Source organism: Cupressus sempervirens, chromosome 6 (genome assembly GCF_028749045.1).
Source record: "Cupressus sempervirens isolate cs-2001-9-10 chromosome 6, ASM2874904v1, whole genome shotgun sequence".
NCBI classification, from domain to species: Eukaryota; Viridiplantae; Streptophyta; class Pinopsida; order Cupressales; family Cupressaceae; genus Cupressus; species Cupressus sempervirens.
The window spans coordinates 403,396,433-403,468,521 of NC_143123.1; the positions used below are offsets into that span (position 1 = coordinate 403,396,433).

At 34.5% G+C, this 72,089-nt stretch overlaps 2 non-coding genes and 2 pseudogenes across 3 annotated transcripts; 2 read left to right on the forward strand and 2 right to left on the reverse strand.

The window, feature by feature from the left end:
* Nucleotides 1-38,192: 38,192 nt before the first annotated feature.
* On the forward strand, nt 38,193-38,264 carry TRNAW-CCA (transfer RNA tryptophan (anticodon CCA)). The gene has a single exon. It is a non-coding gene; the product is annotated as a tRNA-Trp (tRNA).
* Nucleotides 38,265-38,509: 245 nt separating this feature from the next.
* Nucleotides 38,510-38,582, reverse strand: TRNAA-AGC (transfer RNA alanine (anticodon AGC)). The gene has a single exon. It is a non-coding gene; the product is annotated as a tRNA-Ala (tRNA).
* Nucleotides 38,583-39,283: 701 nt separating this feature from the next.
* On the reverse strand, nt 39,284-41,526 carry LOC149552765 (S-alkyl-thiohydroximate lyase SUR1 pseudogene; annotated as a pseudogene).
* Nucleotides 41,527-63,775: 22,249 nt separating this feature from the next.
* Nucleotides 63,776-66,666, forward strand: LOC149552766 (pentatricopeptide repeat-containing protein At2g03880, mitochondrial pseudogene; annotated as a pseudogene). Its single transcript, XR_016352968.1, has one exon. The product of XR_016352968.1 is annotated as a pentatricopeptide repeat-containing protein At2g03880, mitochondrial pseudogene (transcript).
* The last annotated feature ends 5,423 nt before the right edge of the window (nt 66,667-72,089 follow it).

Sequence of the window (72,089 nt, forward strand, 5' to 3'; positions counted from 1 at the left end):
CTGATCTATTAACAATTATTCAATTCATGGAACGAGGGTTTCCTAGTTTTCAATCCTCATATACAAAAGAATTCACATGAGTAACAATAATCCACAATGAGAGATTGAAAGATTTATCACAGATGAAACTTGAAACAAAAGATTCAACAAGCATGATGAAAACACGAAATTCAAAGAAACATAATTCATTGGGTGAATAAAACATGAGGCTCTACTTGGTTCTAATGCTAACTCACAATCACCTGAAGATTGTGAGAGGAATCTCTTCTCTCAAAACTTTCTCTCTCAAAATTCCCTTCTCCAAAATTCTCGGTCCCTTCAAAATGAACTCTCCATCTCTGATATGGAGTTCTTCCCTAAAATCGGGGCATTGATTGTGAAATCACGCAAAAGAACTCAATCACAATCTTTTAACTCCTTATTAACTTTTTCAAATATCCATGCAAACTTTATAAAAAATAAAATATCTTTAATAATTTTATTTCTCTTTCACTCTTCAATTTATTTTTGAAGCATTTTTTGATAAAATATAATTAACTTAAGTAATAATAATATTTAGCATTTATTAGGCAAGAGCCTACAATACAACGGTAAATTGTGAGCCTCTTATCGAAGAGGTCTTGGGTTTGAATCTACCTGTGCTTAATAAAATAATAATTAATAACAATACATATTAATTAATCTTGACTTCGGCCTCTTACCCATCAAAAAATAAAAATAAAAATATTTAGCATTTATTTAAAAATGATCTCCTAAATATATTAAATTAAATAAATATTATTATGCTCTAAAATTATACTATAAATTTCTCGTTAAATTTAATTATTTTATTTAATTAATTTTCAATAAATTAAATATTGAAATAATCTTAATAATTTTCCATTAAACTAAATCATTAATTAATCTTTTAATTTGACTTAATAAACAAAAAAATTACCAAAGACCTACAAGACGAAATATAAAAACCCATCATAAAATACCATATACAAGATCAAACTCAAGGGTTTAAAATCATGATTTTACATCATACAACACATTCAGAAGGGTAAACATCTCAGATACTTGTCCTAATTTTCTATGACAACTATTTTAAAGGTTAGGATTTGGAATCAAGAATTTATCTCCCCTCTCTTACCATTGAGATATTGCGATAGGGTACACTCATCCTAGCAATTCAGGAAAGTCGATACCTAGTACCTAAAATCTGCATAAAATCCACACATGTACAAACACATATATTCTAAACTAAACATGCAATGGCAGGAAGTGATGCATCGTGTAGATCCCGACAAGCAGGTGACTACGACTCCCTTCCTTAACCACATCAGAAATGCCATACAAAAAGAAAATATACACGCACACCATACACATGTAGTATGGGGAAAGTATCCATAAGAAAACATGTATAATAATCCATCTAACTAACATCATCTAATAACTAAAATCACTATAATAATAATCATCAAGGTATAATCATGCATACATGAAGTAACAAGTACCAAGTAGTCTCATCATATAACCAATTGAGTATGAAAATAATATTTGATAACCTGAAAGATAATGCTACTAATCATCAAGCATTAACTAGCCTCAAAGAGTTCAACAATAATAACAAAATGTAAAATAGGGGCATACACTACATCCACCCCCCTAGACTTAGGTTTACTCTTGAAAGCTTATTAACAAATAGGGATATAAATCCCATAGACCAAATGCATCCTCCCATGTAGTTGATGACTCATCAGTAGGGTCCCATTGGACCCTTACCCGCTCTATGGTTCAACCCCTGAGGATCAACTCTTGTTGCTCCAAAATGTGAACCGGCTCAAAAGCCAGCTACCTATCCCCTACTTGTAATACATTCCAATCAAGAACATGTACCACGTTAGGCATATACTATCTAAATACAGAAACATGGAAAACATCATGAACACGAGCTAGGCTGGGTAGAAATGCAAGATGACAGGCAACTGGACCTATCCTCTAAAGAATCTCAAATGGTCCCACAAAGCAAGGTGCTAGCTTTGAACCCTTTTCATAATTGATTAGACTCTTTCGTGGATGCACTCTCAAGAACACTTTCTCTCCCATAGCAAACTGCTTATCCATCATATGAGCATCAACATATGTTTTCTGTCTGTCCTGTGCTATAGACACATGCTCATAGATGCACACTACATGTTGCTCCATATCTCAAAGCATCTTAGGACCCAATAGGATGCGATCCTCAAGACTGTCCCAACTCAAAGGTGTATGACAAGGATGACCATACAAGGCCTAAAAAGGTGCCATGCCAATAGAACTGTGATATCTATTGTTATAAGAAAAATCCACTAGGTAAAGATAATCCTCCCAAAGAGTTTGTCTGTCCATCACATACATCCTCAACATATCCTTCAGGACTTGATCCACTCTCTCAGTCTACCCATATGTCTCTAGGTGATAAGATGAGCTAAAGTTCAATTGCGCTCCAAGGTCATGCTGTAGTGATGTCCAAAATGTGGAAGTGTATATAGGATCCATATTCGAAATGATCTTTCGGGGAATTCCATGTAATCTCACGATATCATGCATGAAGACATTAGCTACAGAAGCTGTAGTGCAGGATGAACTCATCGGTGAAAAATGTACCACCTTAGTCAACCGATCAACGGTGACCATAATAGTGTCATGTTGATGAGCAATCATAGGCAATCCTACTATGAAATCCATAGAGATGATATCCCACTTCCATGAAGGAATGAGATTAGGTTGTAAAAATCCCACTAGATGCTGGTTCTTTGCTTTGACTCTCTGATACTCAAGACACCTAGTCACAAAATCAATGATATCACGCTTCATCCCTATCCAATAAAATAGATGTTGCAAATCTTCATGCATCTTCTTAACACCTAGATGTACTGAGTAAGGTGCGCGATGAGCCTTCGATAGGATCAATGTACGATGCTCATCCAGTAGTGGTACATAGATCCTTCTTGAATGTTGTAAAAGGCCATTCTGACTCCAAAATATAATATGAAAATCTACCCTCTAACGGTCTCCCTAAATCTATCTCTCTGCTTACCTCCTGATACCAAATATCTGTAGGAAGTGCTTGAAGTATATGACTCCTCAATTCCACACTAAGAGTCATAGATAATGTCACATGTCTCCTATGACTCAAAGCATTAGCTACCACATTCTCCTTTCCTTGAATATATTTCACCTCAAAGTCATACTTACAAAGAAACTCCATCCAACGCCTTTGCCTAGCATTCAAATTAGGTTGGGTGAATATGTACTATAGACTACAATGATCACTATGAAGTTTGAATCTGTGTCCCAACAAGAAGTGTCTTCATCTCACTAAGGCATGAACTACCACAACTAACTCAAGATCATGCATAGGATAATTTAGCTCATGATCCTTGAGTTTGTGTGATTCATATGCAATTGCCCATCCATCCTGCATCAGTACTACTCCAATTCCCTCAAGGGAAGCATTTGCAGACACCATGAAGTCATCTACTAGATTAGGTACTGATAAGATAGGTGCACAAGTCAAAAGATCCTTGAGCTTTCGATATGCTTCCTTGCATTTCCCCATCCATAAAAACTTCTTTCCTTTCTTCTAGAGGGAAGTGATAGGATGTGCTATTCTGGAGAACTTTTGGATGAACCTATGATAATAACTAGCTATACATATGAAGCTACAAATTTTTGACATGGTAGTGGGTGTGGGCCAATCTACCATTGCTTGAATCTTCATAGGGTCTACAAAGATACCTTCACGTCATATGATATGCCCTAAATAACATATATCTAATTGAAAGAAACCACAATTTGCTGAGTTGGCACAAAGTTGATTATCTCTCAAGCACTGCAAAACCAAACACATATATATCTCATGCTCCTTCTAGGATCTAGAATATATCAGTATATCATCTAGGAACACAAGTACAAATATGTCAAGATAGGAATCAAACACTCCATTCATTAGACACATGAAGACTGATGGAGCGTTCATTAGCCCAACATGGACTATTGTGAACTCGTAGTGCCCATAGCGAGTTCAAAAGGCAATCTTATGAATATTAGCATCCTGAATGTGAAGCTAATGGTATCGTGACTTAAGATCAATTTTGGAGAACACTGTAGCTCCCTTAATCTAATCAAATAAATCATCAATCCTTCATAAAGGATACCTTTTATTTATTGTCACCTTGGTCTGCTGTCTATAATCAATACATAGGCACAAAGAACCATCCTTCTTCTTCACAAAGAGCACTGGAGCTCCCCATGGTGATACACTTGATTGGGTACTACCCTTGGCCAGAAGGTCCTCAAGCTATAAGTGCAATTCACTCAATTCCTGAGTAGTCATACGATAAGGAGCTCTAGAAATAGGCTCTACTTCTAGAATGAGATTAATGCTACAGTCAATATCTCTCTTTGGGGGTATGCTAGGAATCTCACTAGGAAAGGCATCCGCATATTCCTACAGAGTAGGGTGGTCTATAGTCTTTCTTGTGGGGTCTTCTTCTTCTAGCTCACTTACTGTAATAACAAATACTTGACATCCGTTATGAAAGCTCTACTTTATTTGCATAGAAGATATCATCTATAGAGATATGGGTCTTTGTTTCCCCATAATCTCTACATCATCTTGACACACAATGGTCTTCTTTCTATAGTCTATACTAGCTCTATGAGAGCCAAGCCAATCCATACCTAAGATCACATCATAAGAGCCAAGAGGAATTACTCGAAGGTCAATTGATGTCACAAAACCTCTTAATCTTAGTTCACACTTTTGAACTACAGAATCTGTGGAAACCCTAGCACCTGAGGCTAGTTCCACTTGCCAACCCAAATCTTGCTTAATCGCTACTAGTTTACACTTAGCAACTAATGATGATGAAATAAAAGAGTTTGTGGCACCTAAATCAAACAATATAGAGAGAGTGTACCTCACATAGCTCCCATAGTATCAACCACAGTCCCCTGATGGTCTGCCTAATGGTGGTCCACGCTACAAATACCTTATGAGCTATACTAGCATCTCCAACTATGGGCTTAGATGCTACTGGCCTAGAACCTAGATATTGAGATGCATGTTGTGGACAGTGGGCTGTAATGTGTCCAAACTTCCCACAAGAATAAAATCCTATGCCTCTTCTAGATACCCTCCCTACTGGAGGTGCACTCAACTATTGGTGGCTATCCCTACTAGCAAAAGTCTGGTTTCTCTACGCATGTTGAGTGTTCTAATTTTGCTTTTTGCACTGTGCATTACGATAGTTTTTAGAGTTAGAACCACCACCACCACTCTATGCCTAAGGGTATGATCCCTTCTATTGCTATTGTTGCTAAGGTTGCTATTGGTTATGATTCCCCTTAGGAAAAGGAGGTTTCATGTTCCCACCTAAGTTGTGGTTACCCTTAGTTCCTGATACTGTAGGTGCTCCCACAAAATCCCCATGTCCTAGGTTAACACTCTGCTCTACAAGAATGGCTCGATGTACTACATCTTTGAGGGTCTTAGGTTCAAATACCTTAACACCCCCAACTAGATGGTTGTTCAAGCCTCTGATGAAATGTTGTGCCAATTGTGCTAGGTTATCACTAATTCCTACATAGAACCTGAATACTGAGACGCACACTATGGACAATGGGCTGCAATGTGTCCAAACTGTCCACAAGAATAACATCATGTGCCTTAGCCAGATCCCCTCCCTATTGGAGGTGCACTTGGCTATTGGTGGCTATCCCTACTAGTAAAAGATTGGTTGCTCTACGTAGGTTGAGTGTTCTAATTTTTCCTATTGCACTGTGCATTGCAATAGTTTTTAGAGTTAGAACCACCACCACCAATTTGTGCCTGAGGGTATGATCCCTTCTGTTGCTATTGTTGCTGAGGTTGTTATTGGTTCTGATTCCCCTTAAGAAAAAGAGATTTCCTGTTTCCATCTGAGTTGTGGTTACCCTTAGATCCTGATACTGTAGGTGCTCCCACAAAACCCCTGTTCTAGGTTAACACTCTACTCTAAAAGAATGGCTTGATGTACCACATCTTTGAGGGTTTTAGGTTCAAATACCTTAACACCCCCAACTAGATAGTTGTTCAAGCCTCTAATGAAATGTTGTGCCAAATATGCTAGGTGATTACTAATTCCCACATAGGGCATGAGCTCATAGAATTTGTACTCATACTTTGCTATGATCACAATGAACTATATCAGGTTGTGGAATTCATTTGTTCTCTACTGGTTCCATTCCTTTGGTAGGAACCGCTCATGGAAATTTTCTAGTAATAACTCCCATGTGACATTGTTCATGTTTATATCTAGTTTCTTCTCTTTGATAGTCCACCAAGTGGCTCCAAAGAGTTCTAGGTTGGTAATAGAAAACCTCACTTTGACATTAGTGTCGAAGTCCTGAATAGCAAAAACCCTATCAAGAGCAATAAATCACAGCTTGGCTACATAACCTGAACCCATCCCATTAAAGGGCTTGATGTTGGACCTCTAAAGGTCCTTCACCTAAGAAACTACAATAAATATTTTTTAGTCCCTCTTAGGGCTCCTATACCTAGGTCTATGCTCATATCCTACCTGGTGTGCTCCATCTTGAACAACACCCTAAAGAGGAGGTAGGTGATCAATGATGGTCTTCATCATTTGCCTCAGGTCAAATTCCTCTGAGTCGGCCTACTGCTCTCTATGGTTCTCTTCCTAATGCTCATTGACATGATCTCCCCTATCCTCTTCCTGATTAGGCCCTTCATGGACAAATTCATGTACACTGATACTTTTGCCTCATCTAGGGCCTCTACCACGACCAAGGCTATGGCCTCTAACAAAAAATATCATCCTAGATACCCTTCTACAATAATATCCAAGATACAAGATGCTCTAATAACCATAAAACATACTACGATAAAGCACAAATAAAAGACACATGTTTTGAAAACAATATAAGTCAATTTTCAATTTTGCCTATCTTAGGTTTAAGTATATTTCAGTTTTGAAATCTAAGTGTTCAAGTTTGAAAATATACAACTAATAGCTTAAGTTTTTGTTTTAGTTCAACTAGTTAATAACTAGTGGCATTCCAATATGCCCAGAGCTCCCAATGTAGAACTAGGCTCTGATACCAAATGTAACACCCTGCCAAGGGATCCAAAATAATTAATCCTAAAGTTCTCTAAAGTTTTACTAAGCTTTCCAAACATTTTTTTAATAAAAAGAATAACGTGCACAACAATCATAAAGTAGCAAAAGTAATAACATACAATCATACATAAGCAAACATAACATATTACATTTCCTAAGGATCCCAAGATGTTGAGTCACATTTAAATTTAAATAATACTAAATCCACTAAATAACACATCCACATAAAAGAATAACTACAAGTCCAAGTCCATTTAAATAATATACATTTGTTATGAATGCCACTTGGCAATAAAATTTGAAATGCACAATCATCCGTTGTACATGTCACAGGGTATGAAAGGCTGAAAGAATATACATTTATAAAAACAGATTACATCATCCCTTTCGGATCCATGAAATAAAGTACAATAAAATAAGTGAAATCATCCATCATAAAGATATAAGAATCCATCATAATACACAAAGATAGAATGAAAGGAAATGCAGACAAGGAACTCCAGCCACGACATCAATAAATGGATCTCAATGGTAAAAGTAAAAATCACTACCACTTGACCTCATGGTAACCCAAAAAGGTCCACTCCCACCATGCTGAGGAGATAGTCTCAACTCCCAAACAGGATATCAATCCCAAAATCAAAAGTAATATCTATGTCCAGGAAAAATCTAAAATTAATCTAACTCAAAGGTTCCAAGATAAATCGACATCTAGACCCAGAGGCAAACAAAGACATGTAGGGAATCTACTATGCAAGCGGGCAAGTTTCATTGCAAGAATCAATGATAGATTTACCCTGGCATTCTAACTTGACCACGGTCCCCTAGTGACTCTATGCGGCACTAGTATTCTTTCGTACTAACAAGGCATAGTAACGATGCATGGTCGCAACCAAGTGTCCTCTCTACTCCCATCCTAGTCTATACTAGCACTCAAGGCATAGGTGAGGAAAGACAAAGACTCTTATTAGGTTCATTTTACTCTCATCTAGTGTAGTGTTTTCACTTATTAAACAACCTACAATGGGTTACCCTGGCAACCACTTTGGGCCCTGACTTCTATTGCAAGCCACTTCTTGACATTACATATAGATAACCTACCCTGAGCTCATAAAAGTACAAATCAAAGAATCATAGTTTTCACCTTAGTCCTGCATAAGTGATTGGAAAGCATCAAAAGATAAATCATAGTAACACCTCAATTCTTTACAAGCAACTAGAAAGCATCCCAAAAATAATTGATCGAAGACTCAAAGGTGAAGAAAAATATGTCATACCATTCCTCATGTTACCACACAAGAACACTGAAAGCAATAATAGACAATAGATCCAAACTCATCATAAAGCATATCAGACACATTACCATGGTTGAGTTTAAAAGATCAAAGATCAAATCATCATAATATCACAAACATAGAACTCCCAAGCCTTTGGTAGACATCCTAAGACTGGTCAACACTCTAGTCAATCCAAACCCAAAACATAAGATAACATACAATTAAGAGTGTAGTTTCATAGTTTGGTTTGATTTTGAAAACCCTTAGTTTGAGCTAACAATAAGGTTCAAATTTTCATTCAATGTAAGTTTTAGAATATATGAATTTTACAGTTTATCCTTATAAGTTAACCCATTCTCATTTTTGAACAATTCGCACAATTTATCCTTAATTTACAAATATCCCCATTAAATATCACAAGATGACTTGAAAATGATTATCTATTAAATTATTTAAATAATAAATATCGATCATTAAATAAAATACTCATGATTCTATTAGTAATCAATTTATTAAATAATAATAAAGAAATTGATTTTAATATTATTGATTGATACTCATCAATAGTAATATGAATTACTAAATTAATAATATTAATTAAAATTATTTAATAATTAATATTTATTAATCATTAATTAATTTAATAATTAATAATTAAAATTATTAAAAAATAATAATTAAAATTATTAATGAATAATAATTAAAATTTTAAATAAAATAAAATAAAATAAAATAAAGAAGACAACTTTTAAAAAGTTGCATATACCCAAAGGTGTGGTTAAGGTTTGCTAGCCAGCCTTTGTAGGTTGCTACCATGTGGCCATAGGCTATTTGTTGCTACACATAGCAGTATTAAATACTACTACTGTGGCGACAGTACAATCTATACCACAGAAAGTTACAAAGCCCACAGGGAGGTGGGGAATTGGTGGCCCCGCCTCCTCCAAACTCGTTTATATATATATATATATATATATATATATAATATAAAATCATAGCAAATTCAATTTGATAGGAAAACCCAAATCAATTGGTCAAATTTTTAATTCAAAATTGATTTCTTTTCAAAACTAACTCTGATCTATTAACAATTGTTCAATTCATGGAACGAGGGTTTCCTAGTTTTCAATCCTCACGTATAAAAGAATTCACATGAGTAACACTAATCTATAATGAGAGATTGAAAAATTTATCATAGACAAAATTTGAAACAAACAATTCAGCAAGCACGATGAAGACAAGAAATTCAAAGATACATAATTCATTGGGTGAATAAAACACGAGGCTCTACTTGGTTCTGATGCTAATTCACAATCACTCAGAGATTGTGAGAGAAATCTCTTCTCTCAAAACCTTCTCTCTAAAAATTCCTCTCTCCAAAATTCTTGATCACTGCGAAATGAACTCTCCATCTCTGATATGGAATTCTTCCCTAAAATCGAGGCACTAATTGTGTGATCATACGAGAGAACTCATTGATCACAATCTTTTATCTCCTTATTAACTTTTTCAAATATCCATGCACACTTTATGCAAATTAAAATATCTTTAATAATTTAATTTCTCTTTCACTCTTCAATTTATTTTCGAAACATTTTTTGATAAAATATTAATTAACTTAAGTAATAATAATATTTAGAATTTATTTAAAAATGATCTCCTAAATATATTAAATTAAATAAATATTATTATGCTCTAAAATTATACTATAAATTTCTCATTAACTTTAATTCTTTTATTTAATTAATTTTCAATAAATTAAATATAATTAAGTAATGAAATAATCTTAATAATTTTCCATTGAATTAAATAATTAATTAATCTTTTAATTTGACTTAATTAACAAAAAAATCACCAAAGACCTACAAGACAAAATATGAAAACCCATCATAAAATACCACATACAAGATCAAACTCAAGGGTTTAAAATCACAAATTTACTTCATACGATGCATTCGAAAGGGTAAACATCTTAGATTATTGTCCTAATTTTCTAGGACAATTGGTTTAAAGGTTAGGATTTAGACTCAAGAATTTATCTCCCCTCTCTTACCATTGAGATATTGTGATAGAGTATGCTCATCCTGGTAATTTAGGAAAGTCGATACTTGGTACCTACAATCTACATAAAATCCATGCATGTGCAAACACATATATTCTAAACTAAATAGGCAATGGCAGGAAGTGGTGCATAGTGTAGATCTCGACTAACAAGTCACTACGACTCCCTTCCTTAACACATCAGAAATGTCATACATAAAGAAAATATACATGCACACCATACACATGCAGTATGGGGTAAGTATCCATAAGAAAACATGTATAATAATCCATCTAACTAACATCATCAAATAACTAATATCACTGTAATAATCATCATCAAGGTATAATCATGCATACATGAAGTAACTAGTACCAAGTAGTCTCATCATATAATCAACTGAGTATGAAAACAATATCTAATAACCTAAAAGATAATGATACTAATCATCAAGCATAAACTGACCTAAAAGAGTTTGACAATAGTAACAAAATGTAAACTAGGGGCAGACACTACATTAGCAGGTTTGTCTTTTAGAAAGTTTTTCTTCAGGTAACATAGCTTCACACTTGGCATACTTATAGATAGTGGAGAGTTAATATAGTTTTGATAAATCATGCATGTGGGAGGTTCAACTTTATTCTATTTTCAATAGATATGGAAGGCCTTATTAATCTCACTATTGACTAATTATGAGAAATTATGCAAGCTAGTGGAAAAGACATATTTCTAAAATCACATGACTTTTAAAGATTATCATTTTATCCTTTGTAAGTGCACATTTGACCATGACTCCAATTTATCATTTGCAGTGAGAAATTTAATTAAAGAACAATACTTTAGAGATGTGGTGAATAATTAAAGGTGATATCTCATCTGCACAAATATATCGTGCTTGAAGTGCTTCTAGGTGGCCAAGAAAATTGTGGGTGAAGAGGTAATTGCTCCTACCAAAAAATGGTTCATTTTCCTTTCTCAGGTCTATCTTTTTATCTAATGTCTTAGATTATGTTCAATGTTGGAATGCAATGGATAAGATTATTACAAATGTATTTACTTCAGAGTTGCAGGATTATATTATTCTTCTTAACATCATCATGAATTACAAATTATGGTATACGAAGGCTTTTGTAGCTAGAATTATGCCCAAGGAGCCTTTGAAATTCAATTGTGAGTATAAACTAATGTTGAATAGCATGAAAAGATTAGTTATTGCTATGAATCATGAGCCATTTATGTATGCAACAATGCTTGTGAGTGGTAAGCTACTTTTGTCATTCTTTGTGTGCTAAAACTATTTGGGCTATGGAGCTATGATTTGGGTGGTTGCCAAGGAGACCAACTCTGATGTTGATACTTGTTTTGATAAGTCAGGATGTTTGTGATGTGGATGGGTCATACAATCTTTAAGATGACATGGCTTACCTATTACATAGGTCGAATACAATACATGGTTAAGTGTTGGAATTTCCTTTACATAGGTCGAGTACAATACATGGTTAAGTGTTCATGTTCATTTCAGGATGGCTTAAACATCACACACTAATATTCATTTTAAGACTAAAAGTGCTAAATAGTGAAAGTTGACTTATTTTTTCCAAGCTTAATTTTCTCCTCAGTGTCTGATGTTTAAGGGTGATTTTAGTTTAAGTTTGGTAAGGGAATGATATGGGATGTGATCACTCGTACTTTATTCCCATGGTTCACAATTAGAAAATTATACTTGGATCTTCATGTAATTGACTTTTGGATTTGATGTTGATAGGGGGTATTATGTAAATCTCTATAACCCTTGTTATAAAGTCAACAATATTTTGATCATGTATTTTGTATTATGGGATCTATTGAGTCTACCATGTATATCACTTCTCCGAGATCTCATTGGAGTATGGATTATTTTTAGGTTGTTTATTTTTGTCTAGGTTTGACTATAGATGATGTGGTGTATTATTGTATCCTATTTTATAAGGGAATCTTTTCGTGCCCTCATGCTATATGTTTGTAATTGTAATATGTGAATTATTGGCAATTAATGGAGGTTTTCTTACTGATTCTTTCCTCCAAGAGCCTTCAACCATTTTTTTTTTAATAATATATATATTATAGTGGCTTTCCACTTTCACCAATTTTTTTTTATAATACCATCCTTTCATGTAGAGATTTCTCAAACAATCTTCTTGTAACGCCCCGCCAAGGGATCCAAAAGAATTAACCTAGAGTTTCACTAAGTTTGCTAAACATTTTTTTTTAAAAGTAAGAATGTATAACATACACATCAAACACATAGTAGCGGAAGCAATAACATGTAATCAACAAACATACATCACAAGTTACATTCCTTAGGGATCGCAAGACGTGGAGTCACATTTAAATTTAATTAATTCTAAGTCTAACAACTACCACATACATATGAAAGAATAATCAGAAAGTCCAATGTCCATAATATACATTTGTTCTGAATGCCTCTTGGCAAATTAATTCGGAATGCTCAATCATCCACTGTACATGTCACAGGGTATGAAAGGCTTAAAAGAATATACATATATAAAGATAAAGATACATCATCCTCAATTCCATGATACAAAGTACAGTAAAATAAATGAAATTATATACCATACATGATACATCCATCCATCATAAAAAGATAAAACATCCACCATAAAATCTAACTATTCATCATAATAATCCATGAACAGAATGAAGGTATAAGCCAATAGTAATACTCTAGCCACGGTGTCTCGGATGGATCTCAATGGTAAGAGTAAAAGCACTACCACCCGACCGTGTGGAACCCAGATGGTCCACTCCCACCGCGCTGAGGAGATAGTCTCAAGTCCCAAACAAGGTATCAAAACATAAAACACAAGTACTCTCTAAGTCTGGGAAATCCTAAAAGTATACTAACTCAAAAGTTCAACATAGATAGACATCTAGACCCAGAGGCACCACAAAGACACGTAGGAAACCTACTATGCAAGCGGGAAAGTGTCATCGCAAAAGTCACATAGAAGTTACCCGAGCAATCCCTTAGGAATCTCAGGTCCCTAGTGATCCCTGCGGCCACTAGTATCCTCTCGTACTGACGAGGCATACTGCAGAATGCAAGGTCATAACCAAGCGTTCTCTCTACCCCATCCTAGCCTGTACTAGCACTCAAGGCATGGGAGAGAACATACAATTATCTTATTAGGTTCATTTAAGTCAATATTTAGGTGAGATGTTTTCACTTGTTAAAACAACTTACAATAGGTTACTCCAGGCAGCCTCTTAGGGCCCCGATCCCCATTGCAAGCCACTTCCCGACACTACACATAGATAACCTACCCTAGGCTCATGAAATCACAAATCAAAGAATCATAATAAAATCACCTCAGTCCTATACAAGCAACTGAAAAATATCATAAAAGATAAGCCACAAAAATTACATCAGTTCTTCATGAGCAATAGGTAAGCATCAAATAATAATCATATGATCACAACAGTTCTCTATCAGCAACTAAAGGCATCAATGATAAATCACAATACTGATCAAAGACTCCAAAATGGTCAAGTCAACACATGACATCATCAAGAACATAACAAACACTTCAGTCCTCTCAAGCGACCGAAAAGCAATCCAAGTATAACTGATCGAGACTCAAAAATGGTTAAGTCAGGCATCTTATATACATACACTTCAACTTCATACCAGGAAACTGGAAAGCAACAAAAAACAGTAAATACATCCATCATAGAGCATACTATCACCTTACCTTGGTTGGTTTGAAAAGATCGAGAACAAATCATCATAACCTCACATTCACAAACCCGGGCCTCTAGTAACAACCTAAACTGGTCAATACTAGAACAACCCCAAAACACAGAGAACACATAGAAAACATCAAAGTCTCACAGATTGGATTTGAAAGTATATTATTGAGTTAAGGTAAGGTTTATGTTCCAGTTTAACGTCTATTTCAAGTAACTAAGTTTTCAAAACTACCCCTTACGATTAACCCATTTCTATAATAACTTCCATTAAATCAACAATCCAAATTTACAATTAAATCAAATAATTTTCATTATTAATTAACTTTAAATAAACTAATTTTAATTAAATTAATCAATAATTACTATTCTAATTACTTATTTTAATCCATTCACTAATTGTTAATTTATTAATATTTAACCAAAATTATTAATAAATTAATATTACAAAAAAAACTATGTTAGATACATTAATATTTAATTATTAAATATTAATATAGATTAAAATATTATTAATTAAAAAATATATATTAAAATATTTATTAATTAAAATTTTAAATAATAATAAATAATTTTATATATAATAAATAAATTATGAAAAAAATGAAATTAAAACATAACATATTATATTCATATGTTTTAAGCCCGTTGGCTTTAAGACCGCCTGCGGTCTGCCGCAGTCTTGCGGCGGCAGGTACCCTGTACCTGTCATCGCAGTACCTATGACGCAGGTACTGTCGGCTCTGCCGACAGTGGGGGTGGGTACGGGGTAATTCCCTCCCCCCCACTATAATGTATAAAAATTTATTTTATAAATTTTTTTAATTACAATTTGTTTATAATAAATTTTCATTAATAAACCAATTAATTTAAAGATATATATAAATTTATAAATATATTAAAATAATTTCTTAAATATATATATTTTTCTTTTCAATTAAAAACTTTTTACTACGTTTCCTCCAAGTATTATATATACTATTTTAAAAAAGGATCTTTGTTTAATACATAAACAATCTAATCACTAAACATGTATAATTAAACATTTTATTTTATTTTATTTTTTTAAATTCTAATTTTATTTTATTTTATAAACTTTTATAAATATAACTCGAATTTCCAATCAAGATTTTCTTTTCTTTTCTTTCAAAAGCTCTCCCTAGTTTAAATTGTAAAATTCTATCATCAGAACGAGGGTTTCAAATTGATTTATTCTTCCAATTCTATTATATAGATGAAATACAATATAGTATCATAAGGTTCATAACAAGAGAGCGAAAGGATCAAACAGTGAAATTCAGACAATTCGGATTTAAAATCCACCAGCACGAAGAAGACAAGATTATCAAATTGCATAATTCAACCCGTGATCAAACACAAGACCCTACCTCAACCTGATGCTATTATGCAATCTCCAAAAACTGTAAGAGAATTCGCTCCTCTTCAATAACCTTCTTTTGAAAATCTTCTTTTGAATTCGCCTTCTGAAATTTGCTTCCAAAAGTGTCTCCCAAAATTTCTGTCTCCCCCCAAATTCCTTGTCCAAATTCGTGTCCCCCAAAAATGAACCCCAAAGTTGTGATAATGAGTTTTCTCCTCAAATTAGGGCACTAATTGTGTGTTCACCCGAGAGGACTCTTTGCTCAACTGAGTTAACTCAAAATTATCTTTTATTAATCTTTGCTTTATCTTTTTAATGCATATTAAATGAATCATTAAATAACTTTATTTAATTTTTCCACTTGACTTCTATTTTTAATCTTTATTACTTTTAAACCCATGTGCACTTTATGAAATTAAAATAACATTATAATTTGCTCTTATTTTATCTTTTTAATTAATTTCTTTATTTTCAACACATGCTCGCATCATGCAATCTTACAACTTTTAATAATTAATATATTTTCACTTTTTAATTTATTTTAGAAACTTAATTGATAAAATATTTAATTAACTTAAATAACAATAATATTTAGCATTTATTTAAAAATGAGCTCTAAATATATTATTATTAAATTAAATAAATATTATAATGTTCTAAATTATCCTTAAACTTTTACCTCCAAATTTAATTCTTTTTATTTAATTAATTTCTCAATTAATTAAATATAATCAAATATTAAAATATCATAATAATCTTCTATTAAATTAAATCATTAATTAATCGTTTTAATTAATTTCTTTTATATTTAAACTCATGCTTAGATCATGCGATCTAGAACCCTTTAATAATTTAATATCTTTTCCACTTTTAATTTATTTAAGAAACTTTAATTGATAAAATATTTATTAATTCAATTAATAATAATATTTAGCATTTATTTAAAAATGAACTCTAAATATATATTATTATTAAATTAAATAAATATTATCACATTCTAAAATTATACTTAAAATTTTTATTTTCAAATTTAATTCTTTTTATTTAATTAATTTCTCAATTAATTAAATATAATTAAATATTAAAATATCATAATAATTTTCTATTAAATTAAATCATTAATTAATCTTTTTAATTAAACTTAATTAATAGAAAATACATCAAGGACTCATAAAGCAACATACGAAAACCCATCATAGAAAAATACATACTAAATCAAACAAAAGGGTTATAATCACGAAATAACATCATTTGATGCATTCAGAGGGTACTTAACTCAGATACTTGCCCTAATTATCAATTAGGACAATTGGCTAAAGGGTTTAGGAATTGGACTTAAGAGTTTATCTCCCCTCTCTTACCATTGAGATAATGCGATAGGGTACGCTCATCCTGGCAATTCAGGGAAGTCGATACCCGGTACCTGCAACCTGCATAAAATTCACGCATGTACAGACACAATATTCTAAGCTAAACAAACAATGGCAGGAAGTGGTGCATCGTGTAGATCCCGACTAGCAGGTGACTACGACTCCCTTCCTTAACCACATCAGAAACACCATACATAAAGAAAACAAACACACACACCATACACATGCAGTATGGGGTAAGTATCCATAAGAAAGCACATGTGACAATAAACCATCTAACTAATCATCATCGATAATTGAAAACATTGAATAATCATCATACATGCATGAAATATAGAGTACCAAGTCATCTCATCATATAATAAATTGAGTGTAAAACAACATCTGATAATCTGAAAGTAATGCTACTAAACATCAAGTATAAAACTGGCCTAAAAGAGTTTGGCAATTAAAACAAAATGTGAACTAGGGGTAGGCACTACACTTCTTTTGCCTTTGCCTAACATTGACTTTGATTTTCTAGCTACTTCGACAAGATATTCACTATCCCAATAAGTCCTCAAGTCTTTGATAGTCCAATAGACAATACCATCACTAACATTTCTTCCCATTGATCATTCTAACTATTACTTGAAAAGTCTCATTTTACTATTATTTCTTTGTGCCCTTCTCAACTTCCTTGGAAAAAATACTTTCTAAAGGTATGGTAACAAGTTAAAATAATATACCAAATAGTTTGACATCAATGCCAATTAGTATAACTGGGGAACATACAATCCATAGGTTCTTTTCTTCATCAAGAATTTGTAGATCAGCTATGCCAACACTAAGCCATCCATATAATCATCAATTTGATATATAACTAGACTATTTGTACTCTAGTTAATATAACCAACATCGGGAAATAAATTATGCAAGTAAAAGAAGATACATACCAAAAGTGTCCCTACTTCAAGGTATTTTTCTTTTTAACTCATATGGTGTGCATATTGTCCTCTAATTGCTTTAGTAGTATCTCAACTATGTAAACTTTGAATTTCTTCTTCGTAATATTATACACAAAATTTGTAGCACCACATAGTACACTATTTGGTCTACTTGATTAATAGATTTGGTGCAAGTACACATGTGGAAAACTTGGTTTCAACATCTTTAATCATTGATACTCGAAGACCTCTATCATTCCATGTTGCATCAATGTATTTTTCAATCTCATTATTTGGTGCTGCCCGAACTATCTTTTCTTTCTATCTAATCGGGCAACCAATCACCATATGCATCATGTTCTTAGTGATCTCCATAGGATCTTCCAGCCACATTGAGTTTTCATGCACTCAGCTCAGAACAATTTGAATCCACTCATCTTTGAAGTCTTTTGGGAAATGTAGGGCATGCATCAAACCCTTTGTTTCCAAGTGCTTATGCTCATCCTTTAATTGACCATCCACATATAGTTTCTTGTAAGCATCTTGGAGTTCATACTCAAATTTCTTTAATCTTGCAATGGATGTAGGAGATGATATCCTATATGGAAAAAACCCTCGAGGGTAGTAATAAGAATGCCCCTATTTCATCTATCTTTGTGGCAACTTTAGGGTACAACATTTAACTAGGTTCTTCATAATCTATGCTCGTCACTAGAATCGGCTCTATAACCATGGATGCTTTTACTCGAACTAAAATAAATTCAAGTTTTGCAATTTGAAAAACTAGGGTTTCATTGAGTAGTGGTTGAATGGTTAAGGCATGCTCAAAATTTTGCTCAAATTACTTAGTTCACTTAGATAACTAGTAAAGTTTCTTGATCTAGCTCAAAATCACAATGCTCACAAGAATCACTCAATATCGCTCTGCTATGCTTTCAAAATACAAGGTGAAAAATGAAATGTTATGATGTCTATTTATAGTAAAGTGACCCTTTAGGGTTCCCAATGGTCATAATTGCATTAAATACACTTTACCAACTTCACTAATCAATGTTTACACTGACTTCAATCTCGCTCAATAACTCAACTCTTTACCACTGACTTGTTAACTTGCTTGGTTATTTATAGCAGCCATACTAACTTCCAACACTTATAATAGTTATCCTGGTGCATCTTGATTTATGTTAATTTGGACATCATTTAACAACTAAAAGCAAAATTATGAATGTAACTCCTATACAAACCTACATGGATTAGTTTGTAGTTGTGGAGTCACCTGATCTAGAGGATGAGGTGTCATTGATTGATCCAATTGATGCTCTAGTTTTTTTTCTTCCCTCTCCATATTTTTCTTGTTTGATTTTGAATATCATGAATATATACCTTTCCTTTTCCTTTTGTGTCTTCATCACTAGGTGCATATGCTCAGTGTCTACATATTTTGCTCAAGTGACCTTGTAACAATGAAAATATGCCATGCTGGTAGTCTTACAAGTACTAGTATTTCCTCCCATGTTCAATCTTCTATAAATTATTGCAATATGAGCATATCTTCCACAAGTTGTACATGTGATTCTTGTGTTGTAATCCTAGTTGATAGTATCTCCTTATCTACTTGATATCTAGTTGTACTTTTCTTGTAATCTACAATCTTGTGAATTGTGTTCATACTTAGTCCACGCGTAGAAATAAGCATCAAACTTTTGTTTCCTTAGAGTCTTATTGAATTTGGATCTACAATCAAATTCTTGATGACCCTACTTCTTGTAGTTTTAAAAATATCCATCAAATTTGGGAGTAACAAATGACTTGCTAAATATTTTTGTTGTGTGACCTAGTTTTCCAAGGTGATAGCATATTGGCTTCATAGGTTTTGGGGCGACATACACATTCTTCTTTTATGCTTGCTTTGATTACTCTCCTTTGTCAATATCATAGTACTTAGTAAAGTCTATTCCACTAGTATCTCTTGATCTTCATTGATTTCTCAATTGCTCATCCATTTTTCTTATACTTTCTTTAGATCTCTTTAGCCTTTCATTAATTTATTTCTCAGTGTTTAGTTCATTCTTCAATTGTTTATTTTCTAATCTCAATAAATAAATCTCTTCCACCTTCCTTGTTATCTCATAATTAACACCAAGTAACCAATTTTCTATATCATAATGATTCTGTGTCAACCTTTGTATTTCCACATCTTTTTCATCTAGTTGTGCAGTCATTTTTCTTTTCTCATATTCTATCATTCTCTTATCATCTTCAACTTTTCTCTATTATTCCAGGACTTCACACATTATCACAGATTGATCTTCTTGTTCCCTTTTTAATATTTTTACCTACTCAATTAGGGTTTGGATATGTTTCAACTTGATCTTGAGTATATTTTAGTTGTAGTGCTAAATCCTTTCTCTTACTTTGTTACTGCTCTAGCTTCTTTGTCACGTCACCAATCTGATCTTTTACAAATTTCAATTCCATGTTCAAGTTCTCAATCACCTTTTCATACATGTATCATTCCATCTCTTTGGACATTTTCTCTCAAGTGGTTACACTTCTAAATAAGAGAACTATGCCTTGATACAAATTGTTGGAAAGTTAAGGTGTTGAGAAGAGGTGAATTAGTACCTTATCAAACTTTTACCCTCAAAACTATTTTACCCTTTGAACATGGAATATTAATTTGCATACATGAACTTAACAATATAGAGTTGAATGAAAATGAACAAAACTAAATAACTTTAACACATAAACACATTTGACACATGCTTTGGTCACACAGAAACCCTTGGTTAGAGAGAAAACTGCAGTGAGAATGACACCCACAATCCTTCACTACTGCAACATAAAGGTTTCTTGGTTAAAGCATACAATGATGCCACTTTTGATGACTTACCCTATTAGGAGTAATACAAAAGACTTGCTAAAGTCCACCTTGTAAAATAATTTTGCAACACTCTTCAAGTGTGCACTCTGTTAGGGGTTTTACAATAAAAGGCTTGTCAAGGCCTACCTAATCTTAAGAATACAATATAATAACAACAAATTATTCAATAGTTGCTCTAGAATTATGCATCTACCTAAATGCTTGTTTAGATCCTTTATGCTCAGTATGATTCCTTCACCTTTCACTTAACTGATTTCACAAATCCATCCTCTATCCCTGCTTGATAGCTCTATCTACTTTAACTTCTACTTTACATTCAATCCACTTCTTTCACATGCACATTGATTCTCTTCTCAATCGATCCTTATATAGTAATCTTTCACTTTACCTAATTAGGGTTTAGATCATTGTAGAATGCTTAGATAATTGAATCTACAATTCATATTCATTCCCTCTTTCCAATAAACATTTTCATTATTTTGATTGGTATATATTTTGTATTGGGATCCATAAAATCAATCCTAATCAATCTCACCTAAATCCTTCATTGATCTTCTTGAACCATTTTCTATCATGGTGGAATCCAATCATATAGTATTATTTGAATTCATGAACTTTTATGTTCACTTTGTGTCACTCTGTAAACTTTGTTGATATGCCTAGTTAATATGTTGTCCTTTCTCGGTAATATCTCTACCTTGTTTAACATGATTTATCAGTACTCTTGCATACCTAGTTAACTCTATCTATTTTTTATTTACTCTTCTTGGTATCTTTGATTACTAATTTCAATACTTTGTGCTCAATAACTATTCACCTACCAAACACTAATCTTCTCCTTCTTTATCGACTCGATTCATCAAAATAACTTTTCACTAATGAAAAAATAAATACATGGATGAATAACAGTCATAGATTAAATTATAGGACTATCTAAGTGATTATAATTTTAAGTATAAATTTAATTCATTACACTATTATGTTGAGATTTCAAGAAAACTAGGTTGTGAGAATTCTAGTTTAAGATATCTACTGGAAATAGTACCTTATACTTTGTGTTAATTAGATGGATCTTAGGAGATTTTAGGGTGGTCATGTTAAATTTTAAATAATTTAGATGATCAACTATAATAGGAGATTTTGATGTTCTTGGTAAAAATGTTATAATTTTGACTTGTTAGATGGAGAATTTGGTAGGAATTTCCATGTTTATTATTAAATGTTATTTCATGTTAGGAAACACATAAACACACCTTATATGGATATGAAAGTAGGTAATGAATTTTTTTTCCTTTTAGTCATAAGAATAAATATGAAGTTAGTATTAAGATAACTTGAGATAAACATATATTTATAACTAAACTTGAGAGCTTATCAGTGTTATCATAGCATGACTAGATAAGTACCATCTATGGTGGTCTAAATATTTTTAACATCACATACCCTTAGAAAATATGATTAGGATTGTAAGGAACTATTTCAAGAGTTTATTTAATCTATTAGGTTGTATTGATTGAGGTAATTTTGCATTGAGTAATAAGCCTATCCCCTAAGTAAATATTGATGGAATTTTAGGAATTTGTGTGGAGATGTCCTTTTGCAAATATTGTGAGTAAAATTATGTTAACAAAGATGAATAACTTGGGGGGACAGGGGGTTAAATTAGTTATTATTAAATAATTTAATTACCTTCATTAATTTAATAAATACAAAATGCAATAAACAATTTACAACATATATGATCATGAAAGCACAAAAACATCAAAACCATGAACACCAAAATTTATGTGGAAACCCAAGATGGGAAAAACCATGGGGAAACAAATTCTCATGAAAATAACATTAGTTAAGGTGACACAGTGCAAGGCAGGAGAATCCCAAGAGGAGATATCATAGCCCCTAGCAAATAACCATGCAATGGAATATAAATAATAATATAGAGATTTAGATCCAAAATAACACCAATTCTCATAATAGAATCATAATATTTACATCCAACATGCCTAGTTGTAAGGCCTTCCGAGTTAGGGCCAAATACATAAGAAATTACAATAGTAATTTTGCAAGACCTCTCAAATCCAAACCTTAGCTAGTCCAAATCCACAATCTGGTAGAAACTCCAAGAAGAGTCTAAACTTGTGCACACAAGCCACCAAGCAACTATCTTATTTTCCCAAGCCCAGACTTAACTACTAGCTCTTCTCAACTTCACTCTATCAGCTACTCCTTGCTTCCTCCATGCTAGATGATTATGATTCAAGACCCTACAAGACCCTCTACTTATACCCAACTAAGCCATAGGTCGGCATAGACAATTACAAATTAACTAAACCCTTATATTAAATCATATTTGAGCCACGAGTCAACCTACAATGTATATTAAATACAAAATGCCTCAGTTGGTTTAGAACACCCATTAAATGCACCTAGGATAAATATCCAAGGCCCAAATAAGTCCACACACATTCCTACATTTGCTCAATATCATGATCACACTCCATGCACATTAAATGCACCAAGTGGGCAGGGAAAATATGTAGGAATACCAATCAACATGCCAAATTTCCAAGTGTTAGCAAAAAACCAAGCATTGTTGAGTAGTAACACATGTCGAGCAATGTAATATAAGCCAAGCAATGTAGAATAAATGAAGCTTTCTCAGTTGATGAAGAATCTTTAATGACCAAGCACCTTTAGCGACCGAGTTCCTTCAACGACTGAGCTCCTCAGTAAATACTATATCTAGGAACTACCCAATAACAACCTAGCATCACCTCTTCTTTGATTGAGTTCTTCAACTCCAAGATCAAAATAACTCTAGCATGTAGGATTGCTAACTACCCCAAGATGTTCCTACATCTAAGGTGACACCCCTTGAGGTGAATTTTACAATGACTCATTGTTAGTATTCTCACTTCTAGCAGACTCATTTCTAATTGGGATAAGTGCCCAAAAATTAGAAATACGCATTATCAATACAAATAAGCTCACTAAGATAATATAAGAAATGAAAATGAATTTGGCACTGAAGTCACTATCACCACAATGATAAAGAAATGATATGATCATTAATTACTAGTTGTGCCAACATGTATATACATCAATAAATAAATATTTTCTTGTTAGATTCACATGTTACTTGCATACAAGCACATGAAAAAAATGGAATCATCTCTCTCTTCTAATAAATCATGCTAAGTGTTAGAAATCTAATGGGAAAGTAAGATGTTGAGAAGGAGGGAGGGGGGTGAATCAAGATCTTCAAATTTTTTTCAAACTTAATCCATACTAAAAATTATTCACCACATTATCCTTAATCATGCAACATCATGTATGTAAGGAAACTCAGGTGCAGAAACAACTTCCTACACTAATCCCTTAACGAAAGTATTGTGCAAATTCCTTACAATTTTTGATTCAATATTAAGTAAATAATAATATTGCAGTCAACCATGAATACAAAAAATAGATAGAGAAAGAAAATACATAAACACAAAGATATGCTGGTGGGGAAAAACCTTTCAGTAAAACAACCCCACCCCTCCAAAACCTGCACAATGTATTATCTTCAACACAAAGGTTACAACACACTTGCAATGAAAGTTCTTTCAAGACATGGAAGACAAATCCAGTAGCAACATATCATACCAACAATACACCTTCACTCTCTCCTATTTGTAACCCTAAAAATGTTTATATCATGCGATTTCCATTTTAGGACAACTTCCAAAGAACAATTGTTATTAGGGTTTTACCATTCTCCAAAAAAAGTAGGAACCCAAAAAAAAATTCGTGCCGATGCCCTAAACCCCACGTACTAGATGGAGAATTGAGTGTATAGTACTCAATGATCAATTTCCACATGTCTTTACATCTTCACCCATCATCAGATCTTCCAGAGATAGCTCTTACGTGTCATAGGAATCCATCATAACCATTTCAACCGTGATCTCCTTACACACAATTCAAGATGCCGACACATACAAGTGGAGTGACACATCAACATGCCAACTAGACATGTACACTCACACATAATTACATTATTTGTAAAAATACATTTACAAAACAAATAATAAGAATAGGATTTATCCAAGGTTGAGACACCTTATTCCTAACAATGTAATAACATGTAGTATCAGATCTACCATCTACTTACATGAAATAAATACATAAACAAGTAATCAAAACATAATGCAAGATTTGGTAACATAGAAGCCCTCCAAGGTGAAGCTAAAACTATGGTGGATGACACCCACAAAAATCTTCAATACTACAACAATAAAGTGTCTATTAGGGATACAATTTGATCACTTCTAATGATCACAAAATGCCTTAGTCAGTTTAGAACACCCACTAAATGCACCTAGGATAAATATCTAAGGCCAAAATAAGTCCATACACATCCCTACATTTTCTCCATATCACGATCACACTCCATGCACATTAAATGTACCAAGTGGGCCAAGCAAATTTGCTGGAAAACCAATCAACATGCCAAATTGCCAAGTGTTAGCAAAAAACCAAGCATTGTTGAGTAGTAATACATGTCGAACAATGTAATATAAGCCAAGTAATGTAGAATAAATGAAGCTTCCTCAGTTGACTAAGAACCTTTAGTGACCGAGCAACTTCAACAACTGAGCTCCTTCAACAATTGAGCTCCTCAATCAATACTATATCTAGGAACTACCCAATAACGATCGAGCATCACCTCTTCTTCGATTGAGTTCTCCAACTCCAAGATCAAAACAAATCTAGCATGCACAATTGCTAACTACCGCAAGATGTTCCTGCATCTAAAGTGACACCCCTTGTGATGAATTTTACAATGACTAATTGTCGGTATTCTCACTTCTAGCAAACTCATTTCTAATTGGGAAAAGTGCCCAAAAATTAGAAATATTCATTATCGATACAAATAGGCTCACTAGGATAATATAAGAAATGAAAATGAATCTAGTACTGAAGTCACTATCACCATAATGATAAATAAATGATATGATCATTAATTACTAGTTGTGCCAACACGTATATACATCAATAAATAAATCTTGTTAGATTCACATATTACTTGCATACAAGAACATCAAAAAAATGGAATCATCTCTCTCTTCTAATAAGTCATGCTAAGTGTTAGAAATCTAATGGGAAAGTAAGATGTTAAGGGGGGGGGGGGGGGGGGGTTGTGTATCAAGATCTTCAAAACTTTTACCAATTCAAACTTCATCCATACTAAACATTATTCACCACATTATCCTTAATCATGCAACATCATGTATGTAAGAAAACTCAGGTGCAAAAACAACTTCCTATACTAATCCCTTAAGGAAAGTACTGTGTAAATTCCTATTAAATCTTTACGCTTTCATATTCGATATTAAGTAAACAATAATATTGTAGTCAACCATGAATACAAAAAATAGACAGAGAAAGAAAATACATAAACACAAAGATATGCTGGTGGGGAAAAACCTTTTAGTAAAACAACCCCACCCCTACAAAACCTGCACAATGTATTATCTTCAACACAAAGGTTACAACACACTTGCAATGAAAGTTCTTTTAGGACACATAAGACAAATCTAATAGCAACATATCATACCAACAATACACCTTCACTCTCTCCTATCTACAACCCTAAAAACACTTATATGATGCAATTTCCATTATAGGGCAACTTCCAAAGAACAACTATTATTAGGGTTTTACCATTCTCCAAAAAAAGTAGGAACCCAACAAATTTTTTGAGCTGATGCCTTGAACCCCATGCACTAGATGGAGACTCGAGTGTATAGTACTTAATGATCAATTGCCACATGTCTTCACATCTTCACCCATCATCAAATCTTCTAAAGATAGCTCTTACACATCATAGGAATCCATCATAACCATTTCAGCCATGATCTCCTTACACACAATTCAAGATGCTGACACATACAAGTGGAGTGACACATCAACATGCCAACTAGACATGTACACTCACATGTAATTACATTATTTGTAAAAAATACATTTACAAAACAAATAATAAGAATAGGAATTATCCAAGGTTGAAATACCTTATTACTAATAATGTAATAACATGTAGTATCAGATCTACCATCTACTTACATGAAAGAAATACATAACCATGTAATTACACATAATGCAATATTTGGTAATGTAGAAGCCCTCCAAGGTGAAGGTAAAACTATAGTGGATGACACCCATACAAATCTTCACTACTGCAACAATAAAGTGTCTATTAGGGATACAATTTGATCACTTCTAATGATCACAAAATACCTTAGTTAGTTTAGAACACCCACTAAATGAACCTAGGATAAATATCCAAGGCCCAAATAAGTCCACACACATCCCTAAATTTGATCCATATCATGATCACACTCCATGCACATTAAATGCACCAAGTGGGTTGGGCAAATTTGCAAGAATACTGATCAACATGCCAAATTGCCAAGTGTTAGCAAAAAACCAAGCATTGTTGAGTAGTAATACATGTCAAGAAATGTAATATAAGCCAAGAAATGTAGAATAAACAAAGCTTCCTTAGTTGAACAAGAACCTTTAGCGACTGAGCTCCTTAGTCAATACTATATCTAGGAACTACCCAATAATGACCGAGCATCACCTCTTCTTCGATTGAGTTCTCCAACTCCAAGATCAAAACAACTCTAGCATGTAGGATTGCTAACTACCCCAAGATTCTCCTGCATCATAAGGTGACACCCCTTGAGGTGACTTTTATAATGACTCATTGTCGGTATTCTCACTTCTAGCAGACTCATTTCTAATTGGGATAAGTGCCCAAAAATTAGAAATACTCATTATTGATACAAATAGGCTCACTAGAATAATATAAGAAATGAAAATGAATCTACCACTGAAGTCACTACCACCATAATGATAAAGAAATGATATGATCATTAATAACTTGTTGTGCCGACACATATATACATCAATAAACATATCTTTCCTTGTTAGATTCACATATTACTTGTCTAAGTGTTAGAAATCTAATGGGAAAGTAAGATGTTGAGTGGGAGGGGGGGTGAATCAAGATCTTCAAAACTTTTACCAATTCAAACTTAATCCATACTAAACATTATTCACCACATTATCCTTAATCATGCAATATCTTGTAATAACATCTAGTATTGTCTACCATCTACTTGCATAAAATTAATACATAAACAAGTAATCAACACATAATGCAATATTTGGTAATGTAGAAGCCTTACAAGATGAAGGTAAAACTGGGGTGGGGATGACACCCACAAAAATCTTTACTACTACAACAATAGAGTGTCTGTTAGGGATACAATTTGATCAATTCTGATGATCTATCCTGTGAGGGGTCTTCTCTACTAAAATATTACAAGACTGTTAAGTATATCTTGACTAAAGGATTTAAAATTCATAATTAAATTAGTACTTTGTTAAGAGATTTACAATAGGCCTATTAGGACCACTCTGTTAAGAGATTCACCTGATACACTTGTTAGAATGTAACAATACCTTGATCCTTCGGTTTACAGTAAGATGTTGATAACATATCTTCTCTATCCAAATTGTAATCACCTCTCTATGAATGATCTACAATATCTCCTCACTACATTTATCATCCGCCTTACTCCTTCACAATACTTAACTCATTCATTCACGTTCAGCTTCGCATTCATGCATTCCTCTTTCTCACAATTTTTGTCTTGTAACCCTTCTTTTATAGTCATCTAAAGGAGCTTCTAGATTGCAATCAACATTCCACATTCATTCTTTTTTCGCTTCACCATTCCATTTTTTTGATTGGTTCATCATACTACATAGGGATTAATGATGTGTAATCATAGGTGCAATTACCTCCTTGATTAGCTCCTCAAACTTAGAAACACGATTCATACTAGACAAAATGGTTTACATAATATTTTGTCCCATTCCAAACTAATATACTCAAATTGTGTTACTTGGAACATATACCTTCCTAACGCTTGGCTATGCTTGGTTCTTCATGTTGTCCCTCAGCATGAACTACACTCGGTTTACACTAATTTAATCTCATAACTTCTTAGCTCATATGTAGCACTAGGCAACAACTAGAATACTCGATGACTGATGATGTGCTTGGAAACTATGTTCTCCTCGATACATATTGAAATTGTACACTTTTTCTCTATGTAGCTGAACCTTAATAGTGGCTCAGTTGTAATGTTGACCAACCAACTCTACCTTGTGAATGACTAAATTTTTTGCACTAATTGAAAAATAATAAGATTTCCTTTAGGATCAACAATCTCTCCCTTTGGCATTAGTGGAAAAAATACTTATCGTGCTAAAAAATTTGACATATCAAAACTTCAAAACATTTACTTCCCCTTAGGGTGTACTCCATACTTGTAGTTTGGTCATCATATTGTTGTAACTTGCATTTTAAAAATATTATTTTCTAGAAAAAGAGTATTTTTTTCAGTGTCAGAGTAGTAAATTTCCTTCTCCTTATCACTCCATTTCCCCCTTTTTTTCTTAGACATAATATACATGTAATTTTCAAAATCCTCATATATTTCCCCCTTTATACTCATACTAGATTTACTAAACATATCAATATTTCCCCCTCTTTTTTCTCACTTATGCCGAGTAGTGTCATTCAATCATGGCCTAACAAGTATACCATTTGAACTCTTCTAAAAATGGGTGGTGCAATCTCATAACAATAGTAATTTTTAATCCCAATTTTCCTTAAGTGTCTCAATAAATTGTCTTTCAATCTCCAGTCTGGCTATGAGATTTACCATGTTATCTACTATAGACACTTGTTATCTCTACATTAGGTCCTTTACAACCTATATATGTCTTTGCATGACTTCTAAATGAGGTAATAATAAGAGTTGTATAGAAGTGACCTCATTTCTAATGTTGCATTCCTTATGTAACAACTCTAATTGTTTACCTTGCAAAAATATGATCTTTGAAAATTAAATTGAACTAGAACTAGGATCCATGTTTAGATATGATCCACACTTCTATAGATCTGCATCTATTTTCTTCATCTTCTCCCTTATTGCTGTGTGAAACCTGGTACATTGTATATCTTGGAAACTAATATATTGGCATTATTTAGTAATTGCTCCAAATTAGTGATAACATCTAGACTTCCTGTTCTTTGGTTTTACATTTCTTTATTCTCCATGCTTAGATGACTCACCTTGCTTAGTAGATGATATGAACTTGGTATAGCCCGATTCAGTAGTATCATGAGGTCTTCTTTGTTCTCTCAACTATTTGTCAAGTTGTCTCATTACCTCTCTAGATTTGTTCATTCTTTCAACAAGTTCTTTTTTAGCTCTCAATTTATATTTTAGTTGATTGTTCTTTGATCTTTGCAATCTCTTCCACCTTCCTAGCAATTTCATGATTAGAACTTAATGGATGATTGACCATTTAAAATTGATTGTGTGTCATCTTTTATACCTAATTGGTAGTTTCATCAAGCCTTGTATCCATTTGCCTCTTATCTTCATCAACTATTGCCTTGTCTTCTGTAGCCTTTTTCTTTTGTTTAGTGATTTCACATAGCCTTATTGAGTGTATTTCATGTTCTCTCTATAGTGATCTTACTTCTTTATTTAGGATGTTGTTCTTCTCCAATAGATCTTCTATTGCTACATTAGTTTCACTAGATCTTCCTTCATTACATAAGTCTTTGATACTTTCTTCTTGTATTGTGTGTCATTTTGTTGGATTTCCATCTCCTTCCTTATTGTCAAGGATTTCTTCAATTTCTTCTTTGCAAACTTAACTTGTTCCAATGCAATCTACAAATCAAGCTTCTGATTTTCAATCACCTTTCCCAATTTGTAGGCTTCCATCTCCAGGATTTTTGAATCTCAAGTTGTTAGCCTTTTGCTTAGAGATCTGATCTCCAATACCAATTGTTGGAAATCTAATGGGAAAACAAGATGCTCGGGGGGGGGGGGGGGGGGGGGAGAGTGGGGTGACTCAAAATCTTCAAAACTTTTACCAATTCAAACTTAATCCATACTAAAAATTATTTTCCACATTATCCTTAATCATGCAACATAAACAAGTAATCAACACATAACACAAGATTCAATAATGTAGAGACCCTCCAAAGTGAAGGTAAAAATGTGTTGGGGATGACACCCACAAAAATCTTCACTAATACAACTATAAAGTGCCTATCAAGGCTACAATTTGATCACTTCTGATGATTTACCCTATGAGGGGTATGCTCTATTAAAAGTTTACAAGATTGTTAAGTCTACCTTGACTAAATGATTTAAACTTCACAATTAAGTGAGTACTCTATTAAGAGATTTACATAGGTTTGTTAGGAACACTCTATTAAGAAATTCACCTGATACACTTTTCAGAATACAACAACACCTTGATCCTTCGGTTTGCACTAAGATGCTGATAACATATCTTCTCTATTCAAACTGTAATCACCTCTCTATGATTGATAGGCAATATCTCCTCACTACACTGCTTGATTATCTTACTCCTTTACAATACTTAACTCACTGATTCACCTTCTACTTCACATTCATGCATTTCTCTGACTTGTAACAACTATTTCCATCATGTAACCCTTCTTTTATAGCCATCTACTAAAGCTTCTAGATCACAATCAACAATCCAAATTCATTCTTTTTGCCGCTTGACCTTTCCATTTTTCTAATTAGTTCATCACACTACATAGGGATTAATGATGCGTAATCACAAGTGTAATTACCTCCTTGATTAGCTCCTCAAACTTAGAAACATGATTGATGCTCAAAAAAATGGTTTACATAAGATTCTATACCATTTTGAAATAATATACTCAAATTGTGTTATGCAGCACATTTACCTTCCTGACGCTCGACTATGCTTGGTTCTTCATGTTGTCCCTTGACATGAACTATGCTTGGCTTACATTGATTTGATCTGAGCTCTAATACCAATTGTTGGAAATCTAATGCGAAAGTAAGATGCTTGGGGGGGGGTTGGGGTGGGGGGGGGGGGGAGGGGGTGGGGTGGTTGGGTGGGTGGGGGGTGACTCAGGATCTTCAAAACTTTTACCAATTCAAACTTAATCCATAGTAAAAATTATTTTCCACATTATCCTTAATCATGCAACATCATGTAATAACATGTAGTACTAGATCTACCATCTACTTACATGAAATAAACACATAAACAAGTAATCAACACACAACACAAGATTTAGTAATGCAGAGACCCTCCAAAGTGATGGTAAAAATGTGTTGGGGATGACACCCACAAAAATCTTCATTACTACAACAATAAAGTGCTTGTTAGGGCTACAATTTGATCACTTCTGATGATTTTCCCTGTGAGGGGTATGCTCTATTAAAAGTTTCGAAGACTGTTAAGTCTACCTTGACTAAAGGATTTAAACTTCACAATTAAGTGAGTACTCTATTAAGAGATTTACAATAGGCTTGTTAGGAACACTCTATTAAGAAATTCACCTAATACACTTGTTAGAATACAACAACACCTTGATCCTTTGGTTTGCACTAAGATGCTAATAACATATCTTCTCTATTCAAACTGTGATCACCTCTCTGTGATTGATAGGCAATATCTCCTCACTACACTACTCGATTGTCTTACTCCTTTACAATACTTAATTCACTGATTCACCTTCGAATTTGCATTCATACATTCCTCTCGCTTGTAACAACTATTTCCATCGTGTAACCCTTCTTTTATAGCCATCTAACGAAGCTTCTAGATTATAATCAATGATCCAAATTCATTCTTTTTGCCACTTGACCTTGCCATTTTTCTAATTGGTTCACCACACCACATAGGTATTAATGATGCGTAATCACAATTGTAATTACCTTCTTGATTGGCTCCTCAAACTTAGAAACATGATTGATGCTCAACAAAATGGTTTACATAAGATTTGATACCATTCTGAAATAATATACTCAAATTGTGTTATGCGGCACATATACCTTCCTGGCACTCAACTATGCTTGGTTCTTCATGTTTCCTCTTGACATGAACTATGCTTGGCTTGTATTGATTTAATCTCTAAATTGCTCGACTCATATGCAACACTCAACAACAATTAGAATGCTTAAAGACTGATGATGTGCTCGACAACTATGTTTGCCTCGACATATACTGAAATTGTACACTTCTTCTCTATGTAGCCCAACCTTAATAGTGGCTTAGTCACTGTGTTGACCAACCAACCCTACCTTGTGAATGACTAAGTATTTTGCACCAACTGAAAATACTAAGATTGCCTTTAGGGTCACTACAAACAACTAGATCAACTTGATGAAATTTAAAATATATCACACCCAAGCATAATGGTGGTGGTAAGGAATCGAATGTGGACCACTTTTCTCACTACAACATGCCTCATTCATAGTATCATGGTACATCATCAATGATATCTTTGGAACTAACAAATATGATCTATTTCTTACAATGCAAATACTTAGACCAAAGAACAACAACCACTTTCCATATAGGAGTGGACTCAAATAAATGAGATACATTATGTTACGAGATAAATGGGACCATAATTGACATGACCAAAGATGCATCTTTAAGTCACATCATTTGGAGCACATTCTGTCATATCACTAAAATGTTTAACCCACATCTATGTATAGGATATGTTGATATCAATGGTCCAACTATTAATTTGACAACTCTATAAAACTATAACTAATAACACCTAATATTGTAGGTTTTCTTCTTGACTCCTCAACTACCTTTAGAAGATTCTCATTCAACACCTCCCAAAATACTTAATAAAATTAGTGGTAAAGCCATTAGCCCTTGGTTCTTTAGTTGGACCAAGTTGAAATATAGCCAATTTCACTTATTCCATTTATCTATTGATCTATATGGAAAATCTATTCATTTCATTGATTAGTGTTGGAACTCTATTCAGGAGTCTTTCCCTTTCCTCCAAATTAATTTTCACTTCTTGCTTGATGATGGCCTAAAAATATCTTTATGCTTACTTATTTTCTTCTTCCATAGATTAGGTTTTAGCTCCATCCTCTTTTTAAAATTCCATTATTATTTTCATGCATCAATTGGCTACTTTTTTTTATGGCTTTATGTGATTTGTCTCACCTTCATTTAACCACAATTATATCAACTTTTTCCTCAAAAAATACTCTTTTCTTTCCATTAATTCTGCTAGCTCTACCTTTATTATTTATTATTTCTCACAATTAGCTTCATCTACACCTTTCTCAATTGCTACCTCATTTAGAGCCTTAGGATCCATCTCCATCATTTCCTTCTCCTCAAATATATTTTTGTGTTATTCCTTATTCTGTTATTTCAATTTATTTTTGATATGGGTTAATTTTTTTTGAAGTGGTACAACTTAGATTGTTTCTTGAATCTAACTTCGTTCCACTATTCTTTGACCAATTCATAAATAGAAGGACCTTTGAGCCATGTGTTTTAAAATTTGAATAGAGCCCCCATGCCGACCTTATTAAACGATAGTTAACTACTAGGAAATGATATAACCCAATATATGGGAGGATGTCAACATTATAAAATCTATAATGCTTTCACAATTGCCACATAAATTTAAGCAGTCCAACTTTTCATTAACTCTTGTAAAACTCTATCTTCTATTGGTCCATGTGATTTGCCCATTCTTGATGGAAACTTCCCTTAGCCTATTATCCCTAACAAAGGCTTGAAAGTCCTACTTAACTCTAGTAAATCTCTCATAGCTCCCTACTTCTTTGTGTCTCCAATATGGCATTAAAGTCATCTCCAATTATCATCCTCTCACTATTCTACAATTTTATCCATTGTAAATTGTATCACTCCACAGTTCCATTTTGAATATTTTAGATATCGTTCCATACACATTAAATTATTGAAAATTATAAATTGCATCACTCCATAGTTCCCTTGTGAATCTTGTTGTTAGTGAGGGTCCTACATATAATAATCATTCATTTTTTCCTAGAAATTACTAGCTTACATTTGACAATGAAAACCACTTGAAATTCCTTCTAGGATGCAAAAAAATGTCCTTCCCACTATCCCTAAAATTTTAGTTTCATTTGTTAATCTTCCTTATTGCATTTTGTCTCCTATATTAGTAAACTATTATCTTTGGTATAATTTATTTGATGCTTAATTAAGTTCCCCTTGCTAAGGGTATTAATGTCCCTAACATTCCAAGTTATGAGCTTCATTACTCTTCAAAAATGATGATTTGCTTCTTTATTCTCAATTTCCTATGACCCTTGGTGCTCCCTCCAATTGCTATATTTTCCTTGTTGGATTTATCCCCATTTCCTTTTTGTCTTCAATTTGTGTATTTTTTATATCTTAGTTTCCATTTGCTCTATACTTAGCTTTTCTAAGAGTCCAATTTGTTCCTCCTTGAAGCTATCATTCACATCCACTTCCCAATCTTCTATTTCTACATCTACCATACTATTATCATCTCCTTCCAAATCCAGAGGTGTGGCTTATGGAGCTTCTTCAAGCTTAACATATTTTTCCATACTTACAAGGATATGGGGGATGCCATTCCTATCTTCTATATTCAAATAACATCCTTTATTATTTTTCTCACTATCTATCTCCTCAAATTCCATATTGCTTGAATTCAAGTTATCAAAAAATATGCTTGATACTGTCTCAATAGCATTCTTTTTCCACACCTTCAATTCATCCTTGACTCCATTTGGACTATTTCTTTGTTTATCCTCCTCAAATTAATTCAAACTAATAAAAGGTATTGGAGTGCACTCTATTCCACATATTTATTCTTCTATGAGTTTTCCATTTAATATTATATCCCTATCCCAAAATTCTCACAAATGAGCTAACATTTTTTACTCATTTTCTATAGTCACCTTAGGCTCAATGTTCCCTATACTTGGAGTATCTCCCCTATCTTCCTATCCAAATCTCTGCACATATCCATTAGCTATGTTCACCTTAATATATACATACTAGATAACTTCCCACATTCTTTTGACTTGCATCTTGAATAGATCACCATCATGTTCTCTTGAAACCTTTGTTTCCATGCCCCTCATTTAGTATGGATCTCAATCTCTTTTATATTTTTTAAGGGCTTAATCTTTAAATGCATAATTTTTTATACAACCCTAAAATGTTATCTTTAGGGATTTTATCAAAAGATATAAAAGTGCCAATTCCTTTTCCAACTTCTTTGAAAATATCCCCCTGGCCTCCAATTTTTTGCTAGTATGTTATACAAATGAATCTAGACTAGCCCTTCTTGCATCATATGCTCCCATGAATTATAGATGGGAGCCCATTCAATTAAGTGTATCCCATTTTTATCAAGATAATATGACCTTTCATAGGGATTTTCATTATTCATATTGATTAGAGAATTCAATCAAATAAAAACCAATCAAGAGGGATTCAAAATAAATATGAGCAAGCATTAGCTATTCAGATGCAAAAAATGACATGTGACATAGGTAGAATGATATATACCATACCAGTATGACATGGCGCGATGGGATTATGGACGAAGGTAATTGGAAGGCTCAACTGTAGATGTTACACAATCACACATGATTACACGAATTGGATGGTAGACTGTGCGGTTAAGAAGATTCTAGCAAATGAGAAATGTAATGACAAGAAAATTCAAAAATCATCAAGATATATATATGAAACATCATGACATGTTAGCAAGCCATTTAACTGTATACTTTTGACCGGATGTCAGGGGAAAACATGCAGCGAGCTACAATACATGAAAACTAGGTGTGTAGTTTCTACAATTTCACCACAGACTATCAGGAAAGCGATGTTGAAAGAGATTAAATAATTTTGCATCATGTTTTAGCCAAGCATGTCATTTTTTGTGCCTAATAGCTATGGCTCAATTACATTACATCATCTTACTTCTCTTAACATACAATAGATATATTGGATATATACATAGCAATGAAATGCGAGCACTAAAAACTAGTTTGAAATACAAAATTGGGGAGTTGATTATCCTGACACAAAAAGTGACCTAGCCTTATTGCGCCATGTCATGCGAGTATGGTATATATCATTCTACCTATCTTGCGTGACATTTTTTTGCATCTGAATAGCCGATGCTTACGAAACTAGGTGTTGATTCCAAAATTTGTAATAAATAAGCCATGTGAAGTTAACACAACTTTCTAATTAACATAACATGGTGACTTATAATACGAGCTTACGTGTTATAACGTACATAATAGGAGATTAGGGTTTTAACCAGAGGAACTCAGAGTTGTTTCTTTTTATTAAACTATTCACTATAGCCATTCTAGCAACAAAAACTAGTTTGATTTCTAAAACTAGTGCCAACATCTAGAAGCTTCATCATTTCAAAATTTGTAATGCTATAAGGAAATGCAAGGTTAACCACACAACTAGTCAACAACTTACATATTATGATGTAGTGAATTAAACAGGAGATTAGGGCTCTAACTTTGCCAAACAACATGGTTAAAATTTAAACCATTCCTGCCCTTTCTTCCAAACTGCATGGTGTAACCTTTTCTTTTTCGACAATTAAATAGTCTTCTTTCCGGTGACCCCTCCCCCTTGTGTTAGTGAATGTTGTTTGTGTCTATTAAAGTGTGTTCCACCAGAAGTATAAGTCATCGTTGTTAGACCCTACCCCCAACAAATGCACATTACATAACCATATGTATCAAGGCATGTCATTTTGTCTTATTCCCCATATAACATATCACTTTTTGCATCAGGATAAACAACTCCATTTAAGCACCCCATTGCTTACGAAACCAACTTTTTATATATCCCTTATCCTTTATACCCACCCCCATTTAAGCACCCCATTGCTTACTAAACCAACTTTTTATATATCCCTTATCCTTTATACCCACCCCCTTCCCATTTCACACTCTATCGATTCATCTAATCTACCTATAGCTATCAATATGATCTTTCATGCTCAAAAGGTACCGAATTGAGTAAAATAGGCTTAGTAATTACCGTATCCTTGTAGGAGGGTCCATTATCATTGACAACGAATTCATTCCCTTTCCTTGACCCCATTGTCATGTCCCTCAGTTGTGATTTTGACTTCTCCAATTATCCATTTAATGTGGCTTTGTATCTAGATCGAAATGACATGAGTGGATATTTTGGATGCAAATTTCTTTGCGACTACATCCAAGGTAGCCTTCTTGGCCAACCACGATTGCTATTTGGGTCCCAATTGCCTCTGCGTCCATTTCATTCAACTCCTTTCAATAAAAAGCTTAGGTCGTGTAAAGGAGAAACAAAATCCTTCGCTTAAAACGTCAAATTATTCCAAGAGCTTGGAATTTAAAGGGACTGTGAGAATTTTATAAAGAACTCTAAATGACGAATAAACAAGGTGGATCCGTGGCGCAATGGTAGCGCGTCTGACTCCAGATCAGAAGGTTGCGTGTTCGATTCACGTCAGGTTCAACCCTTTCTCATTTTCCAATTTTTTCCTTTGCCGGATTTATTATTCGATTTACATGTCTTGCTCCTATTTTTCATACAATTGAAGTCATTATTGAATCCAGTAAATTTAGCAGAGTTCTAATTCTTGATAAAAAGACCAAATTAGCTGGTGGAGAATCCGGTTTTCATTTCATGTCACCAACTGCAAGATTCCATTTCGAAGAATCCAGTTTTGAATTTTAAGATGAAGAAATAACACAAAAAAATGGAGATGCGGGGTATCGATCCCCGTACCTCTCGCATGCTAAGCGAGCGCTCTACCATCTGAGCTACATCCCCATTATGTTTGTTGGAGCAAAAATATTAATATCAAATAATTTCCCACAACAGTCACAAATGGCAGTTACAGAATTAGAATCACTTACAATCAACCAATTTCCTGTGTAATAATGTTTGTCAACAGAGACAGGGAACATGTTGTTTGAAATGTGTTTATCAAAATTGACCGAGTTCAAAACGCATCTGATAACTAATTTGTTTGTATTTTTTTAACAAATGAGCATTCATATATAAATTTATAATTAATTAATAAAAGTGCATTTTGATCCTTGTATAGACAGTGCCGTTTTTAATAGGCAGCCCTTATGTTTTCATAGAACGTCCTACTTTTCTGGCATACACCACCAATTTATAACTAGCACTTGCACCTGGCTGAACTATAATTAACTATAATTGTTGGTTGAATATAACAGAAGAAAATGGCTAAAGTCAAATTGTGACAATGTCTGATGGCCTTCTCCTTTTCTCCTCTTTCTTTTCTTCTCCTTCGTTGTCTTTTTCTGAACTAATAAATTAGATTATTTCTGTGTTTGAATCAGACATACGGTATGATATATGTGGGAAGAAAAGTTATTGTGTTTTTTTTCGGAAGAGACTATACTTAAAGTTGGATGGTTGAGCGATCCATTAACATTATGAAATACTAACTTATTTTTCAATGTTTGAAAAAATCTTAACATACCTTGAATAAGTGTTCATAGTCAAAGATTGCTTGGATTTATAATCACCATTGCAATGGTTCTGTCATCAGCCAACGCCTCTGCCTGATCCAAGTCAACTTCCCAAATTTTCTCTGGAATCAAGTCATAGAATCTGATTTCAATGCCATTGTATCCACATACTGTTTCATAAACTGGAAACCCTGGGTGTGGTAGAAGCATATTTGAGCCTTTGGTAGCCAATACTGTCAGACACTGGTATAGCTTGAGAACAGCCAACAGTAAGGTACACATCATCATATGTAAGCTTATATGGCAAGCCAGAGGAGACATTCAGCAATAGATCTGGAAAAAGGAACCAGAACAGTACTTAACAAACCAGCTTTTCATATTATGGTATTAAAACATAATCTGATAACCAAATTTCCAAACAACTAAGAAACTTATGTTTTGCAGTTTAGCATTTAAATTGTGATATTTCAGGACTAAATGTAATTTCACACTTATGGTCTCACACTTCGTGTATCCTTGGGAGGTCACCAACTGTCTAAGACGTGTAAATCAGGACGGCAAAACTATGATATCTGGTTAATACAACATCAGAAATCTTTCTTTTGAGAGCTCTCACCCCATGGCTACTATAGAGGATGTGGTCGGTGGCCAACAACAGATAATAACTTATTCTAGCTTCCTACAGGACTATATATAATTAGACAACATGTTCGAATCAGCTAAACTGATGTATGTTTGATTGTTTCAACCACGATTGTTTCAACCACTACCTAAATTGTATAAAGTGAAGATCCATTAGATTCCCGTGATATAACATAATCCTGTCCAAGGGATAATTCCACTATATAATCTCTTTGGACGGCTTAAACATCACACACTAAGGATTGATTCCTAACCTAAAAGTGTTAAATAGTCAAAATTGACTTATTTTCCCAAACTTAATTTCCTCTTTAATGTGTGATGTTTAAGGATGGCCTAATCTCCTTCCCCTCTTTGGTCTCTGTAGAATATGAATATAATACCTACTGGAAGATTGAGTACTGACAATTTTCTGGACAGAATTGATACATGGAAGATAATTGTCAGCATAATCATTGTTGTTATCTTTAATAACATTTTAAAAATCTACAGAAAGAAATGAAAGAGTACCCCTAGCAAATCAAGAGTACTACAATCTCTCCTTGCAATCCAACACTCTACAGTGCTTTTATGTATAGGGGCCAATGGCTTTTAAAGGCAACCATACATGATAGAGTTGGAGGGAAAAGAAGCAACGGTGTATATATAAATAAATCAGACAACATCCGTATTGATATCAATTTCGAGAGTTTTGATTGATGTACCAATTGAAGTGATGAAATAAGTACAAGAATTCCACTTAACTGATTAGCATTTGGAACCATGGTTTTGCCATCCAAGGGCAGCAAGCAACAATAGTTGCAGTGGAATCATAAACGCTAGACATAGATCATAGAGAAAGGCTAATAAAGGCATTTTGAGGATCAAACTCCCTTGACTTGCAAATTTCTAATTGCTCTGGCTCTAGATTTTACATGCATCGAATATATTTGGGGAATTTAACAACTCCCACATGCAATTTTGATGTAACGGGGTTTCTTGAGATGCTAGTATATCCAAGAGAAATTTTGTAAAAACAGAGTAGAATAAAAAATGTTATGTGGAGCATGCGAAGTCCCAAATTTTTGGAAGGTAAGAGAAAATTAAAAAACATAGTAGCATAAAATAATGTTATTTGGAGCATGCAAAGTCCCAAATTCTTGTAAGGTACTAAACTCCAAATGCCCTAATCCAAAATCCCATAGCCCAATCGAGAAATCACGAAATACCTGCGAGTATCAAGGATGCCATAGGAAGGAGCATAACAATTAAAGTTGGACCTACATGTGGATTGTACAAGAGCGTCCTCCACATTTAGAGGTGCCCTGAAGCATTTGAACAAAGAGGCGTCTCCATGCACCTGCAAAATCACAGTCTTGTCAGGGGAAAATTTACTCAATAGCATTGCCAACACGCCTCTTATACTGCTACTGTACTCCAAGAGCATAGGATTGCATTTCATTTGGCTGTTCCCCTCATTTTTCTCCCTATTCTCTTGCAATGCACACAATTTAGTTAGATTCTTCTATTCTCCCTGCTAAATGATGATTGCATATGTCACTTCCTATGCCCTACCTATGCCAACTTGTTTGTCACGACTCACCGCAATCAATCTCCGAGGAATTTGGATGCTTAGCAGTCTTGGGTTGAATCATAATGCTCATGAAGGGGATGGATATAAATAGCATTCCAAATTCAGTTCAAGAAGAGATGCAGCTACCACAGAGGAGGAATTCCTATCCTCGACAAAGGCATATCCAACACATTATAGAACAATTTCTCGAATTTCAATTTGCTAAATATAGACATTGCAAGTAAATCCAACATTCAAGCTTGTGGCATGTGAGGCCAAAATTAGACAATGGGTGGGAGATTGTTTATAACTACAACAGTCAGACTCTATCTAGGACCCTGAGTCAGTTGTTGGCAGCAACAACCATCTTGGTGGCAGGAACCATTTTTACCTGGCGTGAGAACGATAAAACCCCTCCTCTCATGGCAAGCACATAAACCCCTCCTTGTCTAAGGGTGTTGCTCGGTAGCTCGTGCGATGCTCAATCACTGGTAAGTAGGATCGTGGCATGCCCTTGTTGGCAATGGAGGTGAGAGAATTTCGAAAGCCATATGCAAGCAGGAGCATGAGGAAATTCCAATGGGCTCTCGCCCACAAGTGAAAGCCTATCGGCAATAAACAAAAATTTATCTCACATCACAACTTTGTGTCTGTTATACCTCCATGAAAATGAGATGATTCCTCTATTAATCTTGTTTTAGCTATACAAGCTTAATTTCAATATAGAAGTAGATCAAAGATAGTTTTTGGTATTGGGCTTTTATGTTATTGCACATATAAGGGAAGCATGAATCAATTGTGGAAAGAAAGAAGGGGAAAGACAAAATGTATGAAATGTTCACAGAAGAAGAATTTCTGAAGTTATAAACAACAATACAAAAGTTAAAAGATAAGTAGTAAGTTAATAATGAATTAAAACAGTGCAATCAAATTCTTAAAGAGAAATACTTGCCCATACTGTAAAAGGTGGAGAAACAAGTTTTATGTTAACTTCTCAACTTACATTTTAATTTTGTTCCATATGAACATTTGACATTACTTGACAAGACTCAACAAAAAAGGGAGATCTGATTTTGCATAGATTCCATTTAATCCAAGTTAAGTTGCCTCTTGGAGTGATTTTCATTTAGAAAGCACTCTCCAATGCAATTGCTCACTTGTGCATAAGGAATCAAGATAGAATGTTAAAGCATGTAGCTTCAGTGTGACAATAACAATGATCATGGTATATATATTGTTGACAATTGGCTATATGTAGTGATATAATTGTTGTCATTAATGGCAACACATGATGAACATGTTGTAGAAAACCTCAGAAATAAAGATACTTAGCTTTTGGTACTCAGAAAATTGTCTAAGTATGAAACTGGTTTACACTAGTGTATTGTTTTGATGTATAACTTGTTTATATGATGTTATCTGTGAGAGAAAGGTAAGATGGAAATACTATACATATTGATGATGATGTGTATAACCTCAGACATCAGTATGAGCAATACAAAAAAGAGATATTCACGATTTGCCAGTGAACAGAACAATGAAATTAAAGGTAAAGGAATTATTACTTGACCAATTAAGGCTGACATCTTAGATGTTTACTCTAAGTTGGAAAAGTATATTGTGGTCTTAGTTGACCTAGTAGGGATTTGTGAAAAGGCATGGAATTTATACAAAGACATCTTGCAAAGTAATTTTTGAAAAAGCGACATGCAAATTATGTGATTGAATGCGAAGTAATGTTATATGCGAATGCAAAATTTTGTATCATATGCAAAAGAAATCTTGTGATCCGAAATTGAGCTGAGGTCAGAGTTCAGCTGGAAAGAAGGTACACCATCTATATACTTGAGAATTAATTACTTGTTTGAGCAGTGAGCTCTGCTTGCATCCATTGTACAACTCCTAATAGGGTCAGAATCTCCTAATAGAGATTCAAAGTCTCCTAACAGGGACTTCTATGTATTGAATGCTTTTATAGACTCTTAACAGGGTCCATCCTCTAACAAGGAACATTTATATTAGTACATTATTTAGTGAGTATCATCCCTACCGAGGTTTTCCCTTGGCCAGGGTTTCCCTAGTTAACAAAATATGGTGTTATGAGTTCTCTTTATGCATGGTTATTATTATTGTTCAACATTACTTGTTTACATTCTTATGCATGGTTCAAAGTAATAATTAATATCTAGTTGGTGACAAAAGTTTGTAGAATACTAATTCAACCCCCCTCTTAGTATTCCCTATTTCTAACAATTGGTATCAGAGCCCAGTTACTCAGAAGGGACTTAACAACTTGAGTAAGATCCCTATGGATATGGAATAGTTGATGAAGGATCTTGAAGAAGCACTTGAACAAATTGATCTCCTTACTGAAAAAGGAGATGACTTGAAAGATAAATATGAAGACTCCAAAGTATACATTGGACAATTGAAGGACAAGATTGAACATCTCAAATCCAAGCTTGAATCTATTGAATCTGAAACTGGTGATAATGAATATTCAAAAATGAAAAAAAAGTACAAGATCTTGAAGCATGAATTGAAGATTACCAATCAAAAGTTGAGTTTGAAGAATGATCCTAGCAAAGTTGAATCTGATTTGAAGACTGAAAATTCAGATTTTAGAGCGAATCTAGCGAAGAAGACATTTGAATTTAAAACATTAAAAGAACATTATGAAGAACTTCATAAGTACAACACTATTGTGAAAGATGAACTAACTCAATGCAAGCTACAACTTGAAAAGATTTATACTAGCAGAGAAAAACTTGATGAATCAATGTCAATACAAAGACCTACCTATGATAAGACTGGTCTTGGATATCTATTCAACATGTTTGCAAAGAAACCTAAAAATAGATCAAACTTAAAAGAGAAAGATAAATCTTATGAAAAGATTGAATCTAGTCAATCTTATGATAAATCCAAAGAAGTTGGACAAGAGAAGGAAACAAAGAAATTGGATGAACCTAAGCAAGTGGAATCTCCTAAGGAAACCAAGTATGAATTTCAAGGTAAGTGTTTTTCATGTAATGAAATTGGTCATATGAAAAAATATTGTACAAATAAGTCATTTAATCATATTACACAATTTTACTGTCATAATTGTCATGGTATCGGTCATAATACAATTGATTGTAGGAAACCTAAATATGATAATGATAGAAGAAATGGTAAAATGTTTGAAAATACTAACCCTGCAGATAGAAGAAGATCTAATGAGAGGACAACAAAAGAAAGTAGACTTTATGAAAAAAGGAAGCATATCATGTGTTATAAGTGTAACAACTTTGGACATAGCACAGAATTATCAAGCACCCATTGATCAACAGATGTTAGTTATGCAACAACTTTAGACATACAACGAAGTATTGCAGAATGGACAAAAGAAGCAATGGAAGAAACTTCGAAAATGACAGAAGGAATCATGAAAGAAACTTTGGAAATAGAAGCAACAATGGAAGAAACTTCGAAAATGACAAAAGAAATCATGAAAGTAACTTCGAAACTAAGAAATTCAATGAAGATCAAACAAATGCAGTAAGTGAACTTCGAGAAGAACTTAATGAGGCATTTGTTAAGGGATTAGATATTTTAAAGGAAAAGTTAGATGATTCTGAAACAAGAAAATTGAAGTGAGCAATCGAGTTTGATTCAATGAAGTTGAATTAAGCTTGTTTACAACACCATAATCTGAAACTTCATTTAAAGATTGAGCTATGAGTAGGCTAATCAAAGCATTTTGAGGATCAAAATCCCTTGACTTGCAAATTTCTAATTGCTCTGGCTCTAGATTTTACATGCATCAAATATATTTGGGGAATTTAACAACTCCCACATGCAATTTTGACGTAACAGGGTTTCTTGAGATGCCGGTATATCAAAGATAAATTTTGTAAAAATAGAGTAGAATAAAAAATGTTATGTGGAGCATGCGAAGTCCCAAATTTTTGGAAGGTAAGAGAAAATTAAAAAACATAGTAGCATAAAATAATGTTATTTGGAGCATGCAAAGTCCCAAATTCTTGGAAGGTACTAAACTCCAAATGCCCTAATCCAAAATCCCATAGCCCAATCGAGAAATCACGAAATACCTGTGAGTATCAAGGATGTCATAGGAAGGAGCATAACAATTAAAGTTGGACCTACATGTGGATTGTACAAGAGCATCCTCCACATTTAGAGGTGCCCTAAAGCATTTGAACAAAGAGGTATCTCCATGCACCCACAAACTCACAGTCTTGTCAGGGGAAAATTTACTCAATAGCATTGCCAACACGTCTCTTATACTGCTACTGTACTCCAAGAGCATAGGATTGCATTTCATTTGGCTGTTCCCCTCATTTTTCTTCCTATTCTCTTGCAATGCACACAATTTAGTCAGATTCTTCTATTCTCCTTGCTAAATGATGATTGCATATGCCACTTCCCATGCCCTACCTATGCCAACTTGTTTGTCACGGCTCACCCGCAATCAATCTCCGAGGAATCTGGATGCTTAGCAGTCTTGGGTTGAATCAGAATGCTCATGAAGGGGATGGATATAAATAGCATTCCAAATTCAGTTCAAGAAGAGATGCAGCTACCACGGAGGAGGAATTCCTATCCTCGACAAAGGCATATCCAACACATTATAGAATAATTTCTCGAATTTCAATTTGCTAAATATAGACGTTGCAGGTAAATCCAACATTCAAGCCTGAGGCATGTGAGGCCAAAATTAGACAATGGGTGGGAGATTGTTTCTAACTACAATAGTCAGACTCTATATAGGACCCTGAGTCAATTGTTGGCAGCAAAAACCATCTTGGTGACAGGAACTATTTTTACCTGGCGTGAGAATGATAAAACCCCTCCTCTCATGGAAAGCACATAAACCCCTCATTGTCTAAGGGTGTTGCTCGGTAGCTCGTGCGATGCTCAATCACTGGTAAGTAGGATCGTGGCATGCCCTTGTCAGCGATGGAGGCGAGAGAATTCTGAAAGGCATATGTAAGCAGGAGCATGAGGAAATTCCAATGGGCTCTCACCCACAAGTGAAAGCCTATCGGCAATAAACGGAAATTTATCTCACATCACAACTTTGTGTTTGTTATACCTCCATGAAAATGAGATGATTCCTCTATTAATCTTGTTTTCGCTATACAAGCTTAATTTCAGTATAGAAGTAGATCAAAGATAGTTTTTGGTATTGGGTTTTTATGTTATTCCACATATAAGGGAAGCATGAATCAATTGTGGAAAGAAAGAAGGGGAAGACAAAATGTATGAAATGTTCACAGAAGAAGAATTGCTGAAGTTATAAACAACAATACAACAGGTAAAAGATAAGTAGTAAGTTAATAATGAATTAAAACAGTGCAATCAAATTCTTAAAGAGAAACACTTGCCCATACTATAAAAGGTGGAGAAACAAGTTTTATGTTAACTTCTCTAATTACATTTTAATTTTGTTCCATATGAACATTTGACATTACTTGACAAGACTCAACGAAAAAGGGAGATCTGATTTTGCATAAATTCCATTTAATCCAAGTTAAGTTGCCTCTTGGAGTGATTTTCATTTAGAAAGCACTCTCCAATGCAATTGCTCACTTGTGCATAAGGAATCAAGATAGAATGTTAAAGCATGTAGCTTCGCTGTGATAATAACAATGATCATGGTATATATATTGTTGAAAATTGGCTATATGTAGTGATATAATTGTTGTCATTAATGGAAACACATGATGAACATGTTGTAGAAAACCTCAAAAATAAAGATACTTAGCTTTTGGTACTCAGAAAATTGTCTAAGTATGAAACTGGTTTACACTAGTGTATTGTTTTGATGTATAACTGATTTATATGATGTTATTTGTGAGAGAAAGGTAAGATGGAAATACTATACATATTGATGATGATGTGTATAACCTCAGACATTAGTACGAACAATACGGAAAAGAGATATTCATGATTTTCCAGTGAACATAACAATGAAATTAAAGGTAAAGGAATTATTACTTGACCAATTAAGGCTGACATCTTAGATGTTTACTCTAAGTTGGAAAAGTATATTGTGGTCTTAGTTAACCTAGCAAAGATTTGTGAAAAGGCATGGTATTTATACAAAGACATCTTGCAAAGTCATTTTTGAAAAAGCGACATACGAATTATGTGATTGAATGCAAAGTAATGTTATATGCGAATGCGAAGTTTTGTATCATATGCAGAAGAAATCTTGTGATCCAAAATTGAGCTGAGGTTAGAGTTCAGCTGGAAAAAAGGTACAACATCTATATACTTGAGGATTAATTACTTGTTTGAGCAGTGAGCTCTTCTTGTAATTGCAAGTGCATGTTTGGGTAGTGAGCTCTTCTTGCATCCATTGTACAACTCCTAATAGGGTTGGAATCTCCTAATAGGGATTCAAAGTCTCCTAACAGGGACTCCTATGTATTGAATGCTTTTATAGACTCTTAATAGGGTCCATCCTCTAACAAGGGACATTTATATTAGTACATTATTTAGTGGGTATCATCCCTACTGAGGTTTTCCCTTGGCCAAGGTTTCCCTAGTTAACAAAATATGGTGTTATGAGTTCTCTTTATGCATGGTTATTATTATTGTTCAGCATTACTTGTTTACATTCTTATGCATGGTTCAAAGTAATAATTAGTATCTAGTTGGTGACAAAAGTTTGTAGAATACTGATTCAACCCCCCTCTTAGTATTCCCTATTTCTAACAATTGGTATTAGAGCCTAGTTACTCAGAAGGGACTTAACAACTTGAGTAAGATCCCTATGGATATGGAATAGTTGATGAAGAATCTTGAAGAAGCACTTGAACAAATTGATCTCCTTATTGAAGAAAGAGATAAACTGAAAGATAAATATGAAGACTCCAAAGTATACATTGGACAATTGAAGGACAAGATTGAACATCTCAAATCCAAGCTTGAATCTATTGAATCTAAAACTGGTGATAATGAATATTCAAAAATGAAAACAAAGTACAAGATCTTGAAGCATGAATTGAAGATTACCAATCAAAAGTTGAGTTTGAAGAATGATCCTAGCAAAGTTGAATCTGATTTGAAAACTGAAAATTCAGATTTTAGAGCGAATCTAGCGAAGAAGACATTTGAATTTAAAACATTAAAAGAACATCATGAAGAACTTCATGAGTACAACACTATTGTGAAAGATGAACTAACTCAATGCAAGCTACAACTTGAAAAGATTTATACTACCAGAGAAAAGCTTGATGAATCAATGTCAATACAAAGACCTACCTATGATAAGACTGGTCTTGGATATCTATTCAACATGTTTGCAAAGAAACCTGAAAATAGATCAATCTTAAAAGAGAAAGAGAAATCTTATGAAAAGATTGAATCCAGTCAATCTTATGATAAATCCAAAGAAGTTGGACAAGAAAAGGAAACAGAGAAATTGGATGAACCTAAGCAAGTGGAATCTCCTAAGGAAACCAGGTATGAATTTCAAGGTAAGTGTTTTTCATGTAATGAAATTGGTCATATGAAAAAATATTGTACAAATAAGTCATTTAATCATATTATGCAATTTTACTATCATAATTGTCATGGTATTGGTCATAATACAATTGATTGTAGGAAACCTAAATATGATAATGATAGAAGAAATGGTAAAATGTTTGAAAATACTAACCCTGCAAATAGAAGAAGATCTAATGAGAGGACAACAAAAGAAAGTAGACCTTATGAAAAAAGGAAGCATATCATGTGTTATAAGTGTAACAACTTTGGACATAGCCCAAAATTATCAAGCACCTATTGATCAGCAAATGTTAGTTATGCAACAACTTCAGACATACAACAAAGTATTGCAGAATGGACAGAAGGACCAATGAAAGAAACTTCGGAAATGACAAAAGGAATCATGAAAGAAACTTTGGAAATAGAAGCAACAAAGGAAGAAACTTCAAAAATGACAAAGAAATCATGAAAGTAACTTTGAAACTAAGAAAGTCAATGAAGATCAAACAAATGCAGTAAGTGAACTTCAAGAAGAACTTAATGAGGCATTTGTTAAGGGATTAGATATTTCAAAGGAAAAGTTAGATGATGCTGAAATAGGAAAATTGAAATCAACAATCAAGTCTGATTTAATGAAGTTGAATTAAGCTTGTTTATAGCACCATAATCTGAAACTTCATTTAAAGATTGAGCAATGAGTAGAGAGTTTGAGAGAAGATGTATCTTGATGAGTTTGGATTGTAGCTAAGCTCGCTTGCAATTTGGAGCTTATTGAAACAAGTTACGAAGGAAATAAGAGTTACTATTACAACAAAGAAAGTTCATTCTATGACAAAAGATGAAATCTATGTTTCTACAAGAAAACTTCATGGAGCGAAGTCTTGTGGAGCATTTTCATGATGAAAGGAAGCTACGGTGAACCTTAGATAGCATTTGAAGATTAGACAGAAGATCTTGAGCAGATATTTGCTTTTAGAATGAAATTAACAACCTTTTCGATTTGGCAAAGTACACAATTAATACAAGTTCTAGCTGAATAAATAGAGTACAAACTTGATTATTTCCATATTGTGATCATCTCAAAAGCTTAGAGCACCCAAAAGAAAATTGGCAAAGTGATTTCGAGCAAAACCCTACTTCGAAAAAGTAAGAAGGTATTTTATCATTTTCTGCACAAAAATTCTTTGATATATTCTATTTGGTGTAAACATGGATATGCTTGTAGTTCAGAATGTTGAGAATGTCGAGAGACCCAAATTAAAGGTTGTTCCTATGAAAACCCTAATTCAACTTTATCGATTACTCTGGACAACTTAGTTTACTTGGAAGATGTAGGAAGCTACTTGTGTAGTAAGTTTGAAACTATTAGAAGTGAGTTTATGAACAAAGATATGGAAATTGTTTTCAACCATGATATGACTATTATGCTTGGATATGAGCATTTGAAGGATTTAGACTTAGTCAGATATCACTTTTATTGTGAACTTAATACCAAAGAGTGGACTCAAATTATGTTAAGTAGGAATTCATAATGGAAAGATTTGGATGGGAGAAGATGTAGTTGACATCTCTGCTGACCTTATTCATGAAGTCACTGGTCTTAGCAAGCAAGGCAATGTACCTATTGGTGAAAAACCAGTTAAGAAAAAGGTTGAAAGTTATACTAAGGCAGTTTATAATGGTAAGGCAATGGTGATTAACACCATTAGACAACGTGATGTGAGATTCTTGAGCAGAATTATTGCATATTGTATTTGTGCAAGTTCTAAGAGTGATGAGTAGTTAGTAGGTTTTATCTATGCAACCAATAAGATTTGCATTGAGAAGGAGCAAGTAAATTTAAGTGAGATTCTGAGAGTACAACTCCTTGAGAATTTGGAGAAGATTAAGAGAACTAAGAATGGTATATTCAAATTCCAGTCTTTGATTAATCATATTTTCTTTCATATTCTTAAGAGATTTCCATTTTTATCAGTTATTGATATTATGAGTAGTGAAAGATGCACTATGGACAACATAACAAATGTGTGCGAAAGGCATCCTGTAAAGAAAATCTTGGACAATGAAAATCTAATTATGAGGACATTTTAGAGATTCAGAATTGCCCTTGCAATTGTTGAAAAATTTAAGAATGATATATGTGTTATGGTGGATACAGACCTAACTTATATTGAAGCAGTTGAACTTTGGGAAACATTTCTTGAGCTCTTAGGTTATGAGTTAAGTGATGATATAGTTATTGGTTATATTGATTTAATGTTGGAATCTGAAATAGATCAAGCATCATACAGATTTGGAACGTATGAGGAGATAACTCAGTCAGCTTACCAGGCATCATTAGAGAAAGCATCTCATAAGAAGATTGCAACTATAATGAAGAAAGTACTATTTGAGGCCGGTATGTCAAAAGAAGAATCACAGGCAGTTAGACAAACAATCTCTGGATTGAAACAAACTGGTGAATAGGGTGTAATGTATGTGACACCTCTATCAGTTGGCCAAGGATCTAGTGTGTCCATTGTAGAAACTCCTACAAGATAGAGCATCCCATATGCTTCTATATCAGTCGAGCAACCAAGTGGATCTAAAAGGCAGTCAAAGAGAGTTAAGAAACAAGCTACTGGACCAAAGAAAAGAAAGAAGACATTGTTGAAAATTGAAGAATCCAGTGATGATGAAGAAGAAGATAAAAATCCAGAGAAGGTTATTGTTTCCAAGCAACCAACAGGTAAAACAAGGCAATCCTAGAAACCAAAGATAGAGAAGATTAACACAACCATTGTTAATGAAGGGAGCTTTTTTTATGATTTGTATAGTGATATTGAGAAAGAACTAATTGATATCTCTACTATGAGATATATGATTCTTAATAACTTGAAACTTGAAGACATTAAAGGTTTTTCCAATTAGAAAGTCTATGACGAACTTATAACAAAGAAGACACCAATTTGGGAAGAACATATGGAACTTCGGAAATCAATGATAAGAACTATGTGCAAGACTGAACATGAACAAGAAGTAAAGAAATTGATAGGTAAACTAGCACCCTATCTATTTATGGGTGGTGATAAGAATGTAATAAGAAGTGAAATTGTTGCAGCTATCAATAAAATGATGATTGAGGTAGAGGCATCTCCTACCACTGTAGAGAAAACTTTGGAAGTATCAATATGTGGTGATGCTATGCAAATTGATCAAACAAGTGTTACAGTTAACATTGATGATAATCCTTTCGTAAGTTTTGATCAGCCTGAGCCCTATTCCAAAGATATTCAAGACTAGTTGAGAGTGAATGAAGAAGAGAAAAGACAACTAGAAAAAGAAAAGAAGAAGATTGAAGAAGCCAAGATGAAATTTCTTGAAGAGGAAAAGAAGTAGAAAGAAGAAGAAAAGAGGAGAGAAGAAGAAAAAGAGAAGAAGAAAGAAAAAGAAAAGAAAGAAAAAGAGAAGAAGAAAGCAAAAGAAAAGAAAAGAAAGACATGACAAAATGTATGAAATGTTCACAGAAGAAGAATTGCTAAAGTTATAAACAACAATACAATAGGTAAGAGATAAGTAGTAAGATATAATGAATTAAAACTATGGAATCAAATTCTTAAAGAGAAACACTTGCCCATGCTACAAAAGGTGGAGAAACAAGTTTTATGTCAACTTCTCTACTTACATTTTCATTTTGTTACATATGAACATTTGACATTACTTGACAAGAGTCAACAAAAAGGGAGATCTGATTTTGCATAGATTCCATTTAATCTAAGTTAAGTTGCCTCTTGTAGTGATTTTCATTCAGAAAGCACTCTCCAATGCAATTGCTTACTTATGCATTAGGAATCAAGATGGAAGCTTGGCATATCATATGGTTTTTGAATCTGTGGTGACCAATGAAATATCTAGTTAAAAGATCGAACACATTTTGTCACCTTTTTAAAAATCATGTGGGCATTCTAAATATTTGGTTAAATGATGGTACATATTTTTTTTGGTAAGATTTGGAAAGATTTAGAATATTCAATTAAGAGATGGTACAGTTTGAGTTTGATTAGTGGTGGATAACTTATGTTCTAAAATAAAGATTCCAAGTTCAAATTTCATGTTACTAATTATAGCACCCTCTTAATTGTTGTTTCTATCATATAAGAATAGAGCTGCAATATTTGAGGGAGGCCCATACTTTTCTAGGTCTTTAATTTTTCATAGAACACTGGGATGAGAAAGATGATTTTATTTAGGAACTTCCATAGGTGGTACTTGTTTGGATGTGTATTTTGATTTGCCATTTGTGATTTAGAATGGCAATGATTGAATGATTGTATTCATGTTGGCAACTACATTTAAATATTTGAGTTTGTCTTCCATGACTAGGTAGAAGTTGTGTGATTGGTATGCAAAAAGTTTGTGTGGCTACATATTTCAATCAACCATGCCTTCTGTTGGTGTGAATAAGTATTTTACTATTTACACTTACTTAAGTTTACTTAGGTTAATGCATTATTTAATTATTTTGCATTATTTTATTATTTATTTAGGTGTGACACTTAGGAGTTTGTGTACTCTCATGAGTTACGCAACTCTAATTATGCACATGGTGTCTACAACACAGTTATCCACACTCCTCATTTAGCACATGTTGTCTACACCACTGATTTGCATGCTACACCATTGTAGGCTTATCCTCACATCATCACACTTAATTCCATGCTTAATGGAGGATAATCCATATCTAGTGGACATGTGCTTGGTTGTATGACTTATCATGTTGCTGACTTCTATGCATTCTAGAAGCTCTCTTGAGGCCTTTATATACGAGCACTCCTAGTGTACTCTCAAGCTGGCATATTGAATGAATATAATCATTCTGATCATACTCTCTCTATTTTGGTCTATTGTGTGCTTGTGTTTGAGTTCCTTGGTCTTGGGTGAATTTTGGCCTAAACAAAATTCTTACATGGTATCAAAGCTGAGGGAGATTCTCTACACATAGCCGTTGGAGATCATTCATGCTTAAGCACCTCGACTCGAATCTGGAGGATCCACAGAAATCGAGAGCATCTAGAGCCAGATCTAACCTCACCGTTGCGTCCAGAGCATCAATTCGGTGAAGATCGACTATAAATTTGCTTATGTTGGACGAAAGTTGATTGTGAGGCAATTTTTTTTTGCAAATTAGAACCTGGAGGCCTTGATTTGTAGTTCGGGTATGATCTAATCTGATTTGATTAATTGTATTTTCAGATATGATTTCTACAATTTTATTTTCAAAATTATTTTTCAGATTAGTTGAACAAGCAGAGAATTTTTTTTTGGCCGAACTAGGCAGTGACACCCCGACTCGGCTCTATATTTGTGGTGGAATATTTAGTATTAATTTGTAGGGAAATCATTTATATGATGGGCTCTTTATTTTAATTTTCAACCTCTGAGATTTAACGAGTTGTATTGTATTTCAGCCGACCCCTGCAAAATCCACATTCATTCCCATAGGACGAGTGACCCTTTAAATTTTTTGGCAGCCCAAGGACTCACTGGCTGAGAAACAACCCACAGTGACTTCCACATGTTGCGGACTCTTTGCTTAGCATATAGTAGAGGTTTGTTTTAACAAGTGCATTCAATGCTTTCCCACTGCATGTGGGGCTATTCCCAATAACTTGGTGACTGGAAACAAGCATTTTGGTGAGCACAGTGATAATCCGATGTCACAAAACTAACTTTTGGCGACGTCAAAATTTGGGTACCTCCCCACCGTGTGTGAACTCAGCTACACGCAGACAAATACAGATGCACCACATAGGACACCTAATCATCCACGCGGTGCTCGAAGGCTCTGACAAGTAGGATAGTAGGCTACCATGCGGTAATATTCTACTGCGTACACAATACAACCACAGTGGACAATCGTACAATCACAATTAGCTAATTGGCCTCGTTAGTGGATCTAGCCAGATGCCACGTCACCTGACACACTATCATTTTTCATACATTTCTATACAGCCATACAAGTGTCATCAAGCCATACTGCCACGTTAGCAGGGGGTTTGATTTTTGCTGACATCATAAATTTACTATCCTAAATTTGACAGCCATCTAACCGTCATTTCGGGGCCAAATTGAATGTTGTGACAACTGTATGATCATCAAATTTAAACTTGTCATTCACTAATGCAACCCCTCTCCAAATTGATTTTAGTTTTTTCAGTCCAACTTCGGAAAGCCATAACTCAGACATCTAGACTCCAAATCAAGTGCTTTTTTTTGAAATTGGGTAGAATTTTTTGAATTTTTCAGTGGTGCAGCTCTTTTTTGGTTTTGGTGCACATATTGTTCAGAAATTGCATTTTTTGGTGACTGTACCTGCATAATCCTTCATTTTGCAACTTCAAATGCTCTATATGAGCACATCTAGAGTCGAAAATAGGTTCTATTTTTTTTAAAATGCATTATTTTTCATCTACTTTCCAGATCTACTATCAGATCATAGGGTTGTGTGGACAAAAATGTCACTTTCAACAATAGGGCCTTTCTTTGCTTTGTAATGCTTGAGAATTGTAGCACATTGTAAAGTTTCAGATTTGTAATCTATTAAGAGGTTGTAACAAGTAAAATTAGAAGTCCACGAAGGCTAATTCTAATCACACTACTGATAAAGTGCCCAAAGCATATTTTTTTTTGTGGGGGGGGGCGCAGTTTCTTGATTTAGTGAAAAGAGGGGGGTGTGCTTGGTGTTGTGTTCTCTCTTTTCTGCACTTTTCTTTCATGTTCTACATTATGGCCAACTTTAAGTTTCCTAAATTAACTCCTCATAACTATGCTACATGGTCCACAAAAATGTGGTATCACTTAATGCATAATGGAGTTTCACAATATGTAGATGGTACTCTTCCTAAACCAGTAGGTGATAATGTATCAGCAAGTGATATTTTAGCTTGGGTAGCAATGGATAGGAAAGCCCTAGGTGATATATGTTTGGGGGTAGATGATAAGATTATGTATCAAATCAAGAAGTGTTCTACATCCAAGGAAGCTTGTGATACCCTCGAAAACCTTTATGATAAAGTGTTTGAAGAGGATGTGTTCAAAATTGAAGATGAGCTTGTTTCCTTATATCCTAAGTCATATGACTCCATACAGGATTTCATCATCAAGGGAAATGAACTAAGGACAAAGCTTACTGATTGTGGGAGTTCTATCAAAGATGACAAACTAATCTATCTTATACATAACAAGTTCCCATCAGAATATTTCACATTTGTATCTTCTATTAACACCTCAAAGACTACCTTAGGGTCTACCTACAAGAAAGTCACTTTTGATGAATATACTAAACTGTTGGATGATGAAGAAAACAAGTTGAAATCAATGGGGATTCTCAAATCACCACAGTGTAAAGCTTTGGTGGCCAACAATGAGGGTTCTCAACATTCAACTGGACAGTCTTCAAATAAAGGAATGGGTAAGAAGAAGTGGAAGAACAAATCAGAGGATGCAGAAAAGACAACACCACAATCCAATCAACAAGGCAAGTCCTCAAATTCCAACAAGAAAGGGGACAACAATAAGGAGAAGAAGAAGTGTGCTTATTGCAAGAAATCGAGTCATGAAGAGCATGAGTGCTATCTCAAAAAGATTGACGAGTTGACCAATATCATGAAGAGACATAATGTTCCATTTCCTAATGCTTACAAGGAGAAGGGATCTTCTTTAGATTCAAAGGGAAAAGGGCAAGCATTCATGGAAAATGCAAACTCTTCAAAGGAATGTATATTTGAATCAGGTGCCTCTTATCACATGGGTTCTTCAAAGGAGGATTTTTCTTCGATGAAGCAGTCCAAGGTACCACACATCTTCATGGGAGATGATAGCAAAATAGAAGTTGAAGGGAAAGGAAACGTGGAAATGGAAAATGGAGAGTTTCAAAATGTTCTCTATGTTCCAAACCTAAGTTCAAATCTCCTATCAATCTACCAAATCACTCATCTTGGAGATGGACATAGAGTTGAGTTCCTTCCAGACTCAGTAAAAGTGCACAATCTTAAAGATGATTCCTTGGTTGCAGTAGGGAAAGTGAATCACAACAAGAGGTTGTACTCTTTCTCTCATTTTGTGCCTAAGTCTCCTTCAAAGGCCTTGTTATCTCAATCAAATTCAAACATGCAATTATGGCATGAGCGGTATGGTCATATTGACTTCCGCTATCTTCAACAACTTTGCACAAACCAAATGGTCAAAGGTCTACCTCAAATCAACTTTTCCAAAGGTGAATGTTCAACAGATTCAATGGATATGCATCTAGAAGGGAAGTTATAGAGAGGGAAGTCTTCAAGAGCACCAGGTATTCTACAAATGGTTCACATGGTATTAGTAGGTCCTTTTGCATTCAGCTAGGGTCGCTACATACTTACGTTAGTTGTTGACTTTTCAAGGTTTACTTGGGTCTATTTTCTTCATAACAAGAATGAAGTGTTGGACAAGTTTCTAGACTTCAAGACTCATGTAGAACGTAAATTCAGAAAGGCCATCAAAGTACTCCGAATGGACAATGGAAGCATGTATGTGAACAAAAGACTTAAGGACTTTTGCAGACTCAAGGGCATTGATCTTTAGACTCCGCCAGCATTCAGTCCACATAAGACAGATGTTGCAGCTTTGAGGATCCACACTCTTAAGTCTATTGCAAGTTGCATGATCCATGACAAGTCTCTAGATCCATCATTAGAAGTCGAAGCAATCTCTAGTGCCACTCACATTCTTAATTGTTCTCCTTATCCAGCCTTAGATGACAAGACTCCTTTTGCGGCATGGTGCGACAGAAAACCTATTGTGACACACTTTAGAGTCTTCGATTGTCCTACATGAGCAAAAAAATATTCTAAGGGTTTCAAGGCACAATCACCTCAACCTTGTACCTTCATTGGTTATTAAGACGATGTGAAGTCATACAAACTTCTAGATCCTGAGACTCATTAGATATTTGTGGAGAAGGATGTTTACTTTGAGGAAAGTTTACCAAGTTTGTCCTCTACTCATCTTTGCACATTATACAGTGTGGAAATTGATAGTGACACCAGTGATAGTGCTTCAACAGATTCAGACACGTGAGGTTCTATCGATAGTTACAATGAGAGGTCACTACATCAGTTCAGTCTACATGCATACATTGCCATAGTGATAGGTCCAGAACAACAGGGTACATTCAGTCTTCCAAGTACAAGTTCAGTGACAGATTTGGGGGACATTATTGATGATCTGCCTCTTCTTCTTGATGCAACAACACCTTCTTTAGTTGTCACAAGGGCTCCATCTAACTCTCTTGTTCATTCTCTACATGATCAATTGTCATAGGTTGAACTGATTGTAGATACTTATGATCAGCAGTTGCAACAAGGTTCTTCATCAGTTGTAGAGACAGGCAATTCCTTGGAATAGGTTCTTCAATCAGTTGAGCAAGTTTTAGAGATATCACTTATCCATGGGATTCTTTCCACACACAGCGAAAGTGTCTCATTTGTACCTTTGACATTGTTTCTTCCTAAGGGGAGGAACACCATTCTGCAATCTTGGATCAGCTTCTTCATCAAAGCAGTCACTGTTCGACATTCTTCTTTGGGGGGGGGGGGGGAGCCTATCCTGTCTCTCTTCCTCTTCTCATCATTCTCTTATGTATATGCTGGATGTATGTCGTAACGGGGGGGTCTTGATTACTCCATCCATCCATGCATCCCTATTTATCTCTCTTTTTTTTTTGGGGGGGTGGGGGGGGGGGGGGTTCCCATGAGGTTTTCCCTCTTTCTCCACTTTATGAGAGATTGCATATCATTATGTACATGGGTACCTAACATGGCCTAGTAGTCGGGACCCATTCTGCATATCATCCTAGATTTCATAAGCTTAAGTGCATTCCCCTAAGTTGCACTTAAGGGTGGGTGTTGGTGTAAATAAGTATTTTACTATTTACACTTACTTAAGTTTACTTAGGTTAATGCATTATTTAATTATTTTGCATTATTTTATTATTTATTTAGGTGAGACACTTAGGAGTTTATGTACTCTCATGAGTTATGCAAGTCTAATTATGCACATGGTGTCTACAACATAGGAGTTTGCATCAATGTCATGTTAATAACACAGTTATCTGCACTCCTCATTTAGCACATGTTGTCTACACCACCGATTTGCATGCTACACCATTGTAGGCTTATCCTCACATCATTGCACTTAATTCTGTGCTTAATGGAGGATAATCCATATCTAGTGGACATGTGCTTGGTTGTATGACTTATCATGTTGCTGACTTCTATGCATTCTAGAAGCTCTCCTAAGGCCTTTATATACATGCACTCCTAGTGTACTCTCAAGCTAACATATTGAATGAACATCATCATTCTAATCATACTCTCTCTATTTTGGTCTACTGTGTGCTTGTGTTTGAGTTCCTTGGTCTTGGGTGAATTCTGGCCTAAGCCAGATTCTTACACCTTCCTCTCCTCAAAGTTTGGTTTTAATATATGATATGAGATTTCAATGAATTCAATAATTGAATTAATAATGTTTTCTATTTAATGGATGGTCTATCATCATTGTAGCCATTTGTCTCAAGAGTTAAGATTGATCAATGTAAGTTTGATGGATACTCAAAACCTAGAAAAGAAGGCTTTTTAAGTGTGTACGTGAAATGCGAGCCTCGGATCCTCACACACACTTCAACACAGTCATTATATGCGAAACCATCCCAGAATGAACAATGAATTGTTTATCTGAAATAGTTTGACAAATCAACCTATTGCCTTCTAACTAGAAGGTTTATGCCTTTTCTCTCAGAACGAGATGCATGCAACTGAACCTCTAGAACGAAGGATTTTAAGCTATATGAGAATGCAAATTATACTAGATGAAATGCAATTAAGCTAAGAAAATAAAAGAGCATACTATGCTAAATGAATGCATTTAAAAAATCTAGATGATATTATAATGCAAGAAATAAAAGCTATGAAAATGTGAGCAAGATGAACAAGTATTCCAGCATAAGTTTGATGCAAATTCCAAAATTCTCTACCTACATAATGAGGAATAGAGAGATTTTTTATAGAATCCAAGAGATGATTGATGATTGAGATTAACTGGAATGGACAATCAAGATTGAAGAGGAGAGCCAATCATAAAGGAAACTTCCTCATGAAATGGGAATTAACTGGTTGCCTTTGAGTGATAAAAGGAGTTAACTGAGTCCTTTTTGAGTGATAAAAGGAGTTAACCGATTCCTTTTTGAATGATAAAAGGAGTTAACCGGTTCCTTTTTGAGTGATAAAAGGAGTTAACTGGTTCCTTTTTGAGTGATAAAAGGAGTTAATCTCTTTTCAAGACTATTTAATTTAATAAAATAGAATATTACATCATAAAAATTTAATTAATTGAATAATTAAATTCAATAATTAAGAAGAGGAGATATCTTATTAAATTAAATGTATTTAATTCCTTTGTATATTAGCTAAAGAGGTAATTTTAATTTAATTAAAGTAGAACACTCATAATTAAATTAAATTAAATCAATAGGTTTGCATAGCTAATTTGAATCGATACTTTAGGAATTAAATAAATAATGTGATTAATGCAGATTAGGGTTTTCAGCATTTGACAACGAGGTCAAGTAGCGATTATTAGAATTAGAATTGCCTAGTAAAATAGGACTTAAGAATAATTGAATAAACCAAAGTTGGTTAATATGGCTATGTGCCAATTTTTGGGTATTACATTTGCCCCTCTTTGAACGAATGTGCGAGCATCACGTTTGATTCAAAAAAATCAAAAGTAGGAAGCATAGATCAAGAAATGAGATTGGTTTTGAAATTGATAATACAGGGACCAATTGATAAGCTTTTAAAGGTTATCTCCAGAATGAAGCTTGACCTTAGGGAATCCAGATAGAATACCTAGACACCAAAGTTGATAGCAAAAAGATTGTCAAATTTCATAGAATTGTTCCCAAAATGAGACTCAACTTCTCAAGAGTTGGTGTTTAAACTGTCTTGATACCTGTCCATTAGAAAATGACAAGATTAAAGATGATTCATAGAATTATCCCCAAAATGAGGCTTAATCCTCAACAAAAGTTAGGATTATCTCCACATTGAAGCTTAATCCTTAGCAAGAATTTGGAATTATCTCTAGAACAAAGCTTAATCCCATAGAGTCCAAATAGAACACCTGAATACTGGTCCACAAAAGATAGTAAGATCCAATCATGAGTTGTAGAATCATCCCTAGAACGAGGCTTGATCCTCAGGAGTAGAGGTTTAGACTGTCCCGATACCTGTCCATCGAACTCTGACAATAACTGTTATAAGATTGATCAGTTGATCAAAAGATAAGATAGATGACAAATGATGCTAGATAGAGGGGACAAGATGCCCTGAGTGATGAGATACCTCGAGTGATGAGGACATAAGATTCAGATTAAGTTGACATTAAGAGCTTAAATCAAAATAGTCTCAAAGAAGGAGGTTCACGAAGAAAGTTGAAATTGTACCAACCAAGGGACCTATCAAAGACCCTAGACTTTAAGAGAAGTCTATGTTAATATTAATCCTTCACTTTTATTGTTTTAAGGGAATTTTGAAGTATTTAGAAGAAGAAGATAAACTTGATTTAGGCTTCTAAATTTTCTTACCCCAATTTAGCCCTTTCAATGCTTTTCTTGGTGGAGTAGGCCTCCATTTTGGTGTGTTGGATTTTGGAGAAAACTATTTTGAGTCTAAATTTGAAGAATATAAAAAGAAATTTGAAACATCATGTCTCCTTTACACAAGAAGCAAGTTCAAGATAGATGCCTAGCAAAAAAAACTTTAAGATAGATGAATTTTGGTCCTATGCATAAAGGCTTAACACCTAAATGGTGATTTTTTGATGAAAGAAAACTAGATGCTTTTAGAATTGGGTAATTAATACTAACTACAATAGCTTTCCAGAATCTAGATCTTTTGGAAAATGAAAGATATTTCTCAAACAAAAAAGAAAGATTGGATTTAAAATGCCTTATCCCAATTTTGTACTTTAGGAAGCAAAGTATAACTTTGCCACCTTCAAGAAGTTTCTATAAATTATTGCTACAAGGAATTATCTAACTTTATGGGCCTCATTATGGTTATCTACCCACTCTTTGGGACCCTAGAATGCTAAATTTTTAATTCATAATCCAAAACTAGGTATCCAAAAGGGAATGAGTCCTTACGGTTGACTTCAACTCTATTATGAAAGATAGTTAGAGAAAGAGAATTGTTACTCATTATCGGTGTTGATCTTGTTATATGTTTGAGTATAGTTATGAGTATTAGCTAAAGTAGTTTTCTTTTTCTTACCTTCAATTCTATGGGGATCAAATATGATTACAAAACACAGAGTTGTACATATAAAATAATATCCACATAAATAAATTACAAATTAAAACCTAATTACAAAATGTTATTGATAATTCAAATCCAAATTACGAATGATAAATCAAAATGGGCTTTTATGAATTATATTTTTTTTTCACAATAGGTTTACAAATTGTAATCAATGTACATGGTGCACTTGCAAAATCAAAATTGGTTATTAGATTGCTCTTCATTGAGAGCTTTAACAAAATTACTTGGCTCATTAGAATCACAAGCATCATTTGGAGCATTCCTACAACTCGTACCTTAGAGGATTTTTCATGCCTCTCTTCATTGATATCACATGACTAAAATTGTGTAATAATGACATGTTATTTTCATTACTTTAGTTCTACATATCAACGCCTAATTACTTCTATATATGAAACCTTTTTGTATAGTACAAACTATAAGTTGGAATTACAAACCACTCTTATACTACTTATATTGTTGTTCACCCTTACCATTGTTAAACATTGTAAACTATTTCACCAACCATTTTGAGCCAATCTAGTGCATGCTTGTGTTGATCTTCATACTTTATTACAATGTATTTAAATACACATCCATTTATTCAAATTGAAATCATCTAGAAGGATGTTAGTATTATCTAGAGAAATCACCATGGGACATCCTTATAGCATTATCAAAGCATTACATCTTAAGGCCACTGCATGATTGCTTTCCATTCTTGATTTTGGTTCATTACCATTGATCTAGTCCAACTAGGGGGACATCTTGTGATTACAAAGATTCCCTAAAGTTATTTGTAAACATCGACAATTCCTTCTTGACCTCAAATACCAAAAGATCAAGGTGAGCAAGTTCTAATTGTCAATTTTTTTTTAGTTCCTTCCAATATACTCTAGTTTTACTATATTCATTGAATTCATTTCAACATTTTAAAATGTTCCATTCTCTACATTGAATTCATTTTGACACTTAAAATTTTGATCTAACCAAATCATAAGAATGAACAAAGTCATATTTCATTATTCTATCTACTTATTTAAGAAGTCACAGTTTCAAATTATAATCACAACTTTATATAACTATCTAATTACTAATTGATACTTTCCATTTTTATTTTTATTTCCAAAATTCTAAATGAATTGATTTACATTACTTTGTATACTCATAAAATCTAATCCCAATAAGTTATTAAGTAGGAGGTATTTCTCAAGCAAGTGAATGTGTGATATTGCTACCACGATTCAATGTATAATTTTTGAATTAAACTCTTTGGCGTAAGAACGTAACTCTCATGAGAACGAATGAAACACTTAGATAATAGTCATTGCATCTAAGTGATGTTCATATAAGTAAAGCATTAAACCTTTTATGAAGATCCTCCATGTCAACATTGTCCAACTATGCATATTTCATTTAAAAATAAGTGGCTTAAACATCACATACTAGAATGATTCTTAGACTAAAATTATTGACGTGTTTTTCCAATCTTAATTTCTTCTTTGATGTTGAATGGTCTGTCCACTTCATCCAAATCGATTCTCTCAAACCATGGATGGCAAGACAGCTCTTAACAAGCGCGATGGCAACAATTGGCACATTTTCAAGCAGTTTGCCAGTTGCATTCAAAATGATGCGAGAAGAGGATGCCATGGAGGGCAAAGCAGGCATGATCTCTTCTCTCAGTATCCCCGGGATGTGGTTGAGCTGGCCAAGCGATTCTAGCATTAGGGTTTGTACAAAACTGGAGTCTTTATGATAATTGAGCAATTCTGCTGTTCGTTAGGTTTATGCTTTATTACAGTTGGAACCCATGGCATTGCAATGATCAACATATCATCTGAAATTCTAAAACTCTCTAAAGAGCATCTCTTGAGGGATAATGGAGATGGAGATTCCTGTTAATATATTACTCTCTAGTAGTCTTCCATGAGAAAAAAATCCTTGAAGTTAAATATACTCACGATTACACCCAATATCACAGGGTTTGTATCAGATATGATTTTACACAACGCTCTTCTCAACATGTATGTTAAATGCGGTAGACTGGAGGATGCTCGCAAAGTGTTTGACAGAATGCCGGAACGAGACGTCTGCTCGTGGACTTTAGTGATATCAGGGTATGCAAAGCACGGGCCTGCCGAGGTGGCAATGATATTGTTCCAGAAAATGCAAGGAGCAAATCTTGAAGCCAATCAGTTCACCTTTGCCAGTCTTCTCTCGGCATGCGCTAGCTTGGCGTCTCTGGATCGTGGGGTGGAAATTCATGAACACATACTTAGACAAGGTCTTCATTCTGATATTGTTTTGGCCACCGCGCTTATTGACATGTATACGAAGTGTGTGAGTATAGCAAATGCACGCAAACTATTTGACAAAATGGATCAGCACGACACGGTCTCCTGTAATGCCATGATTGCAGGGTATTCTCAGAATGGGCTTCTTGGTGATGCATTCAAACTCTTTCAGAAAATGCCACACAGGGATGTGTTTTCCTGGACTTCTATGGTTGCAGGGTTTGCACTGAATGGGTTTGTGGATGATGCACTCAAACTGTTTGACAAAATGCCACAACGAACAGCTGTTTCATGGAATGCTATGATCGCAGGACTTGCACAGAATGGTCAAGTTGATAAGGCCCTAAATTTGTTTCAACAAATGCCTAAAAGGGATGCATATTCATGGACAGCAATGATTGCTGGATATGCACAGAATGGGTTTGTTTGGGAGGCCTACAAATTATTTAATGAAATGCCTCAGAAACAGTCGGTTTCGTGGAATTCCATGATATCTGGATTTGCACAAAATGGGTTCATTGAGGAAGCCATGAAACTTTTCCAGGAAATGCCTCAGCGAGATTTGGTGTCATGGAATGCAATGATTGCGGGATATGCACAAAATGGACATGGTGAGGAAACCCTGGAACTTTTTAGGCAAATGGAGTTGGCTGGAGTTAGGCCAGATTCAAAAACCTTTGTTGCCGTTCTGCCGGTGTGCGCTAATCTGGCTGCTCTGGAACAGGGTATAGAGATCCATGATAAAATTAATAAAAGTGGATTCCAATCTGATACTTTAGTGACCAATGCACTGATAGACATGTATTCGAAATGTGGGAGTTTAGAGAAGGCACGTAGACTATTTGACAAAATGCATCAAGCAGATGTCGTCTCATGGACAACTATGATTTCTGGATATGCCATGCATGGCTGTGTTAAGGAAGCCTTAAAGCTCTTTGAACAAATGAACCATACTGGAATAAACCCAAATCATATAACCTTGGTAAGTGTTTTGTCTGCCTGCAGCCATGCAGGTCTAGTTGACGAGGGCTATCAGTACTTTTCTTCCATGAGTGACAATTATCATACTACTCCCACATTGGAGCACTATAGATGTATGGTTGATCGTCTTGGGCGTGCTGGAAGATTTGATGAGGCCAAATTTTTTATCAATGAGATGCCAATAAAACCAGATGCTGCTGTGTGGAGTTGTTTGCTTGGTGCTTGCAGAATTCATAATAATATAGAACTAGGAGAATGGGTGGCAGAGCATGTTATAAAGTTGGAGCCTAATAATGCTGCATCATATGTTCTTCTCTCGAACATGTATGCTGCTGCAGGCAGATGGACTGATGTTGAAAAGTTGAGGAAAAAGATGAAAGACAAAGACATTAAAAAGACACCAGGATGCAGTTGGATTGAGGTGGATAAAACTGTTCATACGTTCCTTGTAGGTAATAGATCACATCCCCAATCACAAAAAATTCATTCAGAGTTGCAGAGATTATCTCTGGAGATTAAACTGGCAGGATATGTTCCCGATACAAGATTTGTGTTGAACGACGTTAAGGAGGAGGAGAAGGAACATATTCTTTGGAATCATAGTGAAAAGCTAGCACTTGCATTTGGATTATTAAACACGTCCCCTGGTGCAACTATTAGAGTTATTAAGAACCTTCGAGTTTGTGGCGACTGCCACTCTGCATTCAAGTTCATTTCTAAGATTGTGTCAAGAGAAATAATCTTGAGGGATGTCAATCATTATCATCATTTTAAAGATGGTCGGTGCTCATGTGGGGACTATTGGTAATGCATGATGAGGCCAAGTAATAAAGTTATTATAATTTTCAACCTTATTTTTCTTATTAATTAACATTCTCTTTAGGGGTGGAAACCTTCGAGGTAGATGTAACTAAGGGGTTCTGTTCCGTGAAAGTCATTTCGATTGTGATCTGCTCGATCTGTTCGGTATCTCCTCTCAAAATCACATGACATCATTCATGGCTTTGCTTAGTGCTTTAGGGTATCTCTTCAATCAAAATTATTCGAGATGTGCAGATTATTTGGGTAGATGCTCCATGTGTTGGGTGTTATATTTATCTCAATTTCAACAATTTATCATCTCTCTTGAGATATGATCCTTTTCAAAAGTCCATTCTCCTTTGTCACTTAGAGCCCACTTGATTTGACAAATAACAATTTTTAAAAATCTTTTATCTAACCATTACTTTAATAGAGAATTTATATGGGTTAAAGAAAACAATGTTAAGAGAGTTAAACTATGGTGTAGTTATTAAAGAGTAAGACTATTGAAGGCTTATTAAAGACTATTGATGTTAGTGCTAGCATCAAAAACTTTTTTATATCTTATACCATTACATGAGCTAACAAAAATGCCAATCACCTTCTGAATCATAGAATTCATCATCATGATTTATCAAATTGGATATCTAATGACACCTTCTTGAGGTAATTGTGGAGCTATGTAAGAGTATGATCAACAATCATTAGTTTTTCTCACCCTTATGGCCAATGATGACATATGATGTTATTTATGTCTTAATAAGTCTTGTTTGTAATGTTGGCACTTGTATCTAGATCAAACTTCTAGGATTCTCTTTTTGGTTGTGATGTTGATCATATTAAATAGATATTTTGAGGGACAAGAGGAGATTTGGTGGGGTAGAATTGAAAGGGACATGATTTTTATTATTATGGGACATGAACAAAATAAAATAGAACTGTTAAACTATAACAATTTTCAAATAGAATTCTAGGGTGTGGATAATTCTAGCCAATGGGAGTATAAGGAGTATAACTCCCTCCATGGAAAAGCTTAACATGTATGATGCTTCGCTAGCAATCAAGTTTGGTTAGGTTGGGATGATAAGCAAGTGGTGTTATAGGGAATGGAATTGAAGGTAACAAAGGTGTTATAGGGAATGGAACAAATGATAGGCTCAAAATGGTTACATCAATGAAGTTATTCAAAGATGTGAGAATGGAAGGTGATGCCACTTCAAATTTTCCTATGACTAGGGAAAGAACTTAGAAAACTACATTTTGAATTTGCTAAAGTTCCCTAAAACCTATGTGTGGTGAGGTTGCTCTACGTATATGTGGTATCTAGTTAGAGAAGGGTGATTCAAATCTCTTGATACTTGCCACTTAATGTTGCTTAATTATTAGTCCCTGCCTTGCATAAGACAGGGTACTAATGTTTTCGGTGGTGGCTATTGTTGGTGTTTGAAAATGTTACCAAGTTTTCAATTATCCCCATGAGAATATGACATATCTAGGGGCAACTAAGTCCCATTCTTAACATATCATTTCAGACACAGGGCCAACTATAAAGCTTGACCCTTCTTCTACTTCAGGCTCTGCTAAACCTAGGTGGGTAGACCTTAAATTCAAATGATACCGTACCAGTGCAAAAACATATCCCTGAATTTATTAAGCAGATTAAAAGCCCTTATTTCTCCTAAAGACTTATGAAATGACATGGACCTATAGTAGCTAAATGCAGAGTTACGACATTCATAAGTTGAGTGAGGGTTAAACTTTTATGCCCACTACACAACATGAAGAATTGCATTTATTTGAATAAAAGATTTGTGCAAATGCCATTCATATAAGTTTGCATATGATTTAGTGATCAGTGCCTTATCCATTGAAACATAGAGTCATTACCAATAGGATGACCTAACTAGATTGCATTACAATCAAGTTTGTCAACTGAAATCCCCAAATCTCATACTTATGCAATATCCCCTTCATGCACCCAGGAACCCTACCAGAACGATGAAGCATTTACTTGACTGCTTGAGTCAAAAGCAACAAAGATCTGACACACAACTCATCCAAGTTGCCTTAAATCAAATGAACATTATCCACTTAATCCCAAAGTTAACAACACATGAAGAATTAGGAGACAGAATAAGAGAACTCAGATAACTCATGTAAACCCCCTTTTGTATTCATCCATGGAAAGATTGAATACACAAACTGGTAACACAAAATGTAACTCAAGATACCTCACATAATCTAGCATCAATTTCCAGTATCTCAGAATGACAATACATGACATGAAAATGAAAATCTGCACAAGGTGGATGTGTGGCCTTCACTGCTAGAGCTCAGCTCAATATTCAGGAAGCAAAACCATCTACAATCCTGGTTTCAACAGTAGAACACTGGAACCTTGCTGGTATTACCCAGAGAAAACTGCCAACAACTACAATGAGAGAAAAATAGAAAGATATAGGAAAGATGAATTCCCGGATCTGTTCTAAAAACATGTGTCCACTTGGAATTCCATCTCTTGCAACTGAATCACCTCTTTCATCTTTCTACCTCTTTGATCTGATTTTGTTTTTATCATTACTTGCAACAAATTTGAAAATATCCTTTTTCTGAATGATGAAAACTTCTGAGTCACCAAAATATCTGATATGCCTCATGAAATGCTGGTGAAATTTTGAGTTTTTACTGAGTGAATCTGATCAAAATTTGACCCAAACTGCATTTTCACTTCCTTTTAACCATATTCAGGTCATTACTATGCTAGAAAATAGTTTTGAACTTTGTCATCTGAATGCGGTTGCACAATAGGAACTTGGAAGAAAACCTCTTGTAGCATGAACCAGCTGCTTCTTGTGCAGAAACTGACTCCAGAATCGAAAAGTTCAGATTCTCCCGATTCCGGCGATATATAATATCACATATCTAGCCTTTTGGAAACCCCTTAAATATTAATTTGAAAAAAGTCCCCCCTACTAAAAACTCAGGGCTGCATTTTTTAAATTTTGCAAAAATTTGAAAATTCCCTAAGTTTGAACTTCAGAAATAATCCTTTTTGAATTTAAAATGACTGAACGTCCATTCTTTTGAGAAAATAATAAGAAATTATTATTTTTTATTACTTTCAATTTTCCCTATCCTTCCAATCTATGGTCAACCCTCCGTTTGACCAGTGCCACATGGCGCTCCATGATTGGTTGACCCATGTCCAATCAACTCACACATCACTGCCATGTCACCGTCTACCTAGGACCCGCTGACACGTGTCAGCATTCCGCAATCTTGCATTGTTTAACGACCTTACAACTTTGAAATGCAGAATTGCGATGTTCGTTGGATCCGCCACGTGGTAGCATCATGTGCTCCCGTGTTGATCTGCTCGTTTGGCGCCACCTCCTCGCGTGCGGGATCCGCTTTGCCACATAGCAGTCACCCGCATTCTCGTAATTGTTAACCTATGCGCATCTTGGTATTGTGGGCTTGCGCCCATCGCAGATTTTGGCCACATGTCATCATCTTGTCATCATCTCCTTGCATCTAGGTTTTGGGCACCACATCAGTGTCTCTGTGGATTCGTTCAAAATTTAGCTTACGTTAGCTGAGGTGGGCCCTTGCGCAAGGCTTTATGTCCACAAAAGACCACTCTTTAAAACTTTTGTTAATGGTGTGAGATTGTATTTAAAAACAAAAATATCCCTTGGTAGCATGGATGTGGGATAATTGTGCTAGACTGTTTCTTTGTTCCTCCTTCCAACGGCTTCCTATTTGGCGCCTACTAAATGGTCTACTTGTATTTATGGCATCTTCTCCTCCCTTATCTTCCCTCGTTAGTTGATCATTCGCTTCTTCACAGGGAAATTCGCAAGCTGCACTTCTAAATTGTTCTCATGTTCTTTGCTCTTTTAGTAGCTAGTCGTTCATCTCGACATCATACTGACGGCTATCAAATTGGGTTCCTATTGTATGCCCTGAAATATGGTAGAAAAATGAGATGAAACTTTGGAAAACAGGGAAATAGCAATTAAAACTTGGCGTGAGGGTTCCTTTATGCATGGGCAACCTTTTTATATGATGCGAGTTCTTTGACCAGCGATTGAAATTCCTTGCGCTACCTCCTTCCTTCAAGCCGTGGACTTCCTTTTGAAACACTGTGGAACACCTACTAAGTTTGCGCATGGGCTATTCTTTGAAAGGCGCAGGTTTCTCTTTCATGCGAGTTGCTACTTTAAATTCACTAGCATCCTTTTCTTGCATGGGTGGGCTGCTCCCTTCCATTGCGTAGACTCCCTCTTTATTGGCTCATGCATTCCTCCTGCCATCCACGTGATAATGAGGTCCAATCCCTTATGCGTGATCTGCTCTTTTTAACATGCCTCTATTTAACTACAACTTTACTTATTTTATGCATGGGCAATTTCTTCCAATGCCATGGAACTCTCCCATGTTCAATGCCTTACCTGCTACTCCCACGTGGGCTGTCAAGGCTCTTGGCACTGCAGATCTACACTTCTACCGCTAACTTCCTTGCCGCTTTTTCATCTGCATTTGTCGTTTCTTTTCAATGATGCCTGGAGCTTGCTTTGTTATGTGAAACTCCTCCCTTGCGCTGGTTTTTTGCTTGCGTGATGGGCTTCATCCTTTTCTTGGTGTTGCCTTTAAAACATTCTGCCCTCCCCTGACGCCGCCCCTGCATCATCTGTGGGCCAGCCCGTGACTGGAGTTATAGATGGGAAGTTTGAACATGGTTGTTACTGTAGTAGTTGGTTTAGAGAAAATAGGATGCATATTATATCAGATGCCAAAAGGATTTTGCAGAGAACAGTTTGCTGAAGCACCTAGTTACTTTAATAATCATAATAATAAGGATGTTGCTTCAGGGTCCGTCCTCACCGCTGTTGCAGGAGAAAAGATGAAATTAAGAAAAGAGATTCTCACCATCCTAAGTCAAATAGGAGTGGCTATAAGTTTTTCTTTTCTGAGCCACATACAAAATTCAAAGCACTATATCAGTCCCATGACACAAAAATGTTGGTTGCTAGCATTGAAGGAACCGTTCAACAATTAGAAAATCAGCATGGACTGCAGTTTAAATCCCAGGGCGCTCGAATTACTACAACTGATGGAATGAATCTCCAACTTTCTAATCATGAATTTGGTGACCTTGGATGTGCATGAGTTCTATCCATGCCAATGACACCTTGGCAACGGATTCCACCATAGAAAATTGATAGTGTTAAATATGATAGTACCACCACCCAAAACCATGTGAAAATTATGTTCATGTTCTTCCCTTTGAATGCCACTACCTTGTCCATGGTTTGGTATATCTATAAACCTTGTATTCAAAGGATGATAACTCTGTCCTTTATTGGCAAGGGTTTTCTCTATTTGAAGTATTCTACTTGCTCTGATGCCTTCCTACATGAGAGTTTTGTTCCAATCTCTAACACATACTCCACTAGCCCTCTTTTGTTTGTAGATTCGATCTCATACAATTAATGGAAGCTTATTTTGTTCAACATTACCATTTCACATAGAACCCTGTCATTCTGACAAGATTAGCCGAACCCCAAAGTGGGTCCCACTAAAAAAAAATTTCGTTTCCAAACAATTGAAATGTTGAATTGATCTATTGATCACCTTGAACTGATTAGAATCAAGTTCAATCATTGAACCGTCAATTAAAGCTCAAT